The following is a 72,089-nucleotide window of genomic DNA, read 5'->3' as shown; positions in this document are numbered from 1 at the left end:
TATAATTGTTCTTCCCCGGCAGAGGTGTCTGTGGGTAGTGCGTTCCTCATCAGCAGGTACAAAGGCTATTCTATCCCTAGCTAGTCTGAAGATTAATCCCCACCGAGTCGGAAGATTGTTGTATCCCCAGCGGAGGTGTCAGTGAGTAGTTTATTCCTCAGCAGTCGGGTATGAGGTACTGTAATCCTCAGCAAAGTTGCGAATGTCGTTCCCCATCAGGGTTGTGAATGTTTTCCCCTGGCAGATCTCCCTAGCAGAGGTTCGTGTTGATGGTTTTCCCCAGCAAGTTCCCCAGGTGAATCAGGGTCGGTGAAAATTATCCCCAATAGAGTTTATCCTACCTGTGGATTAGTCGCTATCCTCGGCAGAGGTGAGCATTGGTTGTTTCCCTAGCAGAGTCCCCGAGTGGATTGGATTCAGTGAAGGTCGTCCCCGGTGGGATCCTTTCCCCAACAGTGATGCTATTCCCCAGCACAGTTGATAGGTTGGTGTGTTCCCCATACAGAGTCTCCTCAGTTGAGTTGGTTTCTCTGCCGTCCCAGAGTATCAGATCAGCAAGGCACTCCCAGCAGTGCGTCTCCCCACGGAGTTGGAGAATCTGTTCAGAGCTGTGTGCTCAGCAGAGCAGCCCGTTTGCTCCCCAGCAGGAGTTTTCATCATCTTGCATCTTGCATGTAGTAATCATTGCATCCTCAAATCGCGTAGCATTTCCATTCAATATGGAGCATTACGTCATAGAAAAATTCAAACATATGCATTCATGTGTTAAACCTGATTGGATCATATCCCCGGCAGAGGCGGATCATTGTTCAGATATCTGTACGGCACATTTGCTACAGTTGCTCCTGACAGCATTCAGGACTGATAATCCCCATAGAAGTTTATTGCCTCACCCGTCCGGGAAAGGAAAGCTTGATTCTCCCCAGTGAGATCCCCAACAAGTGTTTAGCCTTGCCTCGATATATGTAGATGTCATCCCTGTGATACCGGTAAGTGTCATGTCCGCACCTATGTGTATTCTTTCCTTGGTGTCGGTAAACACCATTGTCTCGGTGTCGGTAAACACCATTGTTTCGGTGTCGGTAAACATCGAGTCTTTCCCATTCGTCCGTCGACGTCTGGTTGCATATCTTGTTTCCCCAGTCATTGGTAAATGTATGGTTGTTTTTTTGGATGTCGGTAAACATCGAGTCTCATCCCAGTCATCGGTAAATATCTGGTCTTGTTTCCTTCCTTTGATAAAAATCAAAGATCCCTAGTAGAGTCGTCGGTAAACGTCTCGTCTGGTTCCAGTTGCAAATATCTTTTTCCTCCCCAGTTAGAGATGCCATCGGTAAATGGCCTCGTCTTGCTTCGATATCGGTAAATATCGAATGCCCAGCTTAGTAGTCATCGGTAAATGGCCTCTCTTTATGTGACATCTGTTTCCCAGCAGCCATCGGTAAATGGTCTCGCTGACGTTGATATCGGTAAATATCAAATTCTCATTTGAAGCCACCGTCGGTAAATGGTCTCGCTGACGTTGATATCGGTAAATATCAAGTTTCTAGTAATTCAGCCATCGGTAAATGGTCTCGCTGACGTTGATATCGGTAAATATCAAGTTTCTAGTAATTTAGCCATCGGTAAATAGTCTCGCTGACGTTGATATCGGTAAATATCAAGTTTCTAGTAATTTAGCCATCGGTAAATGGTCTCGCTGACGTTGATATCGGTAAATATCAAGTTTCTAGTAATTTAGCCATCGGTAAATGGTCTCGCTGACGTTGATATCGGTAAATATCAAGTTTCTAGTAATTTAGCCATCGGTAAATGGTCTCGCTGAAGTTGATATCGGTAAATATCCAGTTCCCGGCTAAGTCGCCATCGGTAAATGGCCTAGCTTTTCTTTGTATCATCTCCCGCAGAGTGCAAATTTCTACGGTTCTTTGGTATTCAATCCATGTTTACCTTGAAGGTCTGACAGCCGTTGCTCTCATCCGTTCAAGTTCCCAGTTGATTGAATAGGGGCATCTGTAGCACCTCAAATTTGCACCTCCCATTTGTATATTCATTTCATTTTTTAGGTCAATAATATTGCATTAGCATTGCATAGCATGTTACATCTCATCAGGCAAGACTGGTCAGGAGATTCAACTGTGCAAGGCAACAAGAGCATTTTCCATGAGATTAAATCCCTAGGGTGGTTCCAATGGGCTCACATGACCCAAGGATCATTTTTAAGTAGCTTGGCCAAGTGTTGAAGGCTTAGAACTCATCAGTGCATGTGCATGTCATCTGAGGCTCATAGAAGTCAACTGCAAAGTCAACTGTGGATTTGGAGGTGGGAAATGGTTAGAGATGATTCATTCATGTTTAAACAAGTCTCATTTGGAATTTCAAACACTCACATTGAAGAATTTGAAGTCAGATCAAGACTTTCCCAAAATAGCAAGTGACCTATAATTTGAAAGTTTCCAAAAATGGAAAGGTTTTGGACCAACTTCAACTCAAGTTTACATCATCAAGAAAGCTTCAAAAGAAATTTTGTCCAACATTAAAGTTGAAGATCTTTCTCTCCCATTTCCAAAAAGTCCAAGATCATGAATTTCTAATGTGTGGTTGAGGAGATATGATCCAATCATGGCAAAGTGTGTTTGAAAATTCAAATGGGCATAACTTTTGAACCAAAGCTCCAAAATGAGTGGTTCTTTTTGCATTTTGTTCATCATGGCTTGCACTTTCCAAAACATCCATTACATGGCATAAATTCCTTTTGCATGACCATGTGCTCACTCATGAAGTTTTTGGAAGGAAAATTTCTAAAATCATTTTGGTTGATCATGAGCATAAAATACCAATTCAAAAGCTTGCATGGGCATTAATTAAGTGGATTTGGGCCTTGTGTTGGTACTGTTCACGCATGTATGAAGTGCATGAGATGAAAATACCATTTTGCACATACACCTCATAAGTTGCTAATCTCAATGGCATTTGGCTTAAACATGATTTCAGCATCATTAGGAAGGGATATATATTGTTAATCCTAACTGCATTGGCCATTAACATCCATTTCAGATCTGAATCTTGAATTTGAACAAAAAAATTTTCTCTCAAAATATTTTCCAATTTCTTCACACAAGGACCTTTTCTATTGATGAATTCATGCTCATGAGGTGTTTTTGAGGAGATTTGAACGTGGAATCAAAGCAAATTATGCCATATTGAACCATACTCGAAGCTTGGAGCATCAATGGAGCTTGCAAAATCTACTGGATTCACGTGCATTTGAGCTTCAAATTAATCATCAATCACTTCAATAAGCATTGTGGAGGAGATTTGAGGCCTTGTTGAGCTTGGTAGCACACGATTCCAGTTTCTGCTCTTCAAGAGGTTGATTTTCGATCTCAATTATTTTGAAATTCATTATGCTATTTGTATAGATCGTTGATTGGTGAGCATTCTGGTATGAAATTTGAGTGAAATGGCGCACTATACATGAAGTTATGCATGATTCAAGTTTTGATGTAAATTTTTCCTTCCTTCGATTTGGATGATGTATGATGTTTTATGTTTAAATGATGGTTGATCTTGCATGAGCATGAGATGATGAGTTGATTGGTGTTAAATTTGTTGATTTCTGGACACTTTTTGGATTTTCTGGAAATTCAAATGAAGATCATCTTCATCTTCATCTTCAACCTATGAAGATCATATGTGTTCCCAGTTTTTGCTACGAATTGTTCATGTCCTGCTACGAGTTTGCTACGAACTTTTGATTTTGCTACAAATTCTGGAAAACGCGCTGCCAGGCTTAGGGCTTTAGTTAAACGTTGTCGTTTTGATGCTGAGCGCGCAAATTCAAATGTGGCAAAGGTTCGATACTGAGCGAGCGAGATTTTTCAAATTGCCATGCTATTTTTCACTTTCCCTCCCATTTTGCAATGCTATGTCCATTTTGACTTCAATTTTTTTTCCTCAACTTCAAAAAATCATATAAAATGGAAAAATGCTCCAATTGATCCCCAATATTTTGCTAAATGCTCCTTATTCTGTCTAGTTTTTTATGAGCATGAATTTACAAGTTGTGCCTGGCTGGAAAATATTTTGTTCTAGGATGATTGGATACATATGCATGTGTGACCTTGCCTTGCTTATCTCATTGTGAAATGCTTGTTTCTTATCCAATGAACTTGAAATTTTGCATGCTAATTCTAGACACATTGATGGACATTTTGGCTTTGGTTTGACATTTTTCTCATGTGCCATTTCTGTTTTGTGCTTGTGCTAACTTGGTGTGACAATTTGTGTCACACATTTGGTTGTCTGATTTGTACAATGTGATTGCCATGCCAATTGATCTCCAATGCTCCTGATTTTTTGTGTGATGAATGTTATGGATGTCTTGAATGTGCATGAATGTTTCCAGATTTATTTGGATCATTTCTGTTTTGATTTGAATTTTTCATTCATGATGATCACATATGAACTTTGAAATTGCCTTTGACTTCACTTGATCATGAAATGCATTTGGTTAATGATTTTGATGTGAGCCTTTTTAGGATATGTCAATATGTGTTTGAAGTTGATTCATGTTAAGTTTGAGCTTCTGTTTTGGATTTTTGATCCTCTTTTGACCCTAGGCTTTGACCTAGTGGTTTGGACTTACCATTTGGATTGTGAATTTCAGGTTCAGATGCACATTGCCATGATTGGAGTGGTTCATTCATTTGAGCTTGATTATTGGTTGTTGTTGGCTAACCTTTGTGTGTTTTGTAGGATTTGAGGACAATTCATTTATGTTTGCCTTGTGCCTTGGACCATTGTTGCTTGATTGGATTTGTCTGTCTGTTTGATATTAACTGTTCATTGTTTGTCTGTACAGTTGAACTGATTGGTTTAGATGTTTTCACAAGTACCTAAGTTGCTTGGAGTTCATTTGAACTTTGCTTTGCTAGCTTGTGGTTTGCTTACCACTGAGGTATAATCTCTTGACTTCATGTAGTCTGGAAGACCTGTCCTGTTATGTGGGCAGGCACCTGTTTGAAGCCCTCCTTAAGAGGCAATGCTTGTGATTGTTTACTGTTGTGCCCTGTACATTCAAAGACCTCTTTAGAGGCAATTGGCAGATAAAAGAGATGTGCAATCCATCCCCTGCTATTCAGTTGTGTCATTCACTTTGCTCAAACACCATGTGTTGATGCATTGTGAATAAGAACCCAAGATCATGTTGTGTCAATCATCTGTGGAGAAGAGTTCCTACATTCTGAACTCCCACACTTTCTATTAGAGTCAAGCTCTCCCAGGCCAGGGATAAGAGCTGTGAGGTCTTACCCTCATCTCCCATTTCATCTGCTTCACCCTAACTCTCAATGTTAGGGTTAAGAGCTAACCACACCCCATTCCAGTTGGCTTGTTTGTCAAGGTTGACATGACCCCTTGACTAAAGCCTAGCCTTGTGTGAGCCACTTGTTTGCATATAGTGTGTGTGCTTGCTTGTGTTTGCTATTGTGCTGTTTAGGCTAGCTTGCTTCCTGTGCAAGTTAGGATAGAAACCTCAACATAGGGATCGTATGCATGACAACTTCTAGGCTTGAGTCGTAGTCTCCCTAGTAGTTTGTGTCTCCCTTTGTCTCTGGTTAGGATAGAAGTTCTTTCCCTGTTAAGGGAAACTACGTCGCCCTGATCCTCATACCAGATGAGGTACGTAGGCAGGAGATGAGCTGATCTCTCCGGGCGCCCTTTTCCTTTTTCAACCCTTGGTGTTGTGTTGGAGTCTGACATAAGTCCAGCGATTGGCAGTTGGTTTCCTGTGTGTGTTTGTTGGTTCGGAGTCTGATGTAAGTCCAACGATTGGCATTCGGTTTTCATGTTTGCCTGCTTGTTGGAGTCTGACGTAAGTCCAGCGATTGGCAGTCGGTTTCCTGTGTGGGTTTTGTTTGGCGTGCGTTAGCCGAGCTACGAGTGCTCTGATTCTTCTCCGGTCAGAGAAGATACGTATGCATGGGATGCGACATCCTAGCGAGCACGTTTCCCCTGCCCCGAACTACGTCGACTCTGATGTCTGTGTTTGACAGACTACGTAGGCCCAGGATGCGATATCCTGCCGAGTCCCGTTTCTTTTGTCTTTCTGTGTTTCCTTCCAGCCTTGTGCAGTTTGTGAGCAGTCTTTAGCAACCTTTCTTCTATTCTTTCTGAGCGTGGATCCCGTCGAGTACGACGGATGCGTAGGGGTGCTAATATCTTCCCTTCGCATAACCGACTCCCGATCCTATCATTCTCTGGTCGCGAGACCATGTCCTTTCTAGGTTTACTTCGAGCGTTTCCTTTCCATCTTTTGGGATAAATAACGCACGGTGGCGGCTCTGTTGTTTCGTTTTCCCGCCGGTTTTTCGTGTAATGCGACACTTATTTGTTTGGAGTTTGATGAAAACCCATTGATTGGCATTCCGTTTCCTTGTTTGTGTTTGCTTTGAGGAGTCGGATATAAGCCCAGCTATTGGCATTCTATTTCCTTGTTGAGTTTCTTTTGACGTCTCAACGTCTTTGTGTTGTGTTTTGTTTCGACGTGCGTTAGCCGAACTACGGTAGCTCTGATTCTCATTCTAGATGAGATACGTAGGCATAGGATGCGATATCCTAGCGAGCCCGCTTCCCATTTCCCCGAACTACGTCGACTCTGATGTTTGTTTCTAACAAACTACGTAGGCCCAGGATGCGACATCCTGCCGAGTCCCCTTCCTCCGTTTTCCTTCACCTGTTTATTATTCCAGCGTGTGCATTCTTTGAGCAGTTTATCAGCAACCTTTTCCTATTCTTTTGAGCGTGGATCCCGTCGAGTACGGCAGACGTGAGGGGTGCTAATACCTTCCCCTTGCGTAACCGACTCCTGATCCTAGCAATCTCTGGTCGTAAGACCATTCCTTTCCCTTCTTAGGTTTACTTCGAGGGTTTCCTTTCCCTCCTTTGGGATAAATAACGCACGGTGGCGGCTCTGTGTCTTTTCCCGCCGGTTGTTTTTCGCGTATGCGACACATGTAACACCCTAAACCCCACATACAATTTAATATGAAATTTAATTAAACATAATAAAACCATGCAAGGTGTCATGTATAATCGAACATAATCTGCTCCATAACACCAATTATAACATAACACTTTAAAATCTGTCATCGCATGCTCACATTCACTTAGGGTATCATTGCAGAGAATCATTATTAAATAAAAAAAACACAATATTACAACCCATTACATTTAGTCACATAACTTCAACATTCATAACGCAACAAAAAGAGTTGTATTGTTCAACTCACCACCACTTTAAGATCTCAACAAAACATAAATAGTAACTTCAACAAAATAAAACAAGTGAAAGCAAACATTCATAACCCGATGTTACATGATTAGATCAAGACCATACTAAAAAAAAGAAACGACAAAAATAATGGAAGCCACTCCAATAGCTATCTTCCACTTGCTTCAACAACTCTACTTCTGAGTATCTGCAAGTTGTCCATTTTGGACAAGATTCAAACAGAAGGGGTGATAAATCAAATTCAATAATAATAGACATATACTTCAAGGTAGGATACCAACACACATCATAATCTATACAATCTCAAATAACAGTATATTAATTACATTCTTACACCAACTCATCAATCGCAACTCATTCACATACCAATCACGCACCAATTACACACAACATCAATATCAAATGCATTTATCTCATTATGTATCCCATACTCCAAATAAAACCTCATGCAACTCGATGCAACTCTATGCATACAATACCAAATATGAACACTCAGGTTCATTTCGCTCTCTCGTCCCCACCATAGGATCAGATTTACTTTTGGAACAGGAGCACAGTAAATCATTGTCATCACCATAGGATCGAGGCTCACCAAAAAGAACCGAAGTTCCGACAACATGAACGCATTGACTCTTAACATGCAACAACAACACATACACCTTGACCCATCTTCTGGCCGTGTATGCCACCAACAACATAATCAACATAAACATAGCATATGTATAATTAAATATGCAACATCTTTAGTAATCACCACAATTATTCATGCTCAACAATTCATTATTGACACATATAAGCATCTCCCACACAACATTATTATAATCACACCACTATAACAACATCATCAATATTCAATATTTAAATTGTTAATCAATTATAATTAACATTGTCATCACCATAACATCATCAAATACACACAATTCTCATCAATTATTCATGTTATCAGGACATTATCAGCCCCTAAAACTAATTCCATTTGATGGTAAATTGCGTTAGCTTTCCAACGCTTCGAATAGTGTCTCAAACTGAGTCACGGATATCAAGTTATGGGAAAACCCGTATTGAAACCCAAATCCGCCTGGCCGCGACGACCTTGGTGATGCCCTTCACCACCATGCCATGACCTCCGCCATGACCCTAAAATCCAGGAAAAAATGCGTTTTTCATTGTAAGAGCCCTTTCGGAGTTCAAATTTCGATTCCGTAAAAAGCTCTGATCTCAAAATTCTAAACCCAACACTCATCCAATGATTAAAACATAAAATTTATGATTTATCACATATTGACATCAATTAAATCATATATTTCATAACTTTATCAATTCCATAAACCTTTAAAACTCTCAATAATGGTGAAATTATCCCAACACTCAAAACAGAAAATACAACCACACATAGTGCATGAAAATCATCAATAATCACATCATACAACATCAAGATATCATAAAAATTCAGAATTAAGCAAAATCACAAATTCCCTATTGGAGGTTAAGGACTCCTATACCTTGCCTTTCACGCATATACCCTTTATTAAAGTTATTCTCCCATTACCTTGATTTCCCTAGAAAGTAGTGTAATTATCCCTTGAATTCTTCTCCTTCTACCTTTAGCCAACTTTGCCTCCTCCTCCTTTGTTTCCAAAGTCTACGTACGGTAAACATTATCCTTTAACCTAGGTTTATCTCATAAATTTATACTTAGGGTTAAACTTCTCAAAACTATGAATTTGACCTAACTTAAAATACTTCTTATTCCTTCCTCCCACTAATTTTCCTATATTTTCATATTTGGCTCAAACATTCTATTTTTCTTATTTTTACTAAATAATATAACAAAACTATTATTTTACTTAATAAATTTAATTCTAAATTATTCTATACACCCATTACTATTTTACCATGACCTTGACTTAAGGACTCACACCCTACAAACATTAGGTCTCTATGGGTTCGACAACCTTTTATATTACTCTGATACACTCCGTATACTTGCGGAAAACACCCATCACAACACTCCCACTAGTTTTAAAAGGTGTATGCCTTCTATATTTTCTGATATGATCGAATCATCTATTGAGGTATTTATGGATGTTTTTTTTTTGTTTATGTTAGTAATTTTGACAATTGTCTTGCACACCTAAATATTATTCTTGAGAGATGTACCGAAATGAACCTTGTTTTGAATTGGGAAACTGTCATTTTATGGTAACTGAAGGTATCGTTTTGGGATATAAAATCTCATCGAAGGGCATAGAGGTGGATCAAGACAAGATTGAGGTGATTGAAAAATTATCACCTCCTATGAACGTAAAAGAAGTGTGAAGTTTCCTAGGATATGCCGTTTTTTACCTAAGATTTGTAAAAGACTTCTCAAAGAATGCAAAATCTCTTTGCAATTTGCTAGTTACAAAAAATGACTTTGTTTTTTAGGATGAATTTTTTAAATCTTTTGTTGTTATTAAAGAAAAACTTGTAATTGCACCCGTGATTGTTGTACCAAATTGGGATCTCTCCTTTGAAATGATATGCAATGCAAGTGATTACACGATAGGTGCAATTCTTGGTCAACATCGTGAGATATTTTTCCATGCTATATATTACGCTAGTAAGGTTTTAAACGAAAATCAAGTGAATTAAACCACCACATAAAAATAGCTACTAGCCGTAGTATTCTCCTTGGAAAAATTTAGGGCATATCTAATTGGTTCGAAAGTGGTTGTTTTTGTAGATCATGCAACGTTGAAATACCTTTTCAACAAAGGAGATTCCAAATCGAGCCTATTAATATGGATATTGTTATTACATGAGTTTGACTTAGAAATAAAAGATAAAAATGATGTTTAAAATGTTGTAGATGATCCCTTGCCCCGATTGGAAAACGAAGAAGTGACTAAGAAGGAAAATAACATTAGTGAAGAGTTTCTAGATGGACACTTGATGGCAATTAGCAAACAACCTTGGTTTGCTGATATAGCCATTATAAAGGTACAAAAAGTGTTCAGAAACACTACACTTGGTAGCAAAAAAACACAATTCTATAAAGAGACCAACCACAATTTGTGGGATAAACTTTAGCTGTTTAAGATTAGTGTTGACAGTTCAATCCACAAATGTCTTACATGTAAGGAAGCAAATGACCTTTTGTGGCACTACCATAGCTCATCTTATGGAAGCCACCATAGAGGTGAAAGAAAAATAATAAAGGTACTTCAAAGTGATATTCGATGGCCAACTCTACTCAAAGATATGTGTAGGAATGTCTAGAGTGTTAAAAAACATGTAAAATTTCAAAACGAGAAGAGATGCCACTTAAAGGTATAATAGAGGTTGAACCCTTTGACTGTTTGGAAATAAATTTTATAGGTCCCTTTTTCTGCCATCCAACTCTAATGTTTACATTCTATTTTGTGTTTATTATGTCACTAAATAGGTTGAAGTTATAGCTTGTATTGCTAATGATGCTCAAACCGTTTCTATTTTTTTTTGAAAAAGAATACTTTTGCTAAGTTCAGAGTCTCTAGAGTCTTGATTAGTGATGAGGGCACACCTTTTCAATAAATACTTAGGTAATGTCTCGGCGAAATACAATGTGAAACATAAAATATCCACAACATATCACCCTAAAACTTATGGATAGGTAAAAGTGTCAAACAGATAGCTGAAACAAATCTTAGAAAATATGGTTGCTACATCCAGGAATGATTGGTCCAAGAAGGTAGAATACGCTATCTAGGCATATAGAACAAAATTTAAGACTCGCATAGGATTGTCATCATATATGTTGATTTTTGGGAAGGCTTATCACTTACTTGTCGAGCTAGAACATCAGACATACTAGGCAATCAAGTTCTTAAATTTTGATGAAAAAGCAGCATAAAGAAAGAGATTGTTGAAACTAGATGAGTTAGAGGATATTAGATTGAGAGCATATTAGAATGTTTGACCTATAAGAAAAGAACCAAAAGATACCATGATAAGAATTTGATTAGGATAGAACTTTTTGGTGATACATGTAACACCCTAAACCCCACATACAATTTAATATGAAATTTAATTAAATATAATGTCACCATTAAGGGTGTCATGCACAATCGAACATAGTATGCTCCATAACACCGATTATAACATAACAATTTAGAATCTGTCACCGCTTGCTCACCTTCACTTAGGGTATAATCGTAGAGAAACATTATTAAATCAAATAAACACAATATTACTATTCATTATATTTAGTCTCATAACTTCAACTTTCATAACGCAACAAAAGGAGTTGTATTTTTCAACTTATCACCATTAACAAAACAAGTGAAAGCAAATGTTCACAACCCGATGTTACATGATTAGAGCAAGACCATACTAAAAAAAGAAACAACAAAACTATTGGAAGCCACTCTAAGATCTATCTTTCACTTACTTCAATAATTCTACTCCTGGGTATCTGCAAGTTGTCCATTGTGGACAAGATTCAAACAGAAGGGGTGAGAAATCACATTCAATAATAACAGGCATATACTCCAAGATATGATACCAACCCATATCAAAATTTACCCAATCTCAAATCACAGTATATCAATTACATTCTCACACCAACTCATCAATCACAACTCATTCACATATCAATCACACACCAATTACACATAACATCAATATCAAATGCATTTATATCATTATGCATCCCATTCTCAAAATACAACTTCATGCAACTTTATGCAACTCTATGCATGTGGTACTAAATATGAACACTCAGGTTCATTTCGCTCTCTGCTCCCCACCATAGGATCATATTTCCTCTTGAAACTAGAGCACACCAAATCAATGGCATCGCCATAGATAACGCTTCACTAATCCCCCATAATAGGAATTAGCTACTCGCACCCGATCCATCATCATAGGATCGAGACTCACCAAAAAGAACCGAAGTTCGGACAACATGAGTGCATGGACTCTCAACATGCAACAATAACACATACACCTTGACCCATCTTCTGGTCGTGTATGCCACCAACAACATAATCAACATAAACATAGCATATGTATAATTAAATATGCAACATCTTTAGTAATCACCACAATTATTCATGCTCAACAATTCATTATTGACACATATAAGCATTTCCCACAATATTATTATAACCACATGTTATAACAACATCATCAATATTCAATATTTAAACTGTTAATCAATTGTAATTAACATTCTCAACATCATAACATCATCAAATACACACAATTCTCACCAATTATTCATGTTATCATGACATAATAATCCCTTGAAACTAATTCCATTGGATGGTAAATTGCGTTAGTTTTCCAACGCTTCGGACCATGTCTCAAACTGAGTCACGAATATCAAGTTATGGTAAAACCCGTATTAAAAACCAAATCTTCCTAGCCGCGACGACCTTGGTGACGCCCGTCACCACCATGCCATGACCCTAAAAACCAGGAAAAATACGTTTTTCATTGTTAGAGCCCTTACGGAGCTCACATTTCGATTCCCTAAACAACCCTGATCTAAAAATTCTAAACCCAACACTCATCCAATGATTAAAACATAAAATTTAAGATTGATCACATATTGACATCTATTAAATCATATATTTCATAGCTTTATCAATTGCATAAACCTTCAAAACTCTCAATAATGGTGAAATTATTCCAACAGTCAAAACATAAAAAACAACAATATAGTGCACGAAAATCATCAATAATCACAACATACAACAACAAGATATCATAAAAATTCAGAATTAAGTAAAATCCCAAATGCCCTATTTGAGGTTAAGGACTTATTTTCCTTGCCTTTCATGCATATACCCTTTATTAAAGTTATTCTCCCCTTACCTTGATTTCCCTAGAAAGTAGTGAATATATCCCTTGAATTCTTCTCCTTCTACCTTTAGCCAACTTTGCCTCCTCCTCCTTTGTTTCCAAATTCTACGTATAGTAAAAATTATCCTTAAACCTAGGTTTATCTCATAAACTTATACTTAGGGTTAAACTTCTTAAAACTATGAACTTGACCTAACTTAAAATACTTCTTATTCCTTCCTCCCACTAATTTTCCTAGATTTTCATATTTGGCCCAATCATTCTATTTTTCCTATTTTTACTAAATAATATAACAAAACTATTATTTTACTTATTAAAACTAATTCTAAAGTATTATATACACTCATTACTATTTTACCATGCCCTTAACTTAAGGACTCGCACCCCCACAAACATTCCAACAAAATAAACAAATTAGCAAATAGACATAATTAATTAGTAGAATACGGTAAAATATCCTATATGAAAAATGAGATATTACAACTCTTCCCCACTTAAGAATTTTTCGTCCTAAAAATTTACCTGAGGAAAATAGAGTCAAATATGACTCTCTCATATGCTCATCACGCTCCCAAGTCATGCTTCCACCAGCTGGTCCTCCCAAACTACCTTTACCAAGGAAATTTCTTTACCCCACAACTGCTTCATCTCTTGATCTTCTATCCGTATAGGTGATGCCTCCACAATCAGGTTATCTCTCACATGCACATCATCCACTTGGATCACATGAGACAGATCCAAAATGTATCTCCTGAGTTGAGACACATGAAACACACCATGAAGATTAGTGAGCGGCGATGACAAAGCGATCTGATATGCCAATTCTCCTATCCTTCCCAAGATATGGTATGGACCAATAAAACTCGGCGTAAGCTTTGAAGACTTCAAAGCTCTACTAACGCCAGTTACCGACGTGACCTTTAAAAACACATGATCTCCCTCCTGGAACTCAAGTGCTTTCCTCCACTTGTCATGGTAACTTTTGTGAAGACTCTACGATACTTTCATCTTCTCTTGAATCATCTAGATATTCTCAGTCGTCTGCTGAACAATCTCAAGTATGAGCACAACACTATCGCCTGACTCATACGAACACAAATGAGTTCTACACTTCCTACCATACAACGCCTCATATTGTGCCATTACGATACTAGAATGGAAACTATTGTTGTAGATAAATTCAATCAACAACAATTAGCTATCCCAAACACCCCATTGTTCTAGCATACAAGCCCTAAGCAAATCCTCCAGAGACTGGATAGTCCTCTATGTATGACCGTTCGTCTGCGGATGATAAGCATAACTCAACTTCAACTTAGTACCCAAAGCAACTTGCAGACTCTCCTAGAACCTCAATGTAAATCTCTGATCTCTATCTAACATAATACTTGAAGGAATACCATGCAGTTTCACAGTCTCATTGATATACAATTCATCCAGCTTATGCAAGGAATAATTGATCCTTATCGGTATAAAATAAGCCGATTTGGTCAACCTATCCACGATCATCCAAATTGAATCTCATTCCTTTGAAGTCTTTGGCAAACCTGTCATAAAATCTATGGTAATGATATCCCATTTACACTCTGGAATATTCAACGGTTGCATCAGACTCAACGGTTTCTGATGTTCAATCTTCGACTTCTGACAAGTCAAACAAGTATAAACAAAGTCAACTACTTCCTTCTTCATTCCTGGCCACCAAAACAACTTCTTCAAGTCTTAGTACATTTTAGTGGCACCTGGATAAATGCTCAATCCACTTCTGTGGCCTTCCTCAAGAATAATCTTCTTAAGCTCGGGTACATCTAGTACACAAACCCTGTCTCTGAACCTCATCACACAAATCTCGTCAAATCTGAAGTCACCATCTTCACCTTGACTGATCAACTCTAACCAGTCAATCAATCCCAAGTCGACCTTCTGTCCTTCCCTGATCTCATAAAGAATACCATTGGTCAGTTTCAACATACCCAACTTCACACTGATATGAGTCTTTTCACATACTAAACTCATATCTCTGAATTGCTCAATCAATTCCAATTCTCTAACCATAAGCATCAACATGTGCAAAGACTTCCTACTCAACCCATCATCTACAACATTAGCCTTACCAAGATAGTAACTTAAGACAAAATCATAATCCTTTAAAAGTTCAATCCATCTTCTCTGTCTCATGTTCAATTCTTTCTGATCGAATATGCACCTCAAGCTCTTGTGATCATTGAACACCTCAAATGTGGAACCAAAAAGATAATGTCTCCAAATTTTCAACATAAAAACAACAACTGCTAACTCCAGATCATGCGTAGGATAACTCCTCTCATGAACTTTCAACTGTATAGAAGCATAAGCCACAACCTGACCATTCTACATCAACACACCACATAAACCCTTCTTTGACGCATCACAATACACCACAAAGGACTCACTTGGATTCAACAAAATCAACACTCGATCGGTCATCAACTTCTTGAGTTCTTGGAAGCTTTGTTCACATTTCACATCCCAAACATATGAATGACCCTCACGAGTAAAATGAGTCAAAGGCAACTCCAATCTTGAAAAACCTTCGATGAACCTCTTGTAACAACTAGTCAAACCCAAAAAACTTCTGATCTCCGTAGCAGACTTCAAAGTCTCCCACTGTAACACAACATATACCTTCAATGAATCAACTGTAATACCACCACTAGAAATCACATGACCAAGGAAACTCACTTCTCTGAACCAGAACTCGCACTTGGACCACTTTGCATACAACTGGTTCTCTTTCAACGTTAATACATTTCTCAAATGTTCCACATGCTCTTCATCAGACTTCGAATATATCAGGATATCACCTATAAATACATCCTATGCATGTATTCCATGAATACTACAAGCATATTAGACACACCAAACCGCATTATTGAATACTCGTAATGACCATACCTCGTTCTGAAAGCAGTCTTTGGAATATCTCTAGCCTTTACATGAATCTAATGGTAATATGGCCTCAAATCAATCTTGCTGAAAACACAAACACCTACTAATTGGTCCACCAAGTCATCAATCCTTGGAAGTGGATACATGTTCTTAATAGTTACTTTGTTCAACTGTCGATAGTCGACACACAACCTCGTACTATCATCTTTCTTCCTGACTAATACCACTAGCGCACTCCACAGAGAAACACTTGGTCGAACAAACTTATTCTCAAGCAATTCTTCCAACTATTTCTGCAGTTCACCCAACTCTGAAGCAGACATTCTATATGGAGTCATTGACACCAGACTCATACCTGGTACCAAATCTATAGCAAACTCAACTTCACGCTATGACGATAAATCACTGACATCTTCAGGAAACATTTTTGGGAAATTAAAAGCAAATAGAAGATCACCAATTACTCCCTTTCCTTTGGCTTCTAACGAGGCTAACATCACCAACACGTGTGAACCATCCCTGAAGGACTCTCTTACTTGCTTAGCTGATGCAAACAACTCATCACTGACATTAAACTTCAGAAATGACACTAATTTGTCCAACCATATCCACTCTTGCAATCAACGGCACTCTGAACCAATCCTCCACACCTGAAACATATTATAGAATCACAATTTTCTCCCTCACTTGTTTCAATCTCGCTCCTATAAGCAAGCTGTTAGACAAACAAACAAGTATCAATACTGTTTCACATATATGTCGCGTACCAGGGAACAACAACATTACAAAAATCCGTCTGGATGGACCGACCTGCTTTGATGCCATTATGTAACACCGTAAACCCCCGCATACAATTTAATATAGAATTTAATTAAGAAAAATACAACCATTTAGGATTCACGCACAATCGAACATAGTCTGCTCTATAGCACGAGTTATAACATAACAATTTAGAACCTATCATCGCATGCTCACCTTCACTTAGGGTAGCATCGCATCAGAATAATTATTAAATCAAATAAACACAATATTACAACCCATGATATTTAGTCTCATAAATTTCAACTTTCATAACGCAACAAAAGGAGTTGTATTGTTCAACTCACCACCACGTTAAGATCTCAATAAATCATAAATATTAACTTCAACAAACAAAAACAAGTGAAAGAAAATGTTCTCAGACCGACATTACATGATTAAAGCAAGACCGTACTAAAAAAAACAAACGACAAAACTAATGAAAGTCACTCCAAGAGTTATCTTCCACTTACTTCAACAATGTTACTCCTGTGTATCTACATGTTATCCATGGTGGACAACATTCAAACAGAAGGAGTGAGAAATCACATTCAATAATAACATGCATATACTACAAGGTAGGATACGAACACATATCATAATTTACACAATATCAAATCACAATATATCAATTACATTCTCACACCAACTCATTAATCACAACTCATTCACATACCAATCACACACCAATTACACGCAATATTAATTTAAAATGCATTTATCTCATTATGAATCTCATACTCAAAATAGATCTTCATGCAACTCAATTCAACTCTATGCATGTGGTACTAAATTCACCTCTTGAAACCGGAGCACACCAAATTGTTACCATTATCATTAACAATACTTCACTAATCCCCATGAGAGGAATTATCTAATTGCACCCAATACATCACCATAGGATCGAGGCTCACCAAAAAGAACCGAAGTCCCGACAACATGAATGCATAGACTCTTAACATGCAACAACAACACATACACATTGCCCCCTCTTCTGATTGTGTATGCCACTAGCAACATAATCAACATAAACATAACATATAAATAATTAAATATGCAACATCTTTAACAATCACCACAATTATTTATGTTCATCAATTCATTATCGACACATATAAGCATCTTCCACACAACATTATTATAACCACACCATTATAACAACATCATCAATATTCAACGTTTATATTGTTAATCAATTGTAATTAACATTCTTAACATCATAATATCGTCAAATACACATAATTCTCATCAATTATTCATGTTATCACGACATAATCAGCCCCTGAAACTAATTCTATTTGATGGTGAACTGCGTTAGCTTTCCAACGCTTTGAATCGCGTCTCGAACTGAGTCACAAATATCAAGTTATGGTAAAATTCATATTGAAAACCAAATCTGCTTGGCCGCGACGACCCCGGGGACGCTCGTCACCACCATGCTATGACGTCCGCCACAACCCCATTGCGACTGTCATGAACCTAAAAACCAGAAAAAATGTGTTTTTCACTATTGGAGTCCTTTCGAAGCTCATATTTCGATCCCGTAAAAAACCCTGATCTCAGAATTCAAAATCCAACACTTATCCAATAATTAAAACATAAAATTTATGATTTATCACATATTGACATCAATTAAATAATATATTTCATAACTTTATCAATTCCATAAACCTTCAAAACTCTCAACAATGGTGAAATTATCCCAACATTCAAAATAAAAAATACAGTCACACATAGTGCATGAAAATCATCAATAATCATCAAGATATCATAAAAATTCAGAATTAAGCAAAATCTCAATTTCCCTATTGGAGGTTAAGGACGCATCTACCTTACACTTCATGCATATACCCTTTTTAAAGTTAATCTCCCTCTTACCTCGATTTCCCTAGCAAGCAGTGAAATTATTCCTTGAATTCTTCTCCTCCTACCTCTAGCCAACTTTGTCTCATCCTCTTTTGTTTCCAAATTCTACGTACGGTAAAAATTATCCCTAAACCTAGGTTTATCTCATAAACTTATACTTAGGGTTAAACTTTTCAAAATTATGAACTTATGGGGGGGTGTCAAGTACAACTGTAGGCGTGACAAGTTAAATGCTCTGAAATACACAATGTGTTTTACATGTCTCAACTAGAAGGGCGCAAAAACTCTAATTTGGATGTTATTCACCTAATGCCGCGTATGACTTCTAATTTTATGCAGTTGGAACTAAAATCAATATCATGAAGAAAAAAATGGTAAATGGTAAAGAAGAGCCAAATTACAACTTCTAAGGTATTTGTTGAGTGGGAAGATTTACCACATAATAAGACTACTTGGGAATTCTATTATGATTTGCTCAAGATATTCCTAAACTTTCATCCTTGAGGTCAAAGATGCTCTTGAGGATCAACAATTGTTACAAGAACTATTGCACTGTAACTAGTAGTTAATTATTCTTTGCAATTGATCTCTTTTAATTACTTTGAGTGTTTTTAGAAATACAACTGTATGTGATGAGTGTTATAAATTATTAACAATTAATAATCTTGAGTGTGTTCCAAAATGACAAGAGAATATCCAAGTGAAGATTAACTTTTGAATTCAAAAATAGGCAACACTTGTGAAATGTTGCAGTAGGTTTGAATTTAGAAATAAGCAACACTTGTGAAGTGTTGCAGTAGGTTTGAATTCGAAAATAAGCAACAATTCGTGAAGTGTTGCAGAATACGAAACATTGCAACATTTGATAAAAGTGTTGTTGTAGGAGAAATAATGCAACTTTTAAAAAATGTTGTTGAAAGTGTGTGTTTTATAAAGGGTCGCAATCTTATGAAACAACACCAATTTGGCCTATACATTGAGTATTCCGGATTCAGAAAAATATCATTAAAAAAACCTATCTTCTTCACACAAAATTCCGGATTTTATCTTTCCTACATTCGAGTTTTCACCGGTCTTGTGCAAACTCGAGTATAGGCCGAATTATCCTAGATATTTATGCGTACAAACTCTAAGACATTTGAGAGTGTTTGAAATACTTATAAGGAAAGTGATTTCGTTCACGATTATAACTTCAATTATAATTCAATTTTCTAATAATCTTATAAGTAAATCAAACAATGGCAACCGATGCTTCTGTTTCAAACATTAAAGGAGAAACTATCGTATTAGAGATACATTCTAAACAAAAAAAGAATTTAAATTATAAATCCGAGGTAAAAATTATAATATTATAAGAAGAAAAAAAATTCTAACAATTAATATAGTAGAGTTTAGTTACCAACATTATAACTTTTTTTATAAAAAAAAATATTGTTCATATCAAATTGATCCTAAAATATAAAATTTAGAAAATGACATATGACATAAGTCATCAGTGGCATATTAGTAACATTAATTTCATTTAAAATTTGAATGCTTTTTTTATTATTTAAAATTTAACAGTAATATCCTTTCATATGTATATCATTTAATAGTATGTTTTATCGAAAATTTTCTACCACTATAAACCCTCCGATCATTATTATAAGTAAATTTGATTTTTTTAATACATTTAACCATTAATATATTTAGTCCATATTTGAAAATTTTAAGGATATGGATTTAATGATTATCAAAATAGTTTAATTTATTAAAGTATGTGATTTCAAATTAATGCAGTTGAATTTTGATTTGGATTCAATTATTGAATTTCGAGATGTGAAATTCTTTGTGAACCTTATCACAAATGATACGAAATTCGAGATTCCTACATATAAAAACCTCGTGAGGAAGGTTCTTCATAGATTGCTGAAACATAATCCTAACCTAGAATAAGCAAGAGAGTCCGAAAGACTCAGAGAGTTCGAAAGGCTAAAGATCTAGGACCGTACAAAATTGATAATTAATTTATTTCTTTTATCTAATGGAAGGAAATAATTAAAAATTTGTTCATAAGATTCCTATTATTCTTCAAGTGAAAGATGATCATAAGACTTATAAGGAAGCAATATCTTCTAGGGACTCCTCTTGTTTAGAAGAAAGTATCATAGTGTGATGATACACTAAACACCTACAAGTCTAGATTAATGACCATTGATTTTTTAAACAAAAAGAAGGTGTTTATCATTTTGACAAATATGCACTAGTAGCAAGCACAACGAAAATTAGAGTATCGTTTGCATTAACTATTTTGCATATGATCATATAGTTCCTCAAATGGATGTCAAAATAACATTCCTAAATAGATATCTCGATGAGGAGATTCACATTGAGCAGATATAAGATTATGTGGTAATGAACAAAAGATGTGCAAGTTTGACGAATCCTTATATGGATTAAAACAAGCACCAAAACAAATGACATCAAAAACTTGACTTTTTTGTTACAAGATTCACCAATTAATGTGGAAACACACAACTTAGAGGAAGATTTTCAATCATGATCAAAACATAAATTCAAATATTTTGTCATCATCAAAAGTGGAAGATTGTGAAGAATACATCTTATATCTAGTTCAATTTTGATAAAGACAAATATTATAAAAAAAAGGATCATAAGTGTCATACACATCAATGATGAAGCCGATCAAAAAGGTTTAACATAAAAAATCAAGTGAAGATTTGAGACAAATGAACATGACTAAGGTACTCATTGCAATTCATACTATCACTTTAAATTGCTCAAATTTTTATCTCCCACTTCATCTAAAAACCTTCTTACATAATCATGCATAATTACCTAAAAACCTTATTCATCTAATTCTTGTGACAAGTGTTTGTACATAAAACCGTGTGAGAACATTGTGATATTCTTTTGTCTCTATGTTGATTACATATTGATCATTAGCAATTAGATGAATGAAATTTTAGAAACAAAGAGGTTTCTAACTTCCAAATTCAAGATGAATGATCTTCGACTAGTTGACACTCTTTTGGAATCAAAGTAAAGCGAAATAGTGGGGGTTATGAACTTAGTCAAACACATTATGTTGAGAAAGTACTTAACAAGTTCAAACACTTACATTTCAAGAAAGTGAGTACTCCATTTGATCTTAGTGTCAAACTTCAAAAGAATGATGGAAGAGTTGTGGCATTGAAATATGCAAGTGCATGTAATATACTAGACCCGACATAGCATTTGCAATTAGTAAAATTAGTAGATTTTACTAGCAATCCAAATAGTAAACACTGGAAGGTCATCATTAGAATTTTTGACTATCTTATGAAAACCAAAAATCTTTGTCTCCATTATGGTAGGTTTCTTGCCATATTATAAGGATATACCGATACGAGTTTGATATCAAGTGTTGAATACCATAAATATGCATTTATGTGAAAATTTACATTAGTCGGGGGTGCAATTTCTTGGAAGAACAAGAAACAAATGTGGATCACTCTTTCAACCATAGAATTAGAGTTTGAGACTCTTGCTTCCGCTAGTGAAGAAGCTAAATGGTTAAGAAATCTCCTGTTGGAAGTTCCATTGACTAAAGGCAATGTTTTAAAGGTGTTAATATATTGCGGTAGTCAAGCCACTTTACCTAGAACATACAAAGTGTATAACATAAAATCTAGGCAAGTAGGACTTAAACATTCTTTCGTGAGTAAATTGATTAAGAATGTAATCATTTCATTCACATATATACGATCAAATTAAATTTCACTTATCCATTTACTAATGTTGGTTCTATGAATTGACATCAATTTTGGTTAAACTTAGTGTTATCACAAGATGTCACGCTTGTAGTCTTGACATGTGATATCAGCTTTCTGCAAGTTGTTTGATATGGTTGTGCAGGATTTATTCAAGATGTCAGACCCGATGTTACGACATGTGCATACAGAACATTCAGTCTGAATGTTATGTATTTTGTTATTGCGCTTTTCATGCAAGTCTTTGTGTGCTTATATGGAGATTGCATGCATTATTCAAGGAGTAATTCTATTTAAAGCCAGAATATTCTGTTTCCCAAAAAGGAATGATTCATTGCTAATTCTTAGGGAATACGCAATAAATAGAATTAGGGTTTCATGCTGCCCAATCCCATTTAGAAAACCTCTATTTAAAGACTATGTAAACCCTGTTTTATATATAGAAAACATGAACGGTGAAGTGCGTGAGTATTAGGGTTTTAGTCTTGTGGGCGTTTGTGAATTGTAAGCCATTCATCCATCTTGTTGATGTATGAATTGGAGTGAGTTTTTGAGTTGTAATTTATCCACTCTAAGATTTGAAGTACGAGTGTATTTGTTTACTTGATTGAAGCTTTTAAGCAAGATCAAGTGTGTGTCCTTGAAGTATGTCTTCTTTCTTTTTGGTATTTGTTCTAGTATCACTGCTGTGATTGAGGGGGAGTGAGTAGGGTCTCATGTCTAAGAGTTCTTAGATAGAAATGACACAGGTAGAGATTAGGTGAAAAGACTGTAACTTGAAGTTGTTTGTTGAGAGTCTTTGAACTAATTTTGTTTAGTGGATTTCCTTCCTGGCTTGGTAGCCCCCAAACGTATGTGTGTTTGCACCGAACTAGGTTAACAATTGCTTGTGTCGTTTTTCAATTGTTTCCTGGTTTTTATTCTGTTCATATTTCACTTGTTGTTCAGATATTAGTGTCGTGACATTACCTTCGACATCTCATATCTGATACCAGAATTTCAATTGGTATCAGAGCAGGCATCCTGCTCTGGTTCTGGGTGAGATCTTGGGACGTTACTTTATGGTACTATGGACAGACACGGAGGATCTGTAAACAAACCACCAATTCTGGATGGATCTAACTATGATTACTGGAAACCTCGGATGGTAGCCTTCTTGAAATCTTTGGACAATAAGACTTGGAAAGTTGTTCTAACAGGTTGGGAACATCCTTTCATTACTAAGGATAGAAAAGTTACAACCGAAAAGAAGTCTGAGGAAGAATGGACCAAAGAGGAGGATGAACTAGCTCTTGGAAACTTTAAAGCATTGAATGCTATATTCAATGGGATTGATAAGAACATCTTCAGACTGGTGAACAATTGTGAGGTGGTTAAAGATGCTTGGGATATTCTCAAAACCACTCATGAAGGTACCTATAGAGTGAAGATGTCTAGATTGCAGCTGCTTACTACCAAGTTTGAAAATTTGAGGATGAAAGAAGATGAGAGTATTCATGATTTCCATATGAATATTCTTGAGATTGCTAATTCCTCAAGTGCCCTAGGTAAGAAGATGTCAGATGAAAAGCTTGTGAGGAAAATTCCCAGGTCACTTCCCAAAAGATTTTCCATGAAAGTGACTGCCATAGAAGAATCTCAAGATATCTGCAAGATGAGATTGGATGAGCTAATTGGATCCCTCGAAACATTCGAGTTGGGAATGAGTGATGGATCTGAAAAGAAAGTCAAAAGCATGGCCTTTGTGTCCAACACTGAAGATAAAAAGGAAGAAAGTAGTCAGGATACTGATGAAGGCGTGTCAAATGACTTAGTGTTACTTGGAAGACAATTCAACAAAATCCTGAAGAGGATGGATGTGAGGTCAAAGTCTAATGTCAAGAACAACTCATTTGACATCAGTAGGTCCAATGATGCTGGAAGAAGAACAAGATCTGAAGAAAAATCCAAACAGGGCAAAGGAATTCAGTGCCATGAATGTGAAGGATATGGTCACATTAGAGCTGAATGTGGGACCTATCTCAAGAAACAGAAGAAGAGTCTTGTTGCTACTTGGTCTGATGATGACTCTGAAAGTGAAACAGAAGGAGAATCTGCCAATCTTGTGGTTGCCTTGACTGGGAGATGTGATCCTGATGAAGATTCCAGTGATGATGAATTAACCTTTGATGAATTAGCTACTTCTTACAGGAAGTTGTGTCTCAGAAGTGAAGAAGTGTGTCAACAAGTGGAGAATCAGAAAAAACTAATAACCCAACTAGAGGCTGAGAAGACATAACACTTAGAAACCATTTCTAATTTGAAGATTGAAGCCTTGTTCCTGAATTTCAAACTGAATGAGATGACTAAGTCTGTCAGAATGCTAAATAGTGGATCTGACACCTTAGACAAAATCCTCCAAGCTGGAAAGATGGCAGGAGACATGACTAGCCTTGGGTTCAATGAATCTTCTCCTGATTGTAGTCCCTCTAATAGCAAATCAAAGATGTCACATCAGGTGTCTCAACATCACAAGGGAAGACAACATAAGCACTCAAAAGGAAAATACCAAAGATGGAGATGTCATTATTGTGGGAAATTTGGTCACATAAAACCATTTTGCTTTAGGCTGTATGGTTATCCCAATCCTACTCATCTATCTAGACCCAAACAAAACATCTCTTCTAACAGAAAATAGTGGGTTCCTAGGGTTGGTGCTACTAACTTGATAGCTCACACTTCCTTCAAAGTCTCAACCAAAGAAGATTGGTACTTTGACAGTGGATGCTCCAGACACATGACTGGAAGCAAAAATCTGTTGGTTGACCTCCAATCTCATGCCACCAGCTATGTAACTTTTAGTGATGGAGCAAAGGGTGAAATCAAGGGGATTGGAAAGCTAAACTGCTCTAGAGTTCCTAACCTTGATAATGTGTTGCTTGTTAAAGGATTGACTGCAAACCTGATCAGCATCAGTCAACTATGTGATCAAGGCTCAATGTGAACTTCACAAAAACTGAATGCTTGGTTACTAATGCAAAAAATGAAGTGATCATGAGAGGAGTCAGATCTAAGGACAACTGCTACATGTGGATTCCTCAAGAAACTAGCTATTCATCAATACGTGCTCTAGCTAAAGAAGAAGAAGTGAAAATATGGCATCAAAAATCGGGTCATCTGCATCTTAAAGGGATGAAGAGGATCATATATGCTGAAGTTGTCAGAGGAATCCCAAAATTAAAGATTGAAGAAGGAAGAGTATGTGGTGAATGTCAGATTGGAAAGCAGACAAAGATGTCACATCAGAAGATCACACATGACACCACATCTAAAGTGCTGGAACTTCTCCACATGGATTTGATGGGGCCTATGCAGGTGGAAAGTCTTAGTGGAAAAAGGTGTGCTTATGTTGTGGCGGATGACTTCTCCATATATACCTGGGTGAATTTTATAAGGGAAAAATCTAATGTGTTTGATGTGTTCAAAGACCTTTTCCAAAGACTTCAAAGAGAAAGAGAGAGGCATGTTATCAGAATCAGAAGTGATCATGGGAAAGAATTTGAAAACAGTAAATTTGCTGATTTCTGTTCATCTGAAGGGATTAGACATGAGTTCTCTTCTCCCATTATCCCTCAGCAAAATGGTGTGGTGGAAAGGAAGAACTCTCCAAGAATCTTCTAGAGCTATGATTCATGCTAAGAAGTTGTCTTACCACTTTTGGGTTGAAGCTATGAACTCTGCTTGTTATGTTCACAATAGAGTAACCTTGAGAAAAGTGACCTCAACCACTTTATATGAAGTCTGGAAGGGAAGAAGACCTACTGTCAAATACTTCCATGTGTTTGGTAGTAAATGTTATATCCTGGCTGATCGTGAACAAAGAAGGAAAATGGATCCCAAGAGTGATGAAGGGATATTTCTGGGCTACTCAACAAACAGCAGAGCCTTTAGAGTCTTTAATTCCAGAACTAAAGTTATGATGGAATCTATCAATGTTGTTATTGATGATCAAGAGACTGATGTCACAAACGATGTTGAAACATTTTTGAATGAGCCCCAGTTGAACCTTCTGATAAAAGTAGTGAGAGTGAGTCCACCCAGGCTGAACCTGAAGCTGATCAAGTAAACAAGGGACCCTCTATCAGAATTCAGAAGGATCATCCTAAAGATCTCATTATAGGAGATCTAAATAAAGGAGTCACCACTAGATCAAGGGAAGTGATCTCACATGCCTGTTTTGTGTCAAAGATTGAGCCTAAGAATGTTAAAGAAGCTTTAACTGATGAATTTTGGATCAATGCCATGCAGGAAGAGTTAGGCCAATTCAAGAGAAATGAAGTATGGGATTTGGTTCCAAGACCTGAAGGAATAAATGTTATTGGAAAAAAGTGGGTATACAAGAATAAATCTGATGAAAAAGGTGTGGTTACTAGAAATAAAGCAAGGTTAGTAGCTCAAGGATACACTCAAGTTGAAGGAGTTGACTTTGATGAAACATTTGCACGTGTAGCTCGCTTGGAGTCCATTAGATTATTGCTAGGAGTGGCATGTATTCTGAAGTTTAAACTGTTCCAAATGGATGTGAAAAATGCCTTCTTAAATGGCTACTTGAATGAGGAAGTATATGTTGAACAACCAAAGGGATTCACAGATCCAAATCTTCCAAAGCATGTGTGTAAGTTGAGGAAAGCTCTTTATGGGTTGAAACAAGCTCCTAGAGCTTGGTATGAGAGACTCACAGTGTTTCTCATTGACAATGGATACAGAAAGGGAGGCATTGATAAGACTTTATTTGTCAAAGATAAAGGAGGAAAGCTCATGATTGCTCAGATCTATGTGAATGATATTGTGTTTGGTGGGATGTCAAGTAAGATTGTTCAACATTCTGTTGAACAAATGTAGTATGGATTTGAGATGAGTCTTGTTGGAGAACTAACTTATTTTCTTGGCTTGCAAGTCAAGCAGATGGAAGATTCTATCTTTCTATCTCAAAGTAAATATGCCAAGAATATAGTTAAGAAGTTTGGCATGGAGAATGCAAGCCACAAGAGGACACCTACTCCTACTCATCTGAAGTTGTCTAAAGATGAAAATGGTGTCAGTGTGGATCAAAGTCTCTACAGAAGCATGATAGGGAGTCTGCTATATCTTACAGCAAGCAGACCTGACATTGTTTTTGTTGTAGGTGTATGTGCTAGATATCAAGTTGAACCAAAGGTGAGCCATATAAACCAAGTGAAAAGGATTCTGAAATATATCAATGACACTTGTGACTATGGGATGCTATACACTAATGGATCTGATTCTGTGTTGTCTGGCTATTGTGATACTGATTGGGTTGGAAGTGCTGATGATAGGAAAAGCACATTAGGAGGATGTTTCTTCTTGGGGAACAATCTAATATCAGGGTTTAGTAAGAAGCAAAATTGTGTTTCTCTGTCTACTGTTGAAGCTGAATACATAGAAGATGGAATTAGTTGTTCTCAACTGGTGTGGATGAAACAAATGCTGACTGAATACAATATCACACAAGATGTCATGACATTGTACTATGACAACCTGAGTGCTATAAACATCTCAAAGAACCCTAATCAGCACAGGAGGACCAAACATATTAATATCTGTCACCATTTTATTAGAGAACTTGTGGAGGATAAGATTGTAGCCTTAGAGCATGTTGCTACTGAGATGCAGTTAGCTGATATTTTTACAAAGGCCTTGGATGCAAATCAATTTGAATTCCTAAGAGGGAGATTAGGGATTTGCATTTATGAAAATTTGTAGCAATTAATATGGAGTGGAAAAAGTACTCAAATTATAGTCTATTTTCCTAAAATAAAGTGTCCCCATTATGGTAAATCATTACCTTATATTGGAAATACCATCTATTCCATCTTTACACGCTACCTCTATAACCCCATTACCTACTCCAACTATTCCATCTTCCTTTTCCTTCTCCACAAACCTCTACTAGGGCAACCTTACTTTTTCTAGAAAAACTCCAAAATGTCACAACATCAAGATACATCTGCTTCTAAAAACATTAAGTCTACTCCAAAATTTAGTGTTCCTCCCATGGGCGTCCCTGATGATGAGATTCTGGATGTTGCTCATCTCTCTGTTATTCCCGCCGCGGACATTGATTTGAACCAACTCATCTCCATTGATGCCTCCGCTTCTGCGTGTTCCAATCAAGGTAATCCCTCTAGTATTCCGTCTGGTTCAACTCATGTCACTAAGTATAAGGAAGGAACACACTATACTGATCGTGTTATAAGAGACATAGTTACTAGAATTCTTAATGAAGGTCACTCTGTGAAGGGGGTTTCTACTCCCCTTGCTCAAATGTATCCCCCTCTTGAGGTTGAACAACCTAGTGGTAAGGGTGATGATTCCTCCAGTTCTGAAAAGGCCTTGGCTGCTGAAGGGTTGCGCTTTCTAGGGCAAATCGTGTCTAACAGAGGGAAATCTGTGGCCTCTAACACGGCTAATGCTTCCCACTCTGAGAAGCATGATGATGCAAATGTTGTGATTGATCTAGAGGATGGTAGCTCTGATGATCAGGAGGAAAGCTTGATTCATCACATAAATCCAAGTGTGACTAAACGCATGAAGACTCGCAAAGGAAAATCTATGGCTGAACTTATGTCAGTTAGAGAAGCTAAGAAGACTGATGTCATTGGTCCCTCCAAACCACGGAGCAAGGTTGAAATAAAGAAGAGGAATGTCAGAGATAATTCTGAGCCTGAAGAGGATGTTGAGGAAGATGTCCCTGACATCTCGCCTGCGAAGAAAACTACTGTTAGGAAGTCTCCTGTTAAAGTACCTGTTGTTCATTTGGATAACATCTCCTTCCATCTTGAGGATGGAGCTGCTAAGTGGAAATTGGTGATTCAGATAAGGGTAGCTGTGGAAAGGGAATTGGGAAAAGATGATGTTGATGTCAAGGAGGTCATGGACCTGATACAAGCTGTTGGGCTTTTGAAGACTGTTGATGGGTTCTCTCAATGCTACGAAGGTTTATCAAGGAATTTATTGTTAATATTCCTGAGGATATTTCTGATAAGAACAGCAAGGAGTTCTGCAAGGTGTATGTGAGGGGTAAGTGTATAACATTCTCTCCTACTGTTATTAATAATTTTCTAGGCATAAATAATAAGGGTGCAGGAGAATTAAAGGTTACAGACAATCAGGTCTGTAGGGAGATTACAGCTAAGCAGGTGAAAGTTTGGCCTTTTAAAAAGCATCTTCCTGCTGGGAAGTTGACTATCAAGTGTGTTATCCTGCATAAAATAGGAGTTGCTAACTGGGTCCCTACCAACCATATTTCCACCATTGCTAATACTCTTGGGAGGTTTATTTTTGTTGTTGGGACAAAAGCGAAATTTGACTATGGTAGATATATGTTTGATCAAATCATCAAGCATGCAACTACTAATGCAGTTAAGTTGCCAATTGCTTTTCCCTATATGACCTGTGGAATTATCTTGAATCAACATCCTGGTATTCTGTGCTCAAATGATTTACCTAGTAGGAGAAAACCAACTTTGTCTGTGCACTACAAACTCTTTGAAGGCAGTCATGTCGAGGATATTGTCATGACATCTGCCATGAGGAGGTCAGTCTCAAAAGTTGGAGCGATTGCTGAGCTTAAGGAGACATGCAAAGAGCTAGGTGAAGGGATTAGGGTAGCCACAGCTAGAAAACAATCTTTGGAAGCCTTGATTGAAAGCTTGGAGCAAACTGAGGGTGAAAATGTTGAACATGCTAATGTCAGCCATGAAGAAGAAGCTGAAGCCCACACCTCTAGTGAGAGGTCTGCTAACAATGGTGATGCAAGTGGCAATTCTGCTTCTGGTGCTGCTGAAGAGGCTGCAAACTCAAACTCTACTGAGTAGCTCTGTTGGCTTTGGTCCCTCTTGTTTTGATGGTTTTCTTGGTTTTTTGGTGGATTTCTTTGTGTGTGTTTTTTTGTTTGTTTCTCAGAATTCTTACAGTTGTGTATGTACTTAGTGATGTAACTCTTTAACTTCTGGTATTTCTGTTAATGACTAGATAGACATTTATTTTGTCTATTTGGTCTCTTTTGGCTAAAAGGGGGGAGAAGTAGCTGTAGATGTAGCTGAGTATCTTATCTTAGCTCTGTAGTATTATTGTTGCTTTGCTTGTCTGATACGGAGGGAGAATTCTGGTGTTTATTTGTTTGGTACATGGGGAGAATTCTCTGTGTTCTGTTTGTGTGAAGCAGTGTGGTTGTTGCTTGTTGTAGACTGGCTTAAGGGGGAGTTGTTGTGTTCTGGGAAGTTGCATGGACTTGAGGGAGAGTACAACAACTTGTGTGTCCTGATGTTTACTAGTTGTTATTTTTGCTAGTGATGTGTGTATGTTTTTTTCTGTTGCTGAACTGATGCTCTGATTGATTTCTTGTGAACGTGTGATATGTTGTTTGTTTTAGCCAAAATTTGCCAAAGGGGGAGTTTGTTGGTTCTATGAATTGGCATCAATTTTGGTAAAACTTAGTGTTATCACAAGATGTCACGCTTGTAGTCTTGACATGTGATATCAGCTTTCTGCAGGTTGTTTGATATGGTTGTGCATGATTTATTCAAGATGTCAGACCCGATGTTACGACATGTATATACAGAACATTCAGTCTGAATGTTATGTATTTTGTTGTTGCGTTTTTCATGCAAGTCTTTGTGTGCTTATATGGAGATTGCATGCATTATTCAAGGAGTAATTCTATTTAAAGCCAGAATATTTTGTTTCCCGAAAAGGAATGATTGGCTGCTAATTCTTAGGGAATACGCAATAAATAGAATTAGGGTTTCATGTTGCCCAAGCCCATTTAGAAAGCCTTTATTTAAAGACTATGTAAACCCTGTTTTATATATAGAAAACACGAACAGTGAAGTGAGTGAGTATTAGGGTTTTAGTCTTGTGGACGTTTGTGAATTGTGAGTCATTCATCCATCTTGTTGATGTGTGAATTGGATTGAGTTTTTGAGTTGTAATTTGTCCACTCTAAGATTTGAAGTACGAGTGTATTTGTTTACTTGATTCGAGCTTTTAAGCAAGATCAAGTGTGTGTCCTTGAAGTGTGTTTTCTTTCTTTTTGGTATTTGTTCTAGTATCACTGATGTGATTGAGGGGGAGTGAGTAGGGTCTCATGTCTAAGAGTTCTTAGATAGAAATCACACGGGTAGAGATTAGGTGAAAAGACTGTAACTTGAAGTTGTTTGTTGAGAGTCTTTGAACTAATTCGATTTAGTGGATTTCCTTCCTGGCTTGGTAGCCCCCAGACGTAGGTGTGTTTGCACCGAATTGGGTTAACAATTACTTGTGCCGATTTTCAATTGTTTCCTGATTTTTATTCTGTTCATATTTCACTTGTTGTTCAGATATTAGTGTCGTGACATTACCTTCGACATCTCATATCTGATACTAGAATTTTAACTAAGTCATTGGCTTGAGACTTAGTAAAGATAACCTCGAGAGGTATGAGGTTAAAACTCCTTGAATAAGAGTTTCAACAGTGGTGTCAACCCAATTTTACGTTAATAGAACATTAACCTTAAGATTCAATGGGTAACAACAAGTCGTTGATTTAGATGTTTGTCAAACATTTGATAATAATGTCGACTATTTTAAATTGATGGTTACGTTTTTCAAACTTTTAATGAAGTTCAATACCAAGAATAAGTATCTCATGAAAAATGATACAATATGAACTTCACCTATGTGAATTTCGAGATGCTGTCGTCTCAAAGTGAGAGTTGAAGTTTCTTTCACAAAAAATTCATGAAATAGAAAAGCACACGATCATATATAAGTATTATGCGAGATATGTAAGAGAAGAACCCTTAAAAAATGTGTGTAAGGCAACACCAATCTAATCATATGGATTAATGGTTTAAACACATTGATACCTAATTTTCCGATTAGACTGTGTTGTTGCCACTAAAGTTAAGTTTTAAATTGAAAGATATCTAACTATACCTAATTGTATGTTGTTGTAAATTATTAACGACTAATAATATTGAATGTATTCCAAAATGACAAGAAAATATTTAAGTGAAAATTAATTTTTTAGTTCAGAAATAGGTAAGACTTGTGAAGTGTTGTCGTAGATTTAAATTCAAAAATAAGCAACACTTGTGAAGTGTTACAATAGTTTTGAATTCAAAAATAGACAACACTTTGTGAAGTATTATAGAATGCGAAACAGTGCAACCTTTAAAAGTGTTGTTGTAGGCGAAATAGTGCAATATTTGGTACAAGTGTTGTTGTAAGCAAAACAATGCAATGTTTGAAAATTGTTGCTGAAAGTGTGTTTCATCAAGGGTCGCAACCTTATGAAACAACATCAGTTTGACCTATAAATTGATCATTTCGCATTCAAAAAAACATCATTAAAAAAACCTATCTTCTTCACATAAAATTTCGGATTTCACCTTCCCTACATTTGAATTTTCACCAATCTTGTGCAAACTCGAATATATGCTGAATTATCTTGCGTATTCCTACGTACAAACTCTTGAGAGTATTTGAAATACTTATAAGAAAAATTATTTACTTTGTTAGAATTGGCGTTGCAGAGAAAAGAGTCCCCAACGTGGGTTGAAACAGAACTGCCTATTTGAGTTGTAATTGCTGAATGAGGACATCATACAATTCACAAATATCCTCTTCTTTCTCTGCATTCTATAACACTTTTATTACTCTTTGCATCGGTTACTTATAAGAAAGTTACATTCCTTGCTTGAGTACATACAGATACTCTCGGATTCCTTCCCTAGCATCCATTCCCTCACATCTCTCTGCATACTGCACAGAGCGATTCTCTCTGCATACTGCACAGAGCGATTGTGAAGCCTTCTTTCGTTCAGCCTTCACCTGCATATCACCGAACTCATGCAAACAACTTGAAACCCATTTTAGATATAACTACGAAGAAATGTATCAAACCATGATTTATTCCTGAAGCTATTTTTTTTTAAAGGACTTATTCTTGAATTTTATTGTAGGTATCATCAACCATGATTTACCTACAAGGAAGTAACGGAATGCATTGAAGGAGACTATCAAATATTTTAGGTAAACCCTCAACATCATTGAACCAATAAAACTTATTATCAATCATGCACATGCAAATAAGAGTATGTCAAATGTTGGCTAGATCTGGTCGGCGAGTACGAGAGGAATATCGTAAAGGGAGCGACAAAGGTTGTTGCCGTTGTAATGAAGATGGATAGGTGAGGGACGAAAGAGAAAAGTTCGAGAGTCAGAGAGCTGAAGGATTGAGAGCACAAAGGCATGACATAGATGTTGAAGGATTGAGAGCACATAGGCATGACATAGATGTTGATGGTGCATGGTGATTAGCATTCATATAAACGTTGAAATCCTACTATCAAACAAGGCCGCTCACCTTAGACACCACTTTACATTTAATCTATTTTTTATCAAAATCAATTCATTATTTTAAAAAATAACACACTAAGTTCCACATTTAATTTTTAACTCATCAAGGTCACACACTCAAGTGTTAAACTGAGAAATACATAATCATCATGTATCTCAGCTCTTGTTCAAATAACAGCATCACATCAGATTACAATGATATTTACTCAGCAACTGCAGTTAAAGCTTTTTCGCAGCCAAAATGACTCTAAGAATAGCTTTTTCTTAGGCTGTTGAAAGATGATAGATATCACACAGTTACCAAAGCAAAAGTCACATGATAAATTATTATAGTTTGTTTCATCCTATAATGTGGATTTGCTAATGAAGCACCAAATATCAATACGAAATGATAGGAATTATCGTACCAGCAAAAATTGTCTCTGAAGACACTATCTTACACTCCCTTTCTATAGGCACGGTGCTTTTGCTTGCCAGCTTCAGACCCAGAGCAAGTGGATACTTGGTTCTTATTTTGAATTTCTTGCGGGTAATTGATACAAAACTCTGGCACATGATAATATAAGGGAAACTATTCAGCATCATCACAAGTTAGATTCATGTAAAAGAGCGTGTTAAACAATAAACAATTGATATTGTAGCTTACAAAAATTACCACTCAATCCTTTGGTTGTTTCTTCTGGCATAGATCGCGTAATTTTGAAATGGTCAGATCTCCACCTCCAAACGCATCCATAGTGGCAATTGCTAAGGGGAACTCAGCTCTAGATGTCAAACTACTTGAAACAATTAAAAATAAGAAACATTTATACCATTTCAAAAAATAAATAAGTCAGAATCCTGTTGATGTTAAGGAACTTCTGTTTATATCTACAACAGACATGTTCTTTGAATTCGTTCATTGAACTTCTAAGAACAAAGTAATCACCTGCTTCGTAGAACAACGCACGGCATGCCCACCCGTTCAGCTCCAACTGCTCCAGAATGGCTTCCTGCAACAAGGACACAGTTGCAGATAGGTAGCCCTGCACATTCTGCTCCCGCATGTAGCGCAGTCACAATCTTATCTAGACTGGACAGATGATCAACAGATTAAATTATATTTGTAGGACTTACTCTATTCTGTTTTTACTTTACTGGTTAGCTTCTTGTGAAAGCTGTAAGTGACAGCTGTCCATTGCTTAGATAATTAGTTAGCCACTCAGCCTATATACAAAGGACCGAGTAATCATATTGTAACGAACTTTTAAGATCATTTTATCAAATACAAAATGAATTCCAACAAACTCTCTAGAATTGAATAATATTTGACTAAAACATTAGTATTGACTATGTTATTGAAATCCAGATCAATCAATCATTCATTTCTCAACTGATAGCTGTCAAATGCTAATATATGTTCGTCAGTTCTTATTCTGGTGAGCTCATAAGTGTTTTAAAATAGCTATGAGATGACAGAGAAAGATATTTCAATATGCCTATGCAAATAAATCAGATTTAAGTAAACACAATTTTTAACTGTTATTCAAATTTTTGAAGTAAATTTAAAATCGAACATGGAAATTTTATAAAAAGCTGACAAAGCACAATGATTACATAAATCTGAAGTAACACTTTCTATCCACTGCCTCTAAAAAATTCTTTCGAGATTTTTAGTTCCCCGTCCGTAGTTATTTGGCTTGCCTTGTTCAAGATCAACTGTAGTTGTCACCAATTATCTTATCTTGGACATTATCACTTGGTACAATGTAGTGAGCCATAATTTAGCTCACTTAAAGGAATGAATATTTATCTTAACTATGCACAACAAAAATAATAATGAAGAGGACAATGAAATCTTATTTTGTGCAAAAATAAGTCCAGTGAAAGGAACTAACCTTTCAGGTAAGCCAGTATCAATCGCAACACTCAAATTTAGCATGGATGCTACCTCCTTTGCCAGTCTTTGTTTCTCAGCAGAAGCTAGACAAAATGGCAGAAATACAAAGCACCACAGCAAACAACAAAGTGAATTATATGCATGCATGAGGTACACCTACATAATGAGCAACTCAAGAAGTATATACCCGCTCTTGTGGCTTCCTTGGCAAGCTCTTCATCCAAACCATAAGCAATCACCTTTCCTGAGATGAGTTGGCCATATAAACTTTGCTCAGCCTCCTTAATCCCCACAATAATCACCTTTTTGCTTCGATCATTACCAAGCTTTTCTAATATGCTCCTAAAAGTTTTGGTAAACATGGCCAAAAGAATGAAATGTCAGTGTGCTCGCGTTCTCCCAGGAAACTAAGCTGGGAAGCTAAACAACCAAAGAGCAAAAACTAAAAATAGTGTATTGTGAACCTCATAAATATTGTAGTTTTTTTAGAGCTCAAAGAATATCTGCTATATTAAATTTTCTTAGAGCTCAAAGAATATTTGTTATATTAAATTTTCTTGTAGTTATATAAAGTAATATTTATTTTATGACTGAGAGAGAGGACAACGAATGGTAGGGTGTACATATCACTCTAAATTTATGCAAAACAAACCCAAGCACATTCATCCCCTCCACCATAACATTGACCTAATTAGTCCTATACTAAACTATTGTAAAGTTTCAAAACTAAATAGAAGTACCTCGCAATATTATCACCACTTTTAGTGTAGGCTGTTAATACTACCACTGGAACTCCTTCATTGTATGCATCATCAATAAACCTGTTAATGGAGATGTTACTCTGTTGAGAAATAATAACAGATTAAAGTTCAATATGCGCAATTAGAACATAGTTCAATATTAAGAAGCAATGAAGACAATGAGAAGCATCGTAAAATTAGACTTCCATAACCTGAAAACTTCTGAAAATGAATAGAAGACCAACTACCAATTCTAAACCTCATTAAGACGACGACAATGACAACAACAACAACAACAACCAAGCCTTATCTCACTAAGCAGGGTCAGCTACATGGATCAAACGACGCCATAATGATTTATCAAATATCATGCTTCACCCAACTCATTAATCTTGAGATCTTCCTTAATTACTTATAGTTTTTTTAGGCATTCTTCTACCTTTAGTGGTTTGACTACCCTACATTCTTCTACCTAAGTCTATATTCCACAATCTTTTCTACTATACAGGCTACCCCAACTCTCTTTAGCGTTGTCATTTATAATTTTACCCGCCTAGTCCTACCACACATCCAACGCAATATCCTCGGCTCTACTACACTTAATTTATTTTCGTGTTGGTTCTTTACCGCCCAACATTAGTCCCTTACAACATAGTTGGGCTTACAGTTGTCCGGTAAAAAATTTCCTTCACTTTGAGTGGTACTTTCATATCACATAAAACAATCATCCAACTTGAATTCGGTGGTTTACATCCCCTTCTATTTTCCATCGTTTTGTCCTATGAACCCAAGGTATTTAAAATGCGTAACGTCTTGTGGTATAATATGATCTCCAATTTTCACCACTAAACTAGAAACGCTTCACCTTTTGCTAAAATTACATTCTAAATACTCTATTTTGCTTCCCCTCATGCGAAAGCCATATATGCTTCTAAGGCTCTCCAAGTCTGCAACCTCCCATCCAAATTTACTACGAATAGAAAAGCACCAAACAGTATCCTAAGACAAAAACCTATACCAAATAATTCTAAGGCCAAAACCTATACCAAAATTGTGAAATAAGCTCCAGCAAAATGATAAGTTGACTAAGAAAATAACCACTATGTAAAGGATGTCTTGGTATGATTTGAAATACTAGAAAACTCTGATATTATTCACTAACTAATGTGAGATAACAGTACAGTGCATGTATATGTAGTTATGTACACAATTTATAGACTCAAAGAATCCTTGAAATTTAGGGTTGAAAAGGATAATGACTATGATATCAATTCTAGCTATGGAAACTACCATATTAAAGAATAAAAGGGAAGTAGACAAATCATGGATACATGAATTATAATCAACACTCTTCTAGGTGGAGTATATGCCATTTGCTACATAAGTATGCCATCCTAGGACTCCACAGGGTTTTCATAAAAATGCCTGCTAGTTGATCCTTGAGACTCATAGAAGATGTCTTGGTGATGCCTTTAAGAACCCTTGAAATTTCTCTTCAACTAATGTACATATTGTTCACCTAACTTTGCCTAAAAAATACAGCTCCTTTAAGAGATAGATCCCCATAAATAAAGGACAACTTGGTGCCATAAAGCTTTTTTATGGCTGGGTCCAAGGAAGAGCCAGACCAATTAATGATATATTATTATACTTAATTTACCTTGTATTTGCAAGAAACTGATTCCGCAACTCAATCCTGTGACCTCTAGTCACGAGTTCAATGATTAGGAGGTAATGGGTATGTGTCTATGTTATCAATCTCAGATCGCGGCACCGCGCAGCCATCTTCAAAAAATGGAACGGAACGGGAGTGCAAAGCGGAACGGCCGATATTTTGGTTAGGCGGATACTAATATAGTTAATATTAATGAACACATAATTATTAATAAATTAATCAAAATTCATGAAGTATTCATATATAGAAATAAAAGTAAGAAGTCTTGAGCATTGAGCAAAACACGTTTGCAAATGCAAATAAAATAAATAACCTTATTATCTTAAAAAATGTAAGGGGCCGGAGCGGCCGCTCTGACTCAGTGTCGTTCTGAGTCCAATCCTATTACTGCGATCTTTTCAGCCGAGTCACTCATATGTGACCAAACAGCACAGCCTAACGTGGTTTTCTTGATTTTGTTGTTCCGTGCCAAGATAACAGCCGGAACCGCTGAGTTTAACAACATACTATGTGTTGTAGATTCATATTAAATAACACAACAAATAAAACACACAACTCATACAAAATCATATTCAATGAATGATAGATAACTCACTGTTCAACACCAGGCTGTAGAGGTAGACTTTTTGAGGTCACAAACTCTTCCAAAGCTTTTTCCTGCCAATTTGTGATAAAGTGTTAAATAGGATGGTTAACAAGTTCTTGTCATCTCACTTTCAAGCCATCTTATTATCAAAGGGAGTAAAAGAAAAAATAGGTTATTGGGATATAAACACTACATACAAAGGATTAATTATGAATATACAATAACACGAATCATAAATAGGAATAAAACATTTCCTAGAACACACATCAAAGGATTAATCATGAATATATACAATTACACGGATAATAAATAGCAATAAAACATTTCCTAGAATATTAAAGTTCCATAGTCAACATCAGTTACAACTTCAATGGAAAATTCCAACACAGCCAAAAAGAATCCACAATCAAAATTCTTCAGCCTGATTTTCTCCCCCTCGAAGTTCAGGATTCATCTTGAAAACTAATGTAAGATGTCTAATCAAAATGATTCGTTCCTAATTACAGGTCTATATCTAATCCAAATTTATTTGACCTGCCCCACATCTGAAAATAAGGTGTTTTGTTTCCACATTAAGCAGTCAATCTGAATTATGAAATACAACTAGTTTGATTTTTGCCATTGAGGTTGATTCTACTACTAATATCCATATTGATGATCTCTATTTCTTAAGCCAGTCTTCCTCATAGCACTTCCTTTGTTTGCTTAGGTACATGAAACTAGTTGGCCATTAAAAAAGTGCTCTTTTCCATAAAAAAACTTGTGTAATAATATTAAAGGGAAACTCATGATTAGATTGTCGTTGGTGTAGCTGTCTTCATTTCTAAGTCTTCATATATTATCAACTCTAAATAGAAACTTCAAACAAACTAATCATCTAAGTACAATATATTTTGAAATTAATTGTTGCAGATGAAAAGGTCGCTTTAAACTTCTAAACAGCAAATAACATCGACTTTTTTTGATCAAACTGGTCAACAATTGACAAACTTTCCTGTCTAACAACAAAATACTCCATTAAATATTTGATATAGCAAAAGAAAAAGGCTTCTCTAACTACTATAGTTTTGGAGTGTATAAAGGATATAAATGCACAGTATAAATTTCCAAAATAGGTGATATTAGTTGGGCATTTATACACCAAAACTATAGTACGGATTTTCATTATAAAGAGAGCATTCACGGATTAAGTAAAAGCACATTAATTAAGTACACGTAATTTGCCTCCCAGTCCTCATAGACCAAAGTAAAATCACATTAATTTTTCTTTTTTTGAATAAACATTGAACATCAGAAGTATACAATTCATCAAGACCAAGTGTAAGAACGTTCACCTTTTCCAGCAAAACACTTTTTGTGAAGAGTCCCTTCTCATTTGTGGGTAATGACGAAGGCCACCCAATCTGTTAAAGACAATGACAGCAGAATATGATGTAATTAATGTTTGCAATGAAGAAAACAACCAAAAGCTACCAATAATCATGCTTTCTCGCCCATGCATCAGACAAAAGATGAACAGCTTACTCGATTAAAATACAAGAATAGCATTTTTTCCTCATCTCCAATGCTTCTTCTGAAAAGTTATTAGAAAATGGTTTACAAACAAGGGAAGCAACCTATGTATTTGTTCATGTAAATTTCCATTGTTTAATGATTCAATACTAAAGATGTTTCAATATTAAACTACCTTACCAATTCCAGATTCATTGTGGTCAGGAAAAAACATGCAGTAAAGGGATCTCAAGCACTAGTTGAAGATCACACAACTTGAATTACGAGATGTATATTTTAAAGCCAATATGGTAAAATCATAATACAAGCTATCTTATCTTCATCTTACAGCTGAGATCCATGACTGCATGACTGCACAAAATCCAAATCCTTACCAAACTGAGACTTCAATGAAATTCAATGCATTGATTAACATGAACTCATGAAATCTAAATGTGTCATCACCTTCTTCATTAGAACACATGCATAGGCAAGAAAATAATCTAATAAATAACAACAAAAAAAACACCTTAAAAGATCTGAATAGACAGGTTCGTTCCAGCTCGCACAATCAAGTCCAAGTTTCTCAAATGCTGCAAGCACAAGATCGAAATCGAAAAACAACAGCTCGTTACACTTCATGAAAACAGAATAAATAACACACAGAATATGGAATTATAGATGAGCAATGAGCACAGTATAACTGTTCATACCTTTATTGAAGGCTATGCGATTCCCTACACGGTATGCATCCACAAGAACCCTAAAAAACCAAAAAAAATAGAAAACAATTAACAAACACAAGAGTTCAAACAAATTGAGCAGAGTGAAACTGAAACGAGATTGTTCGAATAAGGAAGAAAAGCGAAAATTCACCCGTGGACTTCGAGAAAAACTGCGAGATCTTGAGAAGTGACGCCGCTGTCGTCAGTGGATGAAGCGGCGATGATGGCAGTGGTGTCGCGCGGAGATTTACCGGGAAACCCGAAAGAGGAAAATTGATGGGAAACGGTTACATTCGTTGTGGCTTTGGGAAAGTTAGATGTGTGGATGAAGTTGAATGCGCGTGGAATGCGAATGCGTTGCAGAGCTATATGCGGAGAAAGAATTGAACATGAACTTGCTAGTGACTGTGTTGTTGTTGCCATGGTAACCCCTGTTAAGCAGCTTAGTTCTAGCTAAAATTCTCTTTAGTCTGATATTTTTCAATTATACATCATAGACTCACGATTGACTTGCATTGACACGTACTCCTTTTTTCTGGTAATATTTTGACATGTATTCTTTTCTTTTTTGGTCGGTCATATTTTCACACAAGTGTGTATACACGATCACTATTGTAAATAAATTTAGTTTTTTTACATTTAGTCCATATAGGGTCTAAATACATTATGAGTTAAATCTATTTAAAAAGTAAAATATTTACTTATAATTATTATATATATATATATATATATATATATATATATATATATATATATATATATATATATATATATATATATATATATATATATATATATATATATATATATATATATATATATATATATATATATATATATATATATATATATATATATATATATATATATATATATATATATATATATATATATATATATATATATATATATATATATATATATATATATATATATATATATATATATATATATATATATATATATATATATATATATTATAGTTATTTATAAACATAAATGAGACAAAATATATAAATATATTATTCCATCTATTCATCTTTAAGTATTTTTTTTAATTGTTACTTGTAAATTTTAAGGTAGTATTAACTTGTCAAAATTATCCCTAAATAATTATTACAGAGAAAGAAAATAAAATAAATATAATAAATAATTAATTGTATTATAGATAAAAGGATCATTATTGTTTGAAAAATAACCATGATTAATTTTTTTATATAAAAAATTAAAAAATAACACTTAAAAAGGAACGGAACGAGTATAATTATGATGTAACTTTTATTTTATTTTTCATTTCTTCTACTAACAATTACCTAAAAAAATTTAACTCGATTGACACATTATTATCAAATATAAAAAAAAATGTGTTCATTAACTGGGAGTGTAATTAAAATTTTATTATTGAAATGAAGAAGAAAATCAGTATCGCCATTTTGTTTTGTTTTTTTTACGTTTTTTTTTTCTTTTATATTTATATAGTGCAATTCTTCTTTGGCTTTTTATATACGATATATTAAGTCACATAGGAATTCATTCAATTTTAATTTTAATAATATAATTCTAAAAAGTGAAAAGGGGTTGGACACTCCAAAATTCTCAAAACCAAGTTATAAGTCACTATGCTCGAGAGTTGAAAGTCGGATATGCCGAATACTTGAAAAGATAACTAAGTTGCTACTTATGAAATAAATAGGAGTCAATTCTCATAGGTCTATTTTCGGACAATAAGTACAAATCAGTGTAACGACTATAGAATATATGCATCCTGGATTCTAATATGCCTGAGATGGCTTACTTAAATAGAATGCCCTCATCTCGGATTCTAGAAGGAATAATCAAAGGTCATTCACCCACCGGTTATGAAATTATGATTTCTCCGTTACAACATTCTTCCATAAATCATGGAACGATATCACATTTATCAATAATGGAAGATTGTAACAAGTATTCTGCTAATGATCATCACACCGTAAGTATATCCATAAAAAAGTAATTGGATAAGTCTCTTGGAGTCCTGGGAGAGTCCTGGGATAGGGAGAATAATAGGATAAATACGGGAGTCTGGATACCAAACAGGGAAAAACCTGAACTATGAATAACACACAAAAAGGAGAAAATATATGAGAAATCTCTATGTATTTATCATGAACATTTGGCACCGTGGAGCTCCAATAAAAGTCTCCCGGGCCACGCAATGAAACATAAACAATCACTTTTCATATCAAATTGATTTCCAATTTCACAAAATTGGTTGCTTGAACATACCATTACACTGTACACATTGAACCCTTAAACACTTTCTCTCTTTGGGTCCATCCATCAAATGTCATCATAGTGACATCCGTCGGCTCTCCAATGACTCTCCCAACGCAGAGCAACCTTGTCGAAAAATGCACAACTCAGTTTCAATAGAACATTTTTTCAATCTAATCATTCTTCAAAGCGCATGTCAATTTAGTTCGTGCATTTGTTCGCAATGGTAAATTCAGAGCCGATGCAAAAACTATCAACTCTCTTCTGAATCTAGAGATTGTCTCCATTAACAGCGTTGGATTGAATGAAGTCGATCTCAGAAAATACAGAGAGATCAGAGAGTGATACAAGAATTTGGCATTCACACTTCAGAGATCTTGTTTGGATCACTGAATTGATTCGCCGCGAGTTAGATCAAGATTCATATCGGACCTTAGCGACCCAAATTTTTAGAGTATCGTTCCCGCTTGTGTCACTCTCTGATGTATGGCACAACCTCACCTATTTATTGAAGAAAATCGTAACTAGTTGCATCGTATGCGGGAAGTTAATTATGGGATTGATCCCAGATTTTATTTACGGTCAAACATTGTTAAGGTTATACAAGTAAACCAGGGGATTATGCCGAGATCTTCCAGTGAAACAATGGTGATGTCTATCGCTCAGTGACAGTTTCTATTACCGACATGTTTGCCTAAGACAGAGTAGCATAACAACGCCAACACACCAGGGAAAGATCCAACATAAATAAATCTGGAAAGAACAACTTTAGGAACAATTTTCTTCTCAACCGACACAATTTGTACGCTACAGGTTCTTAATCAAGAAGCTACTCCTTTACCATACAACTTAGTCTTTAGGGAAGGAGTGGTAAATGATGCAACATCAGTTATACTCTTCAATACAGTTCAAAAGCTTGATGTTTGAAGACTTGACGACAAAGCATTATGTGTTATTGGTGATTTCTTATATCTATTCGCAGCAAGCATTATGCTTGGAGTCATAGTTGGGCTTGTCACAACATATATCTTGAAAGTGTTAACCTTTGGAAAACATTCAAGTGTTCATGAAATTTCAATGATGATGTTAATGGCATATATATCCTACATGTTGGAAGAGTTACAAGCCTATCAACAAGTACGCAGGTGCGTCGACGACCACAACAACAACGATATTAACTCTCGTCATCAAAGTTGTTATTAAAGTTGTCGCCACCGCCGCTACCAAAAGATAAGTGATCCTCAACCATCCTTTAGTTTATCAAGTCTTTTTTTTATTTAGTGTAGTGTTGTATAGTAATTAACTAATAGTTAAAATTATTGTTATTAAAATATTGTTATGTGTTATATTATTGTTGTGATTGTGTGTTGAACGTGACTATGCTGCCACGTGATAATGATGCAAATATTAAACCATATGGCACAGGTGTTGTACCGAATGAACCAAGGGCTGAACCAGGTGAAGTACCAAATTAAGTAGGGGCTGAACCGAGTCATACAACTGCTGCATCGAATGATGCAGGGGTGAAACCAAGTCGTACAACTAATATACCAAACATGCAGTCAGTTGGATTCACGAGTGCCACAGTACCATGGTATATCCTGAAAAGCGACGGAAGCCTCGGTACGATGGTCTAATTCTGCATCATGATGTCATGCAGAGTTTTACCCAACAACATTATTGGTGACAATAGCTTTTATGCAGATAAGTTCATCAATTCCATTCTATTTGGTTCTAATATTTGTGATCACTTTAAGAACTTAATGTGAGAATTGGTTTTGGGGATTGATCTCAGTATTGATTTTGCCCTAAACATAGCTTGACTAATTTTGCATTAAATTGAAAAGTCGTTTGATGTCCTATGTATTGTAGAAATAGACAATCATAGAAGTCGAAAATATATTATAAAATTTAATGGACCTTTGTGAATTGTGATAAACATAAGCATATTCCAGTGATTTGTTGTGAAGTATTTTACAAAATGTAATATATTGATAGGATCTTTGCAGGACCTAATGTGCTGCAAGACCTAATATATGCGGTAAACTACTTATCGATGATCTTCATTTTTGTTATGAGTAAAGTAGACTCTGAGAAACTCACCTTATGATGACAAAGCAGCGAATCGGCGAGACAAACAATGTCAAATAATTGATTGTGCTAGTTGTGCTATTGATCTTTTTATCTCTTTGTGAAGGCTATGTGTGAAGTTTGTTTCTTTGAGGGGGAGTATGGTTCATGTGTGACAGTGAGAGTTATTTCGGTGTTGTTGATCATGATATTCAGGGGGAGTTTGATCTGTTATGTACTTGCTGTGATCTCAAACAAAATATCTTGACATTTTGTTTCAGATAATTTTGTTTGTGCTTAGGTAGTTGTGTGTTTATTGTGATGTCAAATAGAATGTCTTGACATTTTGTTTGGAGTGTGAGAGTTTATTTCTCTCTATGTCTTTTCTGTGAAGCTGGGTTTCTACTACTTATTTATGTTGTGTATGCCTCTTATATGTCTAGGTGTTATACCAAGTGTTTGGTTGTTTGGTTTGTGTGCTTGTGATTATTGTTGTTCTTTTATCTTTTCTCCATCTATATGATGCAAAGGTTGTTTTAGTCAAAATTTGTCAAAGGGGGAGATTGTTAGTTACATGTTTTGTGATTGACAGTATTTTGTTAAAATAAGTGAAATAGCAAGATGTTGGACACGATGTCTAGACATGCTTGTACGACATCGTGGCCTATTGTTGTTTCAGTTTCTTGGAAGATTTGTTTTTCAACGTGTATGTAGTGAAGATTCTTTGATGATTTGATTCACACATTCTGCAGTTCAAAGTGCGTATTTTAGAAGCTCAAAGATTTGTTCCAGCTGTGCAATGTTTCCTAAGAATGATTCTCAAAACATTTAAGGAAACATTATATCAGATTTGATTTGATTCTTTAGAAGATTATGCAGATTGAATGTCGAAACATTTAAGGAAACATTATATGTGATTTTGCAGAATGGATGTCAAAACATTTAAGGAGACATCAAATTTGATTCTGCACAATGGATGTCAAAACATTTGAGGAGATGTCAAATTTGATTCTGCAGAATGAATGTGAAAACATTTAAGGAGACATCATATTTGATTCTGCAAAATGGATGTCAAAACATTTAAGGAGACATCAGATTTGATTTGATCAAATATTATGTAGAACAAATGTCAAAATATTTAAGGAGACATTAAATTTGATTTGATCATATTTGATTTGATTTGTTTTGGATCAGCTGGTTTTTTAACCCGAAGCCCATGCTATTATAAGGCTATTTAAATGGTGATTCTAAACCGAAGAAAAGTAAGAAGTTGTGTTGGAAATTATTATTGTTAGGGTTTAGTTGTCGTTGTTATTTGTGAGTCATTCTAGTTTCTCTTTGATACATGAATTGGACTGAGTTTATTGAGTTATAATTGTGAATCACTCCTGAGCTTTTAAGCAAGAGTGTATTCTATTTCATTAGAAGTGTGTCTTTTGTTCTTTGATTATTTTAAGTTGTTATCACTGCTATGTGATTGAAGGGAAGTGAAAGGAGTCTCATATCTAAGAGAGTCTTAGATAGAAATTCCAAGGGTAGTGATTATGTGAGAAGTTTGCAAAACCATAGGTTGTTTAGAACTTCAAACTAATACTATTATAGTGGATTTCCTTCCTAGCTTGGATGTCCCCAGATGTAGGTGACGTTGCATCGAACTGGGTTAACAATTGACTTGTGTTATTTAATTCCTGTTTTTTACACTGTAATTATTTTTGGTGTGACATGTCATGAACCTGGTGTCGTGACATTGTATATGGCATTTGTTATATGCTTACTATTATTGTTGTGTGAAGTCCTGATATTAGTATTGTGACATCGGATACGACATCTGATATCAGGACTTCACACAACAATAGTAGTAAGCAGATAACAAATGTCATATATAATACCACGGCACCAGGTTCAGGACATGTCACGATAGAAATAAGTATAGTGTAAAAAGCAGTAATTAAATCACACACGTCAATTGTTAATCCAGTCCAGTGTAACGTCATCTACATCTGGGGGCATCCAATCCAGGAAGTAAATCTACTATAATAGTATTGGTTTGAAGTTATAAACAACCTCTGATTTTATAAACTTCTCACCTAATCACTACCCTTAGAATCTCTATCTAAGATACTCTTAGATATGAGATCCCTCTCATTTCCCTTCAATCACACAACATTGATAACAACAGAAAACAATCAAAGAACAGAAGACACACTTCCAATGAAACAAAATATACTTTTTCTTAAAAGTTCATGAGTGATTCACAATTACAACTCAGTCCAATTCAACTATCAAAGAGATACTAGAATGACTCACAAATAACAACGACAACTAAACCCTAACAATAATAATTTCCAACGCAACTTCTTACTTTTCTTAGGTTTATAATCACCCTTTAAATAGTCTTAGAATAGCATGGGCTTCGACCTAAAAAATCAGCAGATCCAAAACAAATCAAATTTGATGTCTCCTTAATTGCTTTGACATTTGTTTTACATAATATTTGATCAAATCAAATCTGATGTCTCCTTAAATATTTTGACATCCATTATGCAGAATTAAATCTTATGTCTCCTTAAATGTTTTGACATCCATTCTGCAGAATCAAATCTGATTTCTCCTTAAATGTTTTGACATTCATTTTGCAGAATCAAATCTGATGTCTCGTTAAATGTTTTGACATCCATTCTACATAATCAAATCTAATGTTTCGACATCCAGTATGCACAATCTTATGCAGAATCAAATCAAATTTGATCTAATGTTTCCTTAAATTTTTTGACAACCATTCTTAGGAAATATTGCACAGCTGGAACCGATCTTTGAGCTTCTAAAATACGCACTTTGAACTGCAGAATGCGTGAATCAAATCATCAAAGAATCTTCACTAAACACATGCTGAAAAATAAATCTTCCAAGAAACTGAAACAACAATAGGCCACGATGTCGTACAAGCATGTCAAGACATCATATCCATCATCTTGCTATTTCACTTATTTTAACAAAATATTGCCAAACACTGAACTAACAACGGCCACTTCGTGGTACAAAAATATCATCAAGAATCATTTTGAACGACATTGTCATCGAACCAGGTTCAAAAGTATCTCTTTTTTTTCATCTGCGGTTCGAAGTGAGTCAAGTAATCGAAGAAACATTGAGATGAGAAGATGCCGGGAAGAATAGAGAACTAGCTAAGGACTTGCAGTGTAGTTGAACACAATGGACATGCCATTGAGTGAACGTTTGGCATAATACTTACTCTCCTTCTAAAATTGGCGTTCAAGGAATACCAAGTTAGCTATTAATTTTGTTAGGGGGATGTTGTGATACGATATGTATTTATTGATGGAACAATTTGATGAGAAAGCAACTCGTATGTGGTGGACGACAATTGCGGCTTGACTTATGAAGTTTTACAACATAATCAAAGGATTAGAAGGGATTTCTCCAAAAACATGGCTTGGAGTATGGAAAGATGTGACTTGAATCTTGATATTAAGGTTGGAATGGTTCATCTTGTAATAGATGCTTATGTTATTAAGGTTGTTCAAGCTTTGAAAGATGGGAAGGTTATTGCAGTTCCTACAGATACATTATATGGATTTGCTTGTGATGATTGCATGTTGGAATCAGTTAATAGGACTTAGTGACGTATCATACATAGACCAATTTGCTCTAGCCGATCATTTACCTCATAGTTTGCTTGATTCTCTCTTACATGCACCTATCACAGTCGTACTAAAATGGACAAAAACTCAAACAGGGATTCACTTACTGCTCAAATGACAAGGCCGAAATCCTAGGGCTCCCCGAACCACCGTACTCACAAGTGTGTACATGATAAACGGCGCAGGAGTAAAAAGACCATACATGTCTTAAACATAGTTGGCATATCTTGCCGCAATAAATATGATATTTTATATTTTACTAACAATGATGTTAAATTGGTTATATTTCCTGATTGTAAATGAAGGAGAAAATAACATAGTTGTCAATTTGTCATGCAAAGGGTTAATAAATCGTCCACAAATCAAAATTCAAGTAGACAAAATATAAGTCTCTTGATTTTCACGACGGCTCTGAATCCAATTAGTATGTGCAAGGTTATACTCATTGAACTTCATTGATTCCATATTCATTATTCTATAACTAACCCTACTTTATATATATATTATAATTGGCATCGAGATTATATTTTCCAAAATCTTATGTTCTAGTACTAGTTATAATTATCTGCACAAACTCAATACCAAGGTCAACTTTATTTTCCTTTTACAAACAATCGGGAAATAGAGGTGAATGATTTCAATTACAATTATTTCCTCACAACTTGTTCAATATGAAAAAACCTGAAATTCTGACTAGTAGTATAATAGAATTTATTTGTTGAATTCTTGATTGAGTATGCTTGTGATCTGCCTAATCTCCACCGAGGCCTATGTCAGTTAGACTCTAATTAGTAATAGTTAGTACTGAATTATGACTTCTAGAATTTACTCCCTCCGTTCCTTTATAAGTGTCACTTTCTTGCAAAAAAATTTGTTTCTTTTTAATTGTCACTTGCAAAGTTCAAGGTAGTATTAATTGCAATTTTGTCAAAATTACCCCTAGATAATGATTGCAGAGAGAGAAAAAGTAAAGTGAATATAATAAATAATTAAGGGTATTATAGGTAAAAGAAGAATTATTGTTTGAAAAGTAACAATAATAATTAGCTTCCTTGGTATGTGTAAAAAGTCCAAAAGTGACACTTAAAAAGGAACGGAGGGGTATATGTTATTACCATGAATTGATTCATATCTACAAGAGTGATATATTTAGCATCGCATATGTAGAGTGTAGTTCTTATTATAATTAAGAGTATCCGGTTGGGAGTAGTGAAACTATGGTGTTCCATTATATAAAAAGAAATTTAGGGTAGGCGACCTTGTGATGTTAATGGTCGCCGTAAGCAATAACTTTTGAAATTTTAAATACTTTGATACATGATGAATGGTCAAAAGCTAATACACCTACATTTAAACGTAATTAAAATTTTATGGTTTATTATTTTTATTGAACCACAAATGGGGAGAAGAAAAATAGTCATGTAACGTAACATGTTTTAATCTATAGTTATCTATAGATTCGTGGGCTAAACAGATAAAATTCATTGTGCTATACGCAAAATTCATTACTTTGGTCAAACTATATTATGTACATATATACATGTGGAAATAATTTATTGACTGGCATTTTGCTAATGTCCATTATTAATATTTTATGGTTTATGAATAACTTGGCAAAATCGGAATGAATAGTTGAATTATTATGCAAAAGGATTAGTAGTTGAACAAGTCACACGTAAAAGATATATGTGAGAACAACATCACGGTTACTAAAATATGAATTAACAGAAAGTATGAATTTATCAAATGAAGACCATTGATAAAACTAAGAGGTTGGATAAATACAAGTGTCTGCTTTAAAATTAATTATATTTATTGTCGGATAAGATGAGCTAATTTATTGGTTGTTTGCAACTAATGACCCATTTAACATTTACTTTAGGCAATAGGTGTCGTTCCTTTCCCTTGCGAGGACGGGAGACACCTATTTTTTTCTAAACTCTTAAAATTATGCAGGGTGATTGTCGGAAGATAATATATCTCATCGAAGAACTCGAAAGTCCAGTAAAAGGACATCAGATATTATGATTAAAAGAAATCAATATGTCACTCGAATTAAACAAATTGGAAGTTAAAAAAGTCAATTGACCTCATTGGGACAACAATCCGATGCAAAGTTTGACATCACTTTCTGAGTATTATGAATTATTTGTGCTGTTAATCATATTTATGAAATTCATTTGGTACAAAGTTCGGACATAGACTTACTCTTCAATAAAAATAGGGGTCGATAATGATGAGGAACTCCACTGAGATCATTCAACCCAAGACCTCCACATAGGGCAAATCGGTCAAGTAAATAAAAACATCTGACTAGGTTATGTTTATTAAAACCTCTGACCGAATCAAAAGTCCAAGTAAATAAGAATCATTGGCAAATCGGTCAAGTAAATAAGAACCTCTAGAAAGTTAGTCAAGTAAATAAAAGCCTTTGACTAGGTTATGTTAATCAAAACCTCTAACCAATTCTAAAGTCCAAGTAAATAAGAACCTCTGGAAAATCAGTCAAGTAAATAGAAACCTATGACTGGATTATGTTAATTGAAACTCTGACCTTAACATGCCTATGACCTTAAATGAAAGCCTAAGTTAATATACATCTGGCATCCTGGTCAAATTGGAGGACCTCTGGCCTTAAGTGGTTTGGTTAACTTATCCTTGACCAAACACCTATATGATCCACCTAGGGAATTAGTCGGTATGGGTTTAAAAAATATGAGACCCATCAATCAATAAGGCCCAAATCACTAGGTCTTTGAATCTATAAAGTACAAGTCTCAGCTAAAGGAAAGCTAAAATCCATTTGGGGCCATCCATTTGATTTCTAGTCAAACAAATCAATTGTTATCAAGGAGATAAAGCCCATTAGGGCTACATAGCAATTCTAAAAGGACTAACATGGTCACAACTAAAACAATCTCATGAGGGCTCAAATATTATTGCCAAAGGATCCGGAAAGCATCTGAACATTACAAAATGCATCCGTAAAGGATGAGTAACAACAAAATGATTATGAACCGATGCTCCAATGAGAGTGATCTCTGGTTTAATCACACCAAAGATTCTCGATAATTGGAACCTAACTCACCTGGGTCATGTAAAGAATGAGGCAAGATATACTCAAAATTTGCCAACACAAGATTGTCTAAATCTTTTAGGATTTGGTTACTACTAATATTTGAAAGCCCGCATGGCTATCACACTTCTAATAAAACCTTGGCTTAGTTGAAACAGGATGTCAATTGGTCAAGGTCCCACGGGGGCTCTTCGACTTAGATATGTCTAGAACCTATCAAGTTCTACGACGCCAATATGTCGAGATGCCACTTGGGGATCTCTGACTTATATATACCTACTGAGTTTTACGACGCCAACAGGTTGAGATGCCACTTAGGGCTCTCTGACTTATATATGCTTATAACCTACTGAGTTCTATGATGCCAACAGGTCGAGATCCCACTGGGGCTCTCTGACTTCTTTATGTATAAAACCTACCAAATTCACTTAACAACACTAAATTAATTATATAATTTAATTAATAACTCGTATTCGTCGAAAACACCAAACAACATCCGAACATCAACCGCACGACAAAGCCATCCTCAAATCCCAACTCAACAGGTCAAAACAAGTTCACTGACACAATGATGGGTAACCCGTCACCAGGGTGACGCTCGTCATCACCTCATCCCTCAACACATCACACTTGTGATGATGGAGAAAACTACGCTTTCCTGGAGACCATGACGGTCTCCCCGTCATATACCTGACACCCCTCAGTGTTTCACAGCACATGACGCCCATGGCGTCATACAGGTGACATTTGTCATCCTGTTGTCAGAAGCAGAATCTCGTTTTGCCATTGCAGAACTTCTAAAACTCACTCAAATCCATTCCAAACACTTCTAAACAATCCATAATTATTACCCACATGATTACCAACATTAGTATGTTATCTTCTATTAATCTAACATGTTATTCCATCGATTAATCAATAAAATTTAGATATGCATTCATGTTTTAAAGACATCCCAATTTCATGTCAACCCTCATGTTTATGAACAATTAGCATATGAAACAATCACTATAATCACATAGCACAAATTTTTCAATTAAATCATGGCATAAGAACATAATTATATTCACATAATTCATCAACGACACAATCAAAAGGAAAAGAAGAAAATCCTATTGGAGGTTAAGGGAAACCTCTATACCCTTTTATGAATTAAGCATCCTTAGATGAAGAATCTCCCCCCTTACCTTGTAATTCCAGCAAAATCAACAAAGCAAGCTTCTAAGGATCCCTTATCTCAAGTCCTAGCTCTCCCTTCTAATGTTCTTCTCTCAAAGCCTTGTGTTTTCACGTACTGATAGAAAAGTTCTCTCAAAACCTAATTTTCTCTAAATTTTAGAATATATATTATTCTAATTAGTTTCTCTCAATTACATTGTTTGCTCAACTAAGATTCAACTTTCCTCCACTCACCACTAAACTCTCTTAATTTACAAAACTGGTCAAATTCTTCATATTCTCTCTAATTTCTAATTAATTAATTAATTCTCACTAAACTAATTCATTAACACAGAACACCACAAATGTCGTCATCGACCAAACATGTCATACATCACAAAATAATTATTTAAACAATTTATTCAATTAGATTAAATAAATAATTAAACAAGTGAATAATTAAATCGGGGTGTTACAACTAAAGCGCTGGATGCTTAAGTGGAGTCTTTATCGCCTTAAGAGACAACTGAGATCCCTAGGAGGGATCCTTGTCCACCAAAACACATGATCTTCATAGGGGACCCCAGCCAGGGTGAAGTCGATGTAACCTACCCAATACTACTAACAATCATGATAAAGGATCTAGGCAAGCCTCTTAGCCTCCCATAAGATAAATCATTATACCTTAGAATATAAATATAAAGAGAAGGGAACTGATATCATTTAACAATCATACAAAGGAGAGCCACATAGTATTACAAAAAGATCAAAACACAAGGAACTACTTATCATCCACTAGTCGATCGTCCCAAACGACCTTAAAGGAATCCATATAACTTAAGTCTACATCAAGGTGCAAAAAGGGTCATATGTATTCTCTCCCTCTTGAAGTTATAGGCGGAGATCGCCATAACTTTGTCCTTGAGTGATGATAATTTCTCCTCTAAACTCTCTATGGTGCTGCAAAGCTTCTTCAGTGATTGCTCCAGACGTTACACCTTTTCAAACTGAGTGAGATCCACATAAGACATTTCCTTAGTGCGTGCCTTCATAGTATCCTGATTTCCTCTAAACACCCTTAACACCGCCATGCCTTTATGAGCACTTCTCTTTGCACAGTCCACCTTGGAATATATTTCTCCGATAGTGCAAACATGTTTCTCCCTCTAAACTTTTCCCACTATAAGGTACTTATGGACCTCTAGTATGTCAGATAATCTATCAGAGGGAATTCTAATGAGCGATTGATAATCACAAAGAAAGTTCTCTGAGAAGGATAAATGGCGATCAGAGAACTTCATCGCCTTCTAGGTGATAACCACTAAGTGGAAAGCTCGTAAGGGAAGACCCATCACCTTCTTTCTCGCCCCTTGCTCTACCATGCAGCTTTTTGGCGGCCTAGAGGTACCTTCTCCCACCATGGAATATTGGGTGGGAAAGCCTCACTAGCCCATGAGGTTTTGCACTGCCTCACCCCTCTATCAATAGCCATATTCTGGGGGGTGGTGGGGGACACCCCACCCGCGGCTGCATAACCTGTACCCAAACCAAACACTCTCTTATCTCATCAAGAGAGGTCTTCGCCATATCCTCTACAGAGAAGAGAATGTTGTTACCACATATAAAATAATAAGCATTGGATCGGATCAAAAGGTATTGTCTCATACCATAATGCATACCTAAATACTCATATACCCAATTGTCGTCTTCATGGTCCCGAGTAATGAGAGTGCGATAGTCCAGAATATGGAAACATTTCAAAATCTTGATCATTTCCTGGTTAGGGGGAAGAGCATTTAGGTTTACCCCTTGGATAATTTGAGGATCCGACATCCATTATAGAGGGGGGAAAGGCCTCCCCTAGCCCCAATGATCACAAGAGAGACATTGCCTTGCCCTCTCACTCATACAAACTTATCCTTCCAATCCTCATAAGGATTTGTGAAGGGCTTCGACAAACACCCGTCCGACAAAGGGCACAATTCTACCCAACCATTATTGGGAATAAATTGTGTACTAAAAAAGGAATGGAACCCTCTCACAGTGGGGGACACACACCAAGGATACAACAAACTATATGAGAAACCCTAAGCATAATCCATAAATTTGGGGGTAATCTGAGAAGGGGAGAAATAGATAATCGTTCAAAAATCAACCTCAAAATAAGTAAAGGGGACTAAAACCCTCTGATTATGAATAACATGTGGGTGAAGGTAAAAATAAGGAGTAGATGGCTCATTGGAGGTATCCATGTTGGCCCTATGTTTCTCTAAACATGGCTTCAATATCACATCCTCCTCATGTCCTATATTAGAAAACCTAATGTCAGTGCGAAACCTACTGATCATATCGACATCGAAGTACAAGGACATAATATCTTGAGCGTAAACAAGTTTGGATTTCTTACCCATTGTTATCTTGAGAAGAAAAGCAGGAATTGTAATGTTTATACCCTAAGAAGAATAATGAGTTTCTCACTATTATCCCAAGCTTATATATTTTCTAGAAATGTGGAACGAGAAAATAAGAAGAGAAATAGGATTCTTCTAAAACAATATATCAGTTTCCTACAGAAACCAATAACACGAGTCGTATATCCATCCAATATGGTGACTTCCACTAGAAGTGGAAAATTCGTTACACCTAGAAGACACATGTAAATAAAATAGGATAAACTGTTTTTCCAAGAATGCCATCATGGGTTGCATTAAATTCTACCCACACTCTCTTTTCCATTAAAGCACCCAAGCTTTCACGATTGATTGACATTTTGACATCTCAGAGTATAATCAAGATGAAGCTTGATATATCCCACTATCTCCTAGCTACCTAGAAAACATTTGTATAAAGATGTGGGACTCTTCCCACATAGAAAAAGGCCGCCATCAGTTGAGAGACTCATCCCAAGTTAAGGGTATCTCCCCACATAGAAAAAAATTTCCTTTAACTGAGGGACTCGTCCCAAGCTGAGGAAATCGCCGTACATAGAAAAAAGTCATCTCTAACTAAGGGACTTACCCAAAGCTGAGGGACTCTCTCCACATTGAAAAGGTGTCATTCAATTGAGGGACTCGCCTATCGAACAAAATAAACCTTAAAAACATTTTTCCTTTTATAAGCCCTCATGTTTTAGGGACTGTGTAGTGTTATATTTTTTTAAGTCCCAAATAAGGGCGACTCCGGAGTCCCCGCCCAAAGTGGTGTCGCCCAGATGATATCCTCACAGAGAAAGAGGGCTCTCCCTCGTGACATATGATGTGTATCATACAGTTATCTCTCATTAGTCATATGAGAATGAGCCGTACCATGACTCCCTGGAAAATAGGTAGTCAACAGTTTCCCCTAGTAAAAGGGGGGTGGATACTGCCTATAGGGTTTCCTAAACCTTAGGCTCAAAAGGTCCATATATATACTTCTTCCCCAATTGAAGGAATACAAATCATAATTTACACATTCAATATATAAAGAAACACACTTGCATAATAACTCTAACCTCGCGTGAGCATGACCTCTAAAACCACCGCACATGGCTTCTCGCCACCGTGGGAAAACCCTAACCTTTACAAACTATTATAAACCTACTAAGGCCTCTGAGTACCCATGCCCTTGTCGGGGTAACATGCAGACCTGTAATTTTTAATCAGTACAAGGTGACTATGACCTTTGTAAGTTTCAACACACCTGGGTTGAAATGTTTGACACACATGAGTTGCTTGAAAAAAATGGGTTACAAAATGCTATGCAAGGAGAAATATGTGGGTGATAACTCATGTGTGTGACAATTTTGTTATTTGGTTCATAACTACCTCATAATACAAAGGGTTATATTTAGAAATGGGGAAACTTTTTCACTCATAATATGATTTGACTGAATTTTTACTACATTTTCATCGTTGTTTTAGTTACATGTATTATAAGGAGGTTAAAGTGATTTTGTTTTTAATTATGATGATCACGTGATACAAACAATATTTCAAACCATCAAGCATTGAGTTGGGAAGTTATTTACTAGAGAAATTTTTTTTATGCTTTGTGATATTCTTGCACGGTCTGTCGAGATGGTCATGACAACATGCAATCAAACTTACACATGCTTCATATACATAGTTTACAAGTATCAAGATCAAAAAGGAAATGGAATGTATCATTTTATATAGATGATAACATGTTTAACTATTATTTCAAGAAGATGGAATCATTTGACCTCATGTACTAGTATATTAATGCACTATTGTTTTTTAGATGTCACATAATTACAAAATGCAGTGTTGACTTCAAAATTTGGAGAAAAAGGTTCACGATAATGCATTGTGTTTGGCCGAAATGCATTGTGTGTGGTGGAAAAATGATTCCTCCAGTTTTTTATGTAGAAACGTAACACGTTTAAGGGAAACTTAAAGAGGTGCTTTATAACCCTATGGGGTACGGGTGTCATTGATGAATTTTCTAAAGAGAGAAACTTAAAGAGACAATGTGAAGTGATTATTTGGATTCATTGCTCTAAGAATTGGAAGACCTTTAGGGATATATAAGGGGACTGGGAATTACTTTTAAATACATTGAGTATGTGTGATTCAAATATTGAGTGGATAAGAGATTGGGAAACACTTGGTTAGAATATAGAAGATGTTTTTATGAACTTAGAAGACTATTTTCTGGTAACTCATGTTGTCACATTTTATAACAAATTTTGAATTATAGTGGATCTTAAAGATGTTATGCCCGGTAGGTTATATCATTTTGATCAAATCAGGTAAACAAATTTGGTGTTTAAAAGCATTGAAATGTGAGGCATTGGTGTCTGCAAGCCTAACGCAAGCAACACAGACAAGAGAAAACAATTTTGGGTTGTCAAAAGTGGGGGAAAAAGTGTGTAGAAGCATTGAAAGATGAGGCATTGATTTCTTCAAGCCTAACACAAGTATAAAAGATTAAGATGATGAATAATCCCAATAGTGCAATTATTTTGTGCCTAGATATAAAGTCCTAAGGGAATTCTCCAGGGAGAAGACCGTGAAAAAATGTGGGTCAATCTCGGATCATTGTATATGAACAATTCCTATGCTTAAGGATTATGTATAAAACAACAACTCTGCTCATTTTAAATGGTGGAGAACAAATACATTGTGGAGCAATTGTCATAATTCAACATGATCATTTCCGATTAGAAAAATATTAAAGTGAAGCTTGATGATGAAGACAAAACTCTACTTTTGAGGATGCCTTTCTTTATGGTAAAGAAATCATTATCACCTTGAAGAAGGTACAATTAGCTATAAGAATCAATGAGTTAACCAAAATGAAATATTTGAAGATTCACAATAGTGTTGAAGGCTTAGGTGTTTCGAGAGGCATGAGTGAGAGTTGAGAAAACCAAAAGGGGAAGAACTTCTGGTAAAAGTCTAAGGGTTATGATAATTCAAAGTTAAAATGCTTCACTTGTCATAAATCAGTCACTTCAAGAAGTATTTTTTTGAGAGGGGGATAAGGGTGATTTTGTTCAGGTTTTGGTTGTCTTAGTTAAGGATGATTATGAGAGTGTTGATGCACTAATGGTGACAACTTTAGAGACGAATAAGATTTGCGCCATTTACTCGAGATTATATTATCACATGTAACCACAAAAGGAACAATTGGAGACTTTTCAACTTAAAGAAGGCCATGTTGTTCAATTGAGTAACAATAAGACTTGCGAAATAAATGGTATTGGTACATTGAGATTTAAAGTGTTTGATAATGTGTGTTCCTTTTACGTGATGCAAGATATGTTTTCAAGCTTAAGTGAAATTTATTGTCTATAAGCATGTTTGATTATTTTGATTTAAAGCACTTTAATGAGTTTTGCATGAAATAAGGTATAAAGAGACATAAAAATGTTGTTGTCACACCTCAACAAAATGACATAGTTGAACGCATGAATATTACAAGTTTAGAGAGGGTAAGGGGGATGTTGTTGGGGGCTTGATTAACATAAAATATATGGGGTGAAATTGTTGTTATAACAACTTACTTGATCAACATATGTCCACCCTAGTGAATAGACTTCGATACTGAAGGGAAATTGCAATAAACACCTCAGATAAAATATATATAAAAAATCCATTACGATGGATCCTTAGGAATGGTCATGAGTCAAGGATGGACTAATTACCTCTTATGGTGCAGAATTATGATCATCGAAACATATTGATCACAATCACATCATCAACGATAACATCTACACACATTCCACACAAACAAAATCTAAAATGAGTCATTCCTTCGCCTGCATTGCTAATTATGAACAAACACAAGTCTTAGAGAGAACACAATATCAAAATTATAGTGCGGATATATTTTTATTAATACGTGAATGAATGACAATCACTTTAGTAATATATTGTTAGAGAAAAACTAAAATAAATCAAAACATGTGTCACCATCTAAATTTATATCTATGGATGGTTTCACATTTGGTTTTGTTTATTTAGTTCTATTTCAATCTCGCTCAAATTGTTGAATTATTGCATCCTATCTAAAAAATGATCCAGTCCAATTTCAACTTCCTTTGTTGAATGAGATGTCCACTCTGGTGATATTAGTGGTATAAGGCATTCCAGTTTCAAATCTTGAACAAAATGGAGTCATTAAGAAACCCACCCAATACACATAATTTGATCGGTTGTATTTTGAGGTGGGGCACTCTGAAGTGGGAAAAATGTTTCCGATAAATTGTATCATGTCAGATCAGTACACATCTTATTATATGCATTTACTATAAGATGACTCATTTCAGGGAATAACATTCATTTTCCCTCTGGTGTCAGACCGCTAATATAAGAAATAAGAGATTCATGAATTGCATCATAAATATTCTTTTTTTCCCTATAGCATTGTGTATGCTTCTTTATGCGCATTTAACTCTTTGATAAGTTTTTGAAGGACAAGTGTATGATTTTCCTCTCTTTTACCAAGCAAAGTAGAAACAGCTCGATAACTGCAGTTACCGTCAGCCTTAACATTTACAATTTGTTCAATGTATTTGTGTATAAAAATGGGCATCTCTCTGATGTATTTGATTTTTGGTAAAGGTGGTGTAGAAAATGGTTTGCTAATGTGATCACCTTTGTGTTGCACCGTAAAAAATACCTGAGCGCATCGCACACTCAAAGATACAATAGAGTCGTCGTCCAACTTTATTTATTCCCGAAGAACAAGGGGAAATATCGATAAAACCCAGGGGAAGAGAAACAGGTAAGTAAGTCGGTTATGTAAGAGGAATGTATTAGCATCCTTCACATCCGTTATACTCAATGAGAACCATTTTGATTGTTCTTTGCTCGAATGAGTGTTATTATCTGAAGGTTACTTGCAAATATCTAAAAGGGAAAAAAATTAATAATTAGTGTGCTCGCCAAGGATTCAAACCCTCGTGCGTATGTATTCTCATAGTGCAATGAGAAAATTAGAGTTTCGTAGTTCGTGGTAGAAAATACAGACGTGTTGGTTGATTTTTAGGAACAATTATAATCGTATCCTAGAAGTGTGTAGACATTAGCTGAATTGATTCTAGTTCGGATACTCCAAGCTTTTAGTCTGACTGCTAAGAAACGAATTATAAAAGTTCTTTTATGAAACGAAATAAAAGTTGTTTTGCAAAAGGTTTAAGTAATAAAAGAAAAAGAAAGAGTTGATTGAATTGATTAAAATAAAGATAATTGTTGAAATTGAAAATGTTGCTTGAATTGTAAGAAAAAGAGTAGGAAAATGAGGAAAGTGTGTTGTTGTAGTGTGGTGAAAATATGATGACAATATTGTTTGGACCATTGTGTGTGTTGTAGGATCCATAAGATAGGTGTATCTGAATCAAAGAATGTGGCTAATGCAAAAATGTAGGATTTTTCCTAGATCCAAGGATCAAGACCTGCAAAGGGGGTTGTTAGAGCATGAAGCTCCACATGACAGGGTATGAAGGTTTCCAAAGCATGAGGCTCCACAAGGCAATGCATGGAAGTTTTCCAGAGCATGAGGCTCCACAGGGAAATGCACGAGAGGTTTCTAGAGCACTAAGCTCCACAGGGCAAAATAAAATAAAATAGTTTTCTAGAGCATGAAGCTTCATAGGGCAATGATATGAAGGTTGCCAGAGCACGAGGCTCCACAAGGCAATGCAAGAAGGGTGCCAGAGTATGAAACTCCACAAGGCAATGCATGAAGTATTGATTCAGAAATAGGTACTTGACCATGAGGTGCTTAACCCACAAAATGTATGGAAACCAAAGGATGTAGTGTTTGGTCCAAAGAGAAAGGTATTGTTATTTAGGATTATTGTAATGTTGAGGATGGTGTTGTAGAAGACTTGTCAATTAGTTGATTTGAATTGCATTAAAGTCTATGAGTAGAGGAGAATACTCTGAACAAATGGATCATTCATCCCGTATCCAAAGATATTCAGAATGAGGATATGAATTCTCCCTCTCATCCCTGCTTTACTACTTAAGGCTCATGACATGTAATCCTCATCATAACTGACAAGTTGAAGAAGATTCTTTTTGTTGATCCTAATGATAGAGTATTGCTTATGGAGAAGAAGACTTGACAATTATTTGATCCAAATTGCACTAAAGTCTATGAGTATAAGTGAATACTCTGAACAACTGGGTCATTCGTCCTGTACCCAAAGATATTCAGAATGAGGATATTAATTCTCCCTCTTATTCCTTATCTACTACTTAAGACTCGTGGCGCGCAATTCGAATCATAATTGTCAAGTGTTTAAGAAGATTCTTCTTGTTGTGCTTGAGGTCCAAAGTCTTTAGCCTTGAGGTTCCTTTGTCTTCAAGCTCTTAACTGTGCAATCTTGAGTTGACTTGAGTGTGAAGTCTTGTGGAGATCTAATCCTATCAAATGATCAAGATCACTTAACTAGTTAGGGGATCAAGTAAAAGTGAAGTGATTAATTGATCGAAATTGACTTTGATCAATCAATCAGAGCATGGATCAAGTTATGAAAGCACATGAATTTTTAATACTAAAATCAAGAAGAAGTTTCAATATTTCCCAAGCGTATTAAATCTAAAATATAATATAAAATTAATATGAATATATTTGTTAATTTAATATATATATATATATATATATATATATATATATATATATATATATATATATATATATATAAACTAATTCTAAAACTAATCTAATTGATAGCTAATAAAAACTAAGTATTATCAAGTATTTTTTTTTGTTGTATTTTCATGAATTAAAACATATGAAAAAAATGACAAAAAGAAATGAAGAAAACTAAAGCAAAATAATAAATAATTGAAACTAGTCAGACTAGGGATATAGTGGACCCGGAGGGAGTGTATGGAGCAAAAGGCATTGGGCCTGGTTGAGGGCCCAAAGTGGTTGTGTTTGCTGAACAAAAGTGGTGTATGTGGAATTGAATAGGGTATAGAAAGAAAGATCCATGGGCTTGAGGTCCAAACACCAATCCAATAGAAATGGGGGAAGAGCCTCATCAACTTATTCACGTTCTTCATTCCGATTTCAACTATATGTCATTGAAACAAAACCTTCACTGAGTTTAAGCTCCGCCGCGCCAGAAATCTCCTCCGGCGGCGACAGAGATCAAATCAACCTCCTCCAATCATGAGCAAGCTCGCCTTAGCCTCCTACCTCACAAATCAACCTTGTTTTTCTCTAACTCTCAACCACTCTTCCAAACCAAATCAATGCCATCATCAACCCTAAGCTACAAATCTAGAAATTAAATGAATATGGAGATCAAAAATAAACTCAAACCTTAGGGGTTTGGTTCGTTCCCTCTGAGCTACATCGTGGTAATTGTTTCGAATCAGATCAAAGAAGGGTGGAGTAGGAGCTTACTTGTCGGAGTAGCTCTAGCGGCTCTTCAAAATTGATGAAGAAAAGTCCAAGCTCTCCCTCTTCAGGTAACGAGTCTCTACTTTCTCTCTCACCAATCTTCTACTTCTTGAGCCACTTAATCTTTAGGAAAAAATCTGATGTGTTCCTATGTGTTGTTATGGTTACTCTGAGCATGTAAGAGTGAGTGGAGAAGTGGTGATTGTTTGGAATCAAAAGTGTTTGTTGTTATTGTCTTCGTGCGAAAACCAGAAAGATTGAGAGTGATGGAGTGATTGAGAACTGAGTGAGGGTGATGTCGAGTGGGCTTAGCTCTAGTTGCAGCAAGCTTCAAGGTGAAGCTTGCTCAACCATGGAGGATCAGAGAGCTTTGTAGTGAGGGAGAAGAGGAATTGCATAATTTCAGAGAGATTGGCAAATGTGATCATTGAAAGCCCCCCAATAATTGAGCAGTGATTGGTTATATAAAGGGGAGTAATGTAACTGAATGGGGAAGTTAGGATAGTTCTATTAGGTTAGTTAACTTCTGTTAAACGTTTTAGTTGAAGGGTGGTTAGATGTTATGACCCTGTTAATTCTGTTAAGTTTAATTATGCTAGTTAGTTATGAAAGTTAGTTGATCTAAAGATTCAGTTGGTTAGGGATATGTGTTCACTCTATTAGCAGTTGAAATTGATTGTGGAGCTGTTAGGTGATTGAATTACTTGTCAATGAGGTGTATTAGGATGAAAGAAAAAAGGCTATTATGAGCAAGTATTGAAAATGCTAGCACTTTCAGTAGGGTGATTATTTAGAAGGTTAGTTTGATACTATGAATATATAGTTAAAATGGTTAGTGAGATGTTTAGTGTTGGATTGAAATGTAAATGAACGGAGTTTGAAATGAATTGAAGTTAGTTAGTATTTGTTGAATTAGATCAAATGTTAATGTTGAAACCCCAAATTAATCGCATTGGCACAAATTGAATGTTGTTAGCATAACTTGAACTTGTTGTTAGTTTAGAGGTTGGGGACTGTTAGTGAAAAAAAAGAATGAGGCACAAGTGTAACCAGTTTGATTTATTAATTGAAACTGAAACTTGTTATGGGATTGTATTAAAACAATTATTTGAAAAATGATAGTGAGTTATGTTATATCAATTGAATAAGGACAGTTAGGTTGTTAATGCTGCTTTTGAATGAAATGTGCTTAAATGGTATGCATTGTAGAATTGATGCTGTTGTTGTTTGTACTTTACCCTGCTATGATATGCTAAATTATGATGTAAAAGATGGAAGTCAAAGCTCACTATCTAAGTTATTTGTATTTTGAATTGAATCATGTATGCCTTCATGTTGGTTAAAATTTGCAATGCTGTTGTTAGTAGTATGTTAAATGAAAATGTGGCTGTTGGTAGTCATGTTTATATGCTATCTATCAAAATGAACTAAATGTGATATGTTGTATATGTATGATAAATTTGTAATGCATTATAGGTCATGACTGGTTTTAATTGTGTGCATGATGCTAATATGTGGACATTGATTCTTGCTGAGTCAAATAGGGTGGGAAACCACTCCTATTTGAAGACAATTCGTCACTTACCGGAGACTGACTCTAGAATTCCTTAGCTCTCTGATCTATCTACCCAGTCATGGAAAAGGAATAAGCAGAGGTTTCATTCAGTTCAGAATGTTCAACATGGAGTATCAGTTTAACATTCAAGACTTTACTAACCTTTTAGGTTTCCCTACCTCTTTTGATACATTCACAGTGAGCCAAGAAGACCTTTTTGAATATAGAGAACTTGAACATTTTTGGGGAAGTTTGACTGGAAATGACGACCCCGAGGAACATGAGTTTCTTTCTGGAAACATACATAATCCGACCTTTCGTTATTTCCATAAGATCCTGGCCCACACCCTTTTTGGGAAGAAGTCAAATATTACTACAGTATCACGTGATGAACTCTTCATCATATTTTGTACTTCCCAGAACCGTCCAGTGAATGGTGCCACTTTTATGTTGGCAAACTTTGACCGCCTTATCCAAGATGAACGAGCACCGATTCAAATAGGCGGATTGATAACCATGATTGGTAATGCTATCGGATTACGTCAACCTATGCTTGACCTAAGCCCTTTTTGTAGCATTGCGACTATGAGTATACCTTTCCTCTTCAACATTATGTTTATAGCAAACCTCGGGCCTGAAGAGTTCGAACTAATAATTGACAACCAAGTCCTTTGCCTATTCACCTTGCCTAGTCCGAGGACTAGTGTTCATAACCGCAATAACTGGCTCTACAACCTGAACGGAACACCTTTCCCTGCTAGATCTACTGAATCCATCCAGGACTATGAGATTTGTGCCAGATTCCTTATGCTGAGTCTGACCCTCAGACACCATCTGGTTATTATGATATTGACCCTCCTCCTCAACCTATCCCGACCGAAGAGTCGGCAATACCTGATCCTAGACATCATATGCCCGGAGCTAATTATAACACCACCATTCAAGCTTTGATGTCAGAACAAGACGCCCTCAGAGAAGAGTTAGCTAATATGGGACAAGAATTTCTGGGATACATGAGGAGTATGACAAATCAATTCCACGAGTTACTAAACCGTGTTAACTCATTCGCTCCTCCGGCCAGAGATCCTGCAAGTGGCTAGAAGTTGTTTTTCTTAGTTACTTAGTTACTTAGTTTAGGCTATTTATTAGTTTTGTTTCACATTATTTTTAATATTAGTATTTGTTTTTCTTTCGCATGTTTGCTTTTGTTTTCCAATGTTACATTATGATTATTTTATGAAGCTTTTGCATTATTAGTTTATTTTGATCTATGCAATTTCTATAATTACAAGTAATGATATCCACTATATGCTATGCCTGTTAAAGAAATACATATATTATGGTAGTAGAATAGCATGCAAGGAAATTTAAAAGCATTACAATAGCAAAATAAAATAAGCATAAGCAAAACAAAATAACAAAAATAAAATATAATAATAAAAACAAATTATGAAGCACCCACGCAAGCAGTGACTGTTGCAAGCTGACTGTGTGACGAGCGTCACACAAGCCATCACGGTCGTCACACCAAGTGCCTGTGACGCCCGTAACACCCCTGTCACGAGCGTGACACCTTCAGACTAGGTGAACATTAGTAACCGTTGGGTACACGACCATTACACCACCCCACTTTTTACCTTCCCCATTCACTTACCCATTCACTCACATTTACCCACATTTAATTATTTTTCACCCACTCCCTTTCCAACTTCCAAAACTCTTCCTATAAATACCCACCATACCTTTCTTTCTACATCATTCCAACATACATTTCTCCTTTCAACCCACTTATCAGTATGGCAGGAAACCAACAATTCGGAAATATCATCTTCCGATCCGAAGATGATAATTATCAAAGGGAGCAGTTCGAGCGTTTCCAACAGCGAGGTGTCTTATCTACCAAGTATCCTGATTTAAATTGCTTACAAGAATTAGGATTACTTCAAGGTATACAATGGATGCTCCGCCTTGCTGATTTAACCTTTCTATGCACTCATAATCAACCTACCTACCCATCTCTCACCTTAGAATTTTTAAGTTCTTATTTGTACAACACTCCCACCGGTGAAGACGAGTACTTAACCGGTACCATAACCTTCCGCATGTTCAACACCGAATACTCACTATCCCAGGATCAGTTGAGTGCCATGCTACAGTTCCCTGTAGGAGACCGAGTCCACCCAAGAATCCCTCCGAACTCCCAGTGACACATACACGCCTTCGACCTCTTTAGAAAAATATCCGGTGTGGAAACCAACAACTGGGATGTGCTACTTGCTTCGCATATACATAACCCAACCATCCGGTATTTTATCCGCACCCTGCAAAACACAGTTTTTGGAAGACCGAACAACAGCAAAGTCAACGCCAAGGAATTATTCTTCCTCCACTGCGTCTCTGAAAGGGATACAAAGGTAAACGCTGCTTCTTTCTTATTTCATCATATCCGTACCCTATGTGCTAGAGGCCGCCAACCTTTTGTGATTGGAGGATTAATAACCTCCATAGCACTTGGTTTAAATCTAGGGGACCGACTCCAACATTTACAATCTCTCCCACCCCTATTTATGGATATAAGCTATTGTCGGTCCAGCCGCCTAATCAAAAACAGGGTAGACGGAAGGTATTATCTTATGGTAAACAACCAAGAAGTCTCAAGCGTTGTTTTACCCAACATTGCCCTCACAGATGTCACCAACCCCAACCGCTTCATCTACGACCTTAATGCTCCCGAAGCTACCGAGCCTACACACGCAAACCCGCCTACAGACGAGTTTGAAGAAATGGAGCAAGGTGATCAAGGTCCTGAGCAACAATCAATCCCGCTCAACCCTTCCGATAATGCAACTGGTCCATCCTCACGACGTCGTCGACGAAGAAGGCCAGCCACTAATGATGACATCATGGATGCCATTGACGGTATGCAAGCGCAGAATCTCGAAGTGATGCAAATGATGCGCCAGATGCAACAACAACAGGAAGCGAGGAATGCAATAACCGACCAGCGGTTCACTGAGTTGCTCAGCAGGTTTGATGACTTAGAAGTACGTCAACGATCACCAGGTCCAAGAACAAGAGGCGGCAGGCAGCATTGATTTTAGTTTCTTTTTCTTTTTTCTATTTCGTTTGTTTTCTTTGAAACATTGGGGACAATGTTTCATATAAGTGTGGGGGGAAACCTTGTTCTTTCAACCTTCCATTTTCAAGTATGTTATTTTTCCTTTCATTATTATTTCCCTTTCTTATTATTATGAAAAGAAAAAAAATTTATAATACATATTTATTTTAAGTTAAGTCCCTAGTGTGAAAAATTCTTATTATCTATTCCCCTCAATTTTCTTGAGCCATAACAAAAATTCAACACACTCAGTAAATATAAAGGTTGCTTATTTTAAGTGACGAATTCAAAACAACTTCTAGCCACTTGCAGGATCTCTGGCCGAAGGAGCGAATGAGTTAACACGGTTTAGCAACTCGTGGAATTGATTTGTCATACTCCTCATGTATCCTAGAAATTCTTGTCCCATATTAGCTAACTCTTCTCTGAGGGCGTCTTGTTCTAACATCAAAGCTTGAATGGTGGTGTTATAATTAGCTCTGAGCATATGATGTCTAGGATCAGGTATTGCCGACTCTTCGGTCGGGATAGGTTGAGGAGGAGGGTCAATATCATAATAACCAGATGGTGTCTGAGGGTCAGACTCAGCATAAGGAATCTGGTCGTCACAAATCTCATAGTCCTGGATGGATTCAGTAGATCTAGCAGGGGAAGGTGTTCCGTTCAGGTTGTAGAGCCAGTTATTGCGGTTATGAACACTAGTCCTCGGACTAGGCAAGGTGAATAGGCAATGAACTTGGTTGTTAATTATTAGTTCGAACTCTTCAGGCCCGAGGTTTGCTATAAACATAATGTTTTGAAGAGGAAAGGTATACTCATAGTCGCAATGCCACAAAAAGGGCTTAGGTCAAGCATAAGTTGACGTAATCCGATAGCATTACCAATCATGGTTATCAATCCGCCTATTTGAATCGGTGCTCGTTCATCTTGGATAAGGCGGTCAAAGTTTGCCAACATAAAAGTGGCACCATTCACTGGACGATTCTGGGAAGCACAAAATATGATGAAGAGTTCATCACGTGATACTGTAGTAATATTTGACTTCTTCCCAAAAAGGGTGTGGGCTAGGATCTTATGGAAATAACGAAAGGCCGGATTATGTATGTTTCCAGAAAGAAACTCATGTTCCCCGGGGTCGTCATTTCCAGTCAAACTTCCCCAAAAATGTTCAAGTTCTCTATATTCAAAAAGGTCTTCTTGGCTCACTGTGAATGTATCAAAAGAGGTAGGGAAACCTAAAAGGTTAGTAAAGTCTTGAATGTTAAACTGATACTCCATGTTGAACATTCTGAACTGAATGAAACCTCTGCTTATTCCTTTTCCATGACTGGGTAGATAGATCAGAGAGCTAAGGAATTCTAGAGTCAGTCTCCGGTAAGTGACGAATTGTCTTCGAATAGGAGTGGTTTCCCACCCTATTTGACTCAGCAAATACATGACACTTTCTCTTAGTCCAAGGGCAGTCATTGCCCAATCATCAGCATACAAGCTAGGAAGCATCTCTCTCTCTGCTAGTTCCTCAAACTTTTGTTTCTGAGCTTTCCCTCTGAATTTGATACCCATACGATCAATTTGTCCCATCAGGTTAGTGTTAGCTAGAGAAAAGAAAAACAAGAGTTTTAGTCAGGATTTGGCCAAATGCCGAAAGAAGAAAAGAAGAAATTGTTTATAAATTAAAATAAATGAAGAATGAATACTTAAATAAAATTTAAAAGAATAATCAAAGAAGAAATAAAAAAAATATTTGTGGGTTGTCTCCCACGAAGCGCTTTGTTTAATGTCGCAAGCTCGACAAAAAAACTATCAAATATAATCTATAAATTCTGGAGGCATTTCGTCTAAGTGCAGGACTTGCGAATCTTCATTGTTCTCTGCATAGTGATAATGTTTTAGACGCTGCCCGTTTACGATAAATGGTTCCATAGATTTGCCTTTAATTTCCACAACTCCACTTGGAAAGACATTGGTGATTTGGAAAGGGCCTGACCATCTAGAACGTAGTTTTCCTGGGAATAACTTAAGTCTAGAGTTGAACAAAAGGACTATATCGCCTTGTTTGAAGATTTTTCTTGATATACGTTTATCATGCCATTTTTTCGTTCTTTCTTTGTAGATTCTGGCATTTTCGTAGGCGTCTTGTCGAAGTTCCTCTAATTCGTTTATGTCAAGAATTCGCTTTTCACCAGCGGCCTTATAGTTTAAATTTAGATTTTTAATAGCCCAGTAGGCCTTATGTTCTAATTCTACCGGGAGGTGGCAAGATTTTCCATAAATAAGCTTAAATGGGGTTGTTCCTATGGGAGTTTTGTAGGCAGTTCGATATGTCCATAAAGCTTCGGATAGTTTTGATGACCAGTCTTTCCTTGAGGTGGTGACTGTTTTTTCTAATATTTGTTTAATTTCTCTGTTAGACACTTCCACTTGTCCACTGGTTTGAGGATGGTAAGGTGTCGCTACTCTATGCTTCACACCATACTTAAATAGTAGTTTTTCGAGTACCTTAGATATGAAATGCGATCCACCATCACTGACTACTATTCTTGGGACCCCAAATCTTGGAAAAATTATATTCTTAAAGAGTCTAGTTACTACTCGTGTGTCGTTTGTTGGAGAAGCTATAACTTCAATCCATTTTGATATGTAGTCAACTGCTACGAGTATGTACTTGTTACCAAAAGAAGGTGGAAAAGGTCCCATGAAATCTATTCCCCACACGTCGAAAACCTCTACTTCCAAAATGCCCTTTTGTGGCATCTCGTCACGTCTAGATATGTTTCCTGTGCGTTGACATCTATCACATTTCTTGATAGCCGCATGCACATCCTTCCATATGTTTGGCCAATAAAGACCGGCTTGTAGGATTTTAGAACAGGTCTTGGATGTACTTGCATGTCCACCATAAGGTGCGGAGTGACAGTGTTGGATTATATTTTCTATCTCTTCTTCAGGTATACAGCGACGGAAAATACCATCGGGGCCTCTTTTGAAAAGTAAAGGGTCATCCCGGTAATAATGTTTTATGTCATGGAAGAATCGTTTCTTTTATTGGTAAGATAAATTAGGTGGAACTATTCCGGCAGCTAAATAATTGACGAGATCAGTGTACCATGGTGTAACACATATAGCTAAGGTGGTCTCTACCTGTTTATCAGCTTTATTTTCTTCCAAAGTAGCTATAAGTTTATCGTACGAGAAATCATTGTTGATCGATGTTCTTTCCGGTTCCAGGTTTTCAAGTCTAGAGAGGTGATCTGCTACTACGTTTTCAGTTCCTTTCTTATCTTTGATTTCCAAATTGAATTCTTGTAGCAACAAAATCCACCTTAGGAGTCTAGGTTTAGCGTCCTTTTTTGTTAAGAGGTACTTAATGGCGGCGTGGTCAGTGTAAACGATTATTTTAGCTCCGACCAAGTAAGAACGAAATTTATCTAGTGCAAATACTACTGCTAAAAATTCTTTCTCGGTCGTGGCGTAATTCATTTGTGCTTCGTCTAGGGTTCTACTTGCGTAATATATGACGTGAAGCTTTTTATCCTTTCGTTGTCCTAAAACAGCGCCTACGGCGTAGTCACTTGCGTCACACATTATTTCGAATGGTTCATTCCAATCCGGAGTCTGCATTATGGGCGCGGAGATCAATGCTTGTTTAAGCGTTTGAAATGCTTCTAAACATTTATTGTCGAAGATGAATTCAGCATCTTTCATCAATAATCCGGTTAAAGGTTTAGTTATTTTAGAGAAATCTTTAATGAATTGTCGGTAAAAACTGGCATGTCCTAAGAAGCTTCGTACTTCTCTCACAGTTTTCGGAGGTTGAAGGTTTTCGATTACCTCTATTTTGGCTTTGTCTACTTCAATTCCTCTATTTGATATGATGTGTCCTAAAACAATTCCTTCTTGTACCATAAAGTGACATTTTTCCCAGTTAAGTACTAGGTTTACCTTTACACATCGTTCTAGAACTCTCTCTAGGTTTTCAAGACATTCTTCAAAGCTTTGTCCGCATACGGAAAAATCATCCATAAATACTTCCATGATGTTTTCGAGAAAATCGGCGAATATTGCCATCATGCACCTTTGGAAGGTTGCAGGAGCATTGCACAAGCCGAACGACATTCATCGATAAGCGAAGGTACCAAAAGGACATGTGAATGTTGTCTTTTCTTGGTCATCAGGATGAATTGGTATTTGAAAGAAGCCTGAGTACCTGTCTAGATAGCAGAAATGAGAATGCTTTGCTAATCGTTCTAACATCTGGTCAATGAATGGTAAAGGGAAATGATCTTTTCGGGTTGCTTTGTTTAGTTTCCTATAGTCAATGCACATTCTCCATCCCGATTCGATTCGTTTGGTTATAGTTTCTC

General features: G+C 36.1%; 2 protein-coding genes across 7 annotated transcripts; one reads left to right on the top strand and one right to left on the bottom strand.

Annotated features, from left to right (window-relative positions):
- The first annotated feature begins 28,452 nt into the window (after nucleotides 1-28,452).
- LOC127111726 (uncharacterized) lies at nucleotides 28,453-30,344 on the top strand. The gene is made up of 2 exons (XM_051046198.1): nucleotides 28,453-29,464; nucleotides 29,593-30,344. Exons 1-2 carry the CDS (start codon nucleotides 28,453-28,455, stop codon nucleotides 30,342-30,344), a joined length of 1,764 nt encoding a protein of 587 aa, XP_050902155.1.
- Nucleotides 30,345-32,859: 2,515 nt separating this feature from the next.
- LOC127075660 (CBBY-like protein) lies at nucleotides 32,860-41,491 on the bottom strand. Of its 6 annotated transcripts, none has more exons than XR_007786621.1 (13): nucleotides 41,118-41,490; nucleotides 40,955-41,004; nucleotides 40,771-40,834; nucleotides 40,275-40,323; nucleotides 40,085-40,153; nucleotides 38,760-38,821; nucleotides 36,490-36,570; nucleotides 35,937-36,091; nucleotides 35,748-35,832; nucleotides 34,799-34,942; nucleotides 34,526-34,646; nucleotides 34,278-34,416; nucleotides 32,860-33,342 (listed from the first exon to the last, which is right to left on the bottom strand). XR_007786621.1 is itself a non-coding variant. In XM_051017112.1 (12 exons), the coding sequence occupies exons 1-11, from the start codon at nucleotides 41,387-41,389 to the stop codon at nucleotides 34,529-34,531; spliced, it is 1,149 nt and encodes a 382-aa protein (XP_050873069.1). In that variant the 5' UTR covers nucleotides 41,390-41,490; the 3' UTR covers nucleotides 33,951-34,416; nucleotides 34,526-34,528. The 6 variants fall into 6 exon arrangements, 3 of the variants coding, with proteins under 3 accessions (XP_050873069.1, XP_050873093.1, XP_050873086.1); XR_007786620.1 differs by lacking the exon at nucleotides 32,860-33,342 and adding an exon at nucleotides 33,472-33,494; XR_007786622.1 differs by lacking the exon at nucleotides 32,860-33,342 and adding an exon at nucleotides 33,951-34,139.
- Nucleotides 41,492-72,089: the final 30,598 nt, after the last annotated feature.

This window comes from Lathyrus oleraceus, chromosome 1, assembly GCF_024323335.1.
Source record: "Lathyrus oleraceus cultivar Zhongwan6 chromosome 1, CAAS_Psat_ZW6_1.0, whole genome shotgun sequence".
Taxonomy (NCBI): Eukaryota; Viridiplantae; Streptophyta; class Magnoliopsida; order Fabales; family Fabaceae; genus Lathyrus; species Lathyrus oleraceus.
Note: the sequence above shows the minus strand (reverse complement) of the source record. Positions and strands in the feature narration are given on the sequence as shown.

Bases quoted from the DNA above. Each gene is read 5' to 3' on its own strand.
- LOC127111726 (XM_051046198.1), top strand. From the start codon at position 28,453: ATGTCACAACATCAAGATACATCTGCTTCTAAAAACATTAAGTCTACT. The intron at 29,465-29,592 runs GTTTATCAAGGA...ATAATTTTCTAG, and splicing joins GTTCTCTCAATGCTACGAAG to GCATAAATAATAAGGGTGCA.
- LOC127075660 (XM_051017112.1), bottom strand. From the start codon at position 41,389: ATGGCAACAACAACACAGTCACTAGCAAGTTCATGTTCAATTCTTTCT. The intron at 38,822-40,084 runs GTGAACGTTCTT...ACAAATTGGCAG, and splicing joins AAAGTGTTTTGCTGGAAAAG to GAAAAAGCTTTGGAAGAGTT. The intron at 34,647-34,798 runs GTGATTACTTTG...TGTTTCAAGTAG, and splicing joins TGCGTTGTTCTACGAAGCAG to TTTGACATCTAGAGCTGAGT.